A 72,089-nucleotide genomic window follows, 5' to 3' on the forward strand; every position below is an offset into this window, starting at 1 on the left:
TTCCATTGTTTAGTAATTAGACCCATTCAGCCTTAATGAATTGGTATCCCAGGACTTTTGATTGACTGGTCCTCCTGAAGAAGAGCTCTGTGTAAGCTCAAAGGCTTTTCTCTCTTACCAACTGAAAAATATTACTTCACCCACCTTGTCACTATAATAGCCTGGGATGAACATGGATACAGCAACATTGTATATTGTCCTAGTAAATGAAGGAAGTATCCCATCCTAAAGATTTAAATTATGTACCAAGCTGACCTTAAGTTGGCTCCCAATTCAACTATTAATGCATCATTTTCAGCTATGCTAATATTGTACATATGGAAAGACCATGATTCCTTTAACAATGCTGTTTACCCTCCACATTTTGTGCAACTGTCAATGTAGGGGTAATTGGTAATTACCATTGATCTGTACCCCAAAAATGTGTTTTATGGGTATGAATTGTCAGTCAGAGTCCTGGGATACCAATCCATTAAGGCTGAATGGGTCTAATTACTAAACAATGGAGCAATCATTATATCTTAATTATCTTATATGGTCTGGCTGGCTGGCTGGCTGAGCAAAACAAGTCAGAGGCACAAGGAAGGCTCTCTAACAAAAGACATCAAGCAATACCATTATTGGACTCAGGCGCAAGGAGGGAAGGTGGGGCTTTGAGAAACAGTGGCTGGAGAAATGGACTGTGGTTGCTGGAGCACACTCTCTCTGGAAGGTAAACTAAGTACAGACTGAGTTCCAAGATGGCCAGGGCTTACGAGAATATCAATAGGGTCTGTTAAAACTATGTTTAACTCATTTTCATTTTTTTAAACCAACTAGGTCTTAAATTGTGTCCCTGTAACGTCATTTTTTAGTTTAGGATTATTGGGATTATAATTATAATATTTAATAATGAATGATGACATCATCTTGATTAATTTTAGAGCCAGATTTTCAAAGGTATTTTAGGTGTAGATGTAGACTGAAGATCTGAGCCTAGGTACTTATCTGCATCGTTGGGCACCTAAGTATCCTTGAAAATCTGGCCATAGGGACTTTGCTTGCTTTTACTGAACAGTCCCCATTTAAGCATGCACAATCCAGGCATCATAGCATAATATCAAGGCACAGTTTCAAAAAGAGAGAGAAAGTGGATTTTTATAGCTGCTTCAATTCTTACTATTGCTACCACTGACCCTGCTAGCAGTAATGCTGTTTGCAACAAAGCAGATACCATGGATATCTTTTTTTTTGTCTTGATAATTTGACAATTTAAATCACTTTTTGGGAATGCAGTAAAGCACTATACTATACACTTTTCCATTTCAACCAACATATTGAATTCTTGACATTTCAGCAGGGAAGAATGCAAAAAAAAATAAAATAAAAAAATCAAGTTTAGAAAACAGACTTACACACAACTTGCAAAATAAATATAATAATGTAAATCAAGAGTCCATGTATCTGTATGGAATTTACTGAGGAGATGCTGACACCTAATGAGAGTCATAAACATAACTCCCTCTACAATAGAAGCTCTAATTTTAATCAGACATCCCCAGGGTAGGCAGTTCCATATTTCTTATGAAGTGCCCAAAACTCTCATCTGATTCCTAAATGTTTATAAATGTGGGTTGTTGCTTTCTGGGTATGCAGTGTGTATCAGAGATCATACATAATATTGCAAACCAAGGAACCCAATTACATTTATCTTCCTGCTGCTGGACTTTGGTTAAAAGTGTGAGGTTATCTTCATGTTTGGTGAATTCTCCATTAGACCTCAGTCTGACTCCAATGTAAGTCAAAGGCAAAAATCAGTTGTTAAATTATTCCAGATTCTTCCCTCCCAAATGTGTGGGAGAAATCTGTAGAAGTTAATACATACTGATGGGCCAGCTCTTTAGTTAGTGTAAATCAACATAGCTCCATTGAAGGTTTACATATATATACTTAGGAACTCACCTTTAGAGGCTATTCCAGGGGCAGCCAAAAGTAAGGGAGTCCTTTGAAATATAGCTCCTCTAGCAGCAAGCTGTCCATGGGTTGGTGAGAACCGGTGGAGATGGGCAGCAGAACAGAGAATCCAGTTAGGTACTGTTGCCTTCTCCAGATTTCACAAGATCTGTGTAGAACTTTAGGGGATCTCATTGGTTCAAGGAGTGAAAACAAAAGCTTCTTTCCCTGAGTAGCAAATCACATCCCACTCCCCAATGAAATAATTCAAAGTACTCTCGTTCAAACTTTTCCTCTTCCCCATGCCAGCTGTGACTCCCTAGGGACTGATTTAAATTGCTCAAATCCAGAGAGGAATCTGAGAAACTTCGGAGGGATTAACACTAACTGAGTGGTTAACATGATAGATAAAATTCAATTCAGATAATGCACAGTGGAAGAAATTGTTGAACTACTTATATATACTGTCGATTCTAAATGAATGGTAATAACTCAGAAAGAAGACTTGTGAGGCATTTGCAAAGCACAGTTAAGTCGCTGTTCAGTGCCTATCAGCAGTAATTATATATATATATATATATATATATATATGGAAATAATAGTATTATTATTTATCTGTGATAAACCCCAAGTGCTCTGTCATGTGAAGCCAGCCATAAAATGTGGTTGGGGTCCCATGAGAGGCCTCTTTAGTGGAACATATCCAGAAGATGTACTGAATCAGCACTCTTTCTTGCTCAGCCCTGCCCACTTTTAGGGTTGTGCAGTCTGCTCCAGATCCCTAGGGAAGCAGGAACATGGGCAGCTAGTGTCACTGTGTCCCGATTCCAAGTGAGTTTACCCCCTCAGGAGGCTATAACCTGGGGTGAATCAAACCCTAGGACAATTTTGTTCAGAAAGGAGGCAAATGGGAGGCATAAAAGAGGCATACTATACCAAACCATGAATAGTACAGAGAGGGTAAACTGGAGCTTTCTATTTAGAAAATAGACTATTTAGACTCTCAGAATAAAAGGACAAGGGGCCATTCAAGAAGTTAAAAGGTAACACATTAAAACGGCATAAAAAGAAATGCTTCTTCACACAGTGCAGTGTTGTGGCAGTGAATTTCACAAGTTAAGATTATTATTGATGCAAAACGTTCAGTAGGATTCAGGAAAGAATTAGACATTTAATGACTAAGAAAACTATCATCCATGGCTATAACTAATATAAAAATGTGTAAGGAATACCAACTTTCGTGCTTCAGGAACAAGCCAACCACTAACAGCTAGGGTTAGAAAGAAACTTCATCATAGTCATGTGATGAGCATTTGGAGGAGAGGGGGGAGTTATGTCATCTCTTGAAGCACCTGCTGCTGGGCTCCACTGGAGACAGGATGTCAATCTAGATGGATCACTGATGTGATTTGACATGTCAGTTTCTTCCTACATTCCTAAACATAAATGTATTGATGACTCAGAATGCAGCAGCACGATCTCTTTAAAATTCTTTTAAAAAACAATTTCCATATAATGATTTTTTAGAATACTTCCTTGTCTTCCACTGCCCCTAGTTTTCACATGATTGAGGGATGAAAAAATCATTATCAAAGCAGGAAAAATAGTCCTCCTAGTGCCTATTACAGTTTCTGGGCAAGATCCTTGACGCTCGTATGATTGCTCTCACTGCTCTGATAGCACAAAGGGACCATAAAATTGCCCTAGTCAGGCAACTATGGATTCCCTGGCTCTACACATTCCCTCCTTGGACCTCTGGTATAGAGAGTGTCAGAGATGTGGCCAGAGCAGGAGAGATGCCATAACTCAGTGATCCCAAGCTAACATAATAGCCCCTCAGGATAGAATCACTACCTCAAAGACTGATTTAACTTGTATTGGTGGTCAAAGGATTTCAAAGATGGCATACTGACACCTTGTTTTGTCCCTCTTCCTTCAGCTCAGTACAGCTTGGTCAGACCCAAGGATTTGAATCTATATCTGAAGTTCATGTGAGACTATTGAGAGACTAGGTAATGCTGACTGTAGAACTAGAAGAAACTGTGTTATCTGAAAACATTACAAAGCAACATTTGTTCAGACCAATAATAAGAATTCATTTTTACAATCCTTAAGCCAATTTATGGGTGCTATAAAGTATTAGAGTAGTAATGCATGGAATTTTTTATAGTTGTATATAAAATGTTTTCTTCTCTGCAACAAATAAAACTAACTTGCCTACCTTTAGCAATATGCCATTACACTAAAAGTAGACTGCATTCAGCAACCCAATTCTACAAAATTCCTGTAAAAGAGCAACATTATTGTTAAGTCTCTATATAGATACTTAAGACAAAAAGTAAAACGCAGACAATGTATGTTACATGATATTTTGAAGCAAGCCTCCTATCCCGGGTTGATAGACTAGGGCTAGAGGCTTTCGCTAGCACTCTAAAAAATAGGTGTATAGACAGTACTTTGAAGTTGCAGCTCAGGCTGGAAACCTAGAGAGGGGAAAAATGCTGTCAACACAGCTATTTTTAGAGTGCTAGTGTGAGCCCTGCCAGCTCAGGTCAGGGAGGCTCACTCCAAAATGTTGAGTAGACGTACCCTTAGTGATACGGTCCAGACTGCCTGACTCCTCACCCCTTCCTGCCCCCAAACTCCCTCCCAGAGCCTACACCACCTCCCTCACCCCAACCCCCTGCCCCAGCCTGGTGAAAGTGAGTGAGGGTGCGGGAGAGCAAGCGACAGAGGGAGGGGGGATGGAGTGAGCAGGGGTGGGATGGGGCATGGCCTCAGGGAAGGGGCAGGACAGAGGGCAGGGCAAGGGTCTTTGGGTTTGTGCAATTAGACAGTTGACAACCCTACTGGGTGGGCATGTGGAAGTACTGGCCATGCTGGAAGAGCACACCCCAGCCGTGCAGCCAGCAGCTTGCTGGGCACCAGCCAGTGCAGGTGCAGCACCGCCCAAATGTCAGGTGGACTGCGTCCGCATGGGCGCAGCTTGTGCGTGTGTCTGGGCCCATTGACTGTTCTGCACTGGGGCCCAGAATTGCTGTAGGCAAGCCTGTCTCTGGGGCAGGACCATGTCTTATTTTTTTGAACATTGCTCAGCACAATGGGAAGCTGATCCTGGCCAGAACATTGAGGTACTACTGGAATACAGATAATACACATGATAATGTGATGTTAAAATATTTAGAGGAACCAACTGCTTGAAGGTAGCTGGTCCAGAACTTCTAAGGAAAAACAATGGACTATTTAGATATTATTTTCTCACCTCACCTTGTCTATACCTATTTTTACTGCCATTTTGCATTCCTTACATTTTAATAACATAATTAGTCTGGACAGTAGCTTTGCAGACTTTAAAAATAAAATAATAATTTAGTCATTAGTGGCAGATTTTCAAAGGTATTTATGCATGAAAAGATGCAGAGAGGCACCTTCTGGGATTTTCAAAAGTGCCTATATGCCTAACTCCCATTGATTTTAATGGGAGTTAGGCCCTATGTGCTTTTGAAAAATCCCACTAGGCTCCTATCTGTATCTTTATGCACCTCAATAACATTAAAAGTCTGAGCCCTGAACACCTTTAAAAATCTGGCCCATAGTTCCTTCCATTAATCAGGATCATACAGATTTGCTTCAAAGACTTGACATACCAATTACATGAAGGAAGGGATCACTCTACCCACTACAAAAATGCAGTCATATCTGAATGAAAGACGATAGCTGTTTAACAGCACACAGTCAAATGTTTGAGAGGAAGTGCATGTTTTAATCAACATATTCATGTGGATAATTAGTTAAATGCATTAATATAACACAAGGGTGTAATTAGAAGGGCTACAGCATTAAGATAGCCATGCATTACCCCCTTATGTATTTATGTACTGTAGCTCACACTATAATATAATATTATAGTATATAATAATATATATTATAAATTATAAATTATAATATAATATAATATTATCTTGTTTCAATTTCTGATGGAACATATGTGCTATGATCCACATGTGTGTGCAGTAGCAATTTGAAATACAATATATTTCCATTGAAGGTACTTTGTCTACTTAACTGAATATAGTGTGTGGATAGAAGCCAAACATTATTTTAACTTTTTTAAATGAAGAAATGTTTTTGGAGGTGGTGGTAGTGGCATTCTCTAGCATTCATTTATTTATGTTGTATTCTTTTCTATATAGTTTTGTCAACACTAGATATTCTACTGGAATCCTGAATAGGTCTATTGATAATTTCACATCACAATGGGACTGAAGTAAGGTGAACTGTCAACCACTGTAATAGCAAAAAGTTTACAAGATGCAATGCTTTGTATCTACAGTAGTCTTTTTTTTTTTAAACTCAGATATTATGTAGGCAAAATAGATATACTGTTTCCTTCTTTGTAAAGAATTGTGAATTACATTGCCTATTGCTCCTCTCTTTGGCAAAAATGCCCTCAGGTGTATAATGCAGTCAGATGAAAAACATATACTGGATTCTCATAATGCAGCTAATGTGGCTGAAGTCTTGTCAACTTAGAGAGATATTATAAAATAATCATGGTTAAAACATGGATGAAATACCTGTTGAATTTCATGCTGCTATTTCACAGCCTAATATTTCTTCCTATGAGAGGAGCCTGCATCTGCAAATCCTAACTGAGTGTAGGGGCATGGATTAGAGTGCTATCTCCACAGTACACTTCCTCATTTTGTATCGTCCCATGTAAGCCATTTTGTAGGGACTTCATTCTTCTTTTTCGTTCATTTGGCAACTTGAAAAGCAAATTCAGGGTTGACACCCAAATTTGTTGTCCATTCCATGGCTTCCAGTGATGGAATGAATCAAGGTTGTCCCTCCAAAGAAGGATGTTAGAGGGCAATGGTTTGCTAGACTTTTCATGGTTTGAATGTCTTCTCCACATTCGCATATTGGGCTGTCCTTTATTTTTCCATGTGTGTAGTAGGTAATTACAACACCCATATGAAGTTCTGATGCAGTTTGCTGTGATCCATATTTGATGTGAGCTGGTAAAGCCAGGTAGTGGGTCTGTAGGATCTGTGATCAGGTCTTGATTCTTATCCCCACTATTTTCCCACAGCCTCTGCCACATGTCTTTTGGTGACAGTCCAGAGGTTTTGAAAGCTTTGGCTGCTAACTAGAAGAGGTTCTTGGACTTAAGGAAGCATCTCAGGAGATTCTGGCAGTCTTCATAGATGGGCAAGTCTGGATTAATTATTGTTCAGTCTTATTCTTGTATTACTGCTGCTTCTCTTCGGACAGATGGTGTAAGATATGCACAAGGATGGGAAGCCACACTGTCAGTGTTGACTTCATAGGGGTCCAGTTCCACAGACTGACAGGGCAGAGGCAAGAGCAGATGTCTTCCATATAATGCCCTCTGTATCTGCTGGTATCTAAAAAGCACACAGTGAAGTTGTAGCTAAACTAGCAGAAATGGTGAAAAGAGCTGTAACATACATCATTTCAAAGTTCCTAACTGTCTCGCTCTGAATTATCACTTCATTTCCTGATGAAAGGCCCCCCTACCCAGACATCCTTGACAGACACACAATGATCTGCAATCTAATTTCTCAGTTCTTACAATTCTTCTATAAGTCCTATTTTGCAGAATTAAAAAAAATGCCTAATTTTGCTTTTCCCCAAAGGTAAAGAAAGTTCATTAATTTTAATGGATAATTTAGTAGTCTCAAGGTCTTTTACTGGCACTCAAGATCTTACTCTTTGGAGTTAAGACATATTAAAGTGAAAGTTCTGTTTCCATTGTAGGCAAGATGAGTTCTACAATTTACACAGTGAAGGAAGGAATATAAACCCAGGACATTACTTTCAAAAACTGTATATGCTAGAATAATTGCAAAATGTCATCATTTTGTTTACTGCTCATTTTCTTTCTTCAGCTCCCAAGCAATAAATCAGTATTTCTAACAAGCTTACAAACTTGGCTAACTTCATATTGAGCTCTCAAACCTACCTCCAACTTTCACATATTTCAGCTTTAAACTAGTTTTATCTCAACTCAGCAATGAAGGAATTTGCAATGTGTTTCAATAAGACATTAAAAATTTCACTTGTAAGTTTCTTAAATCTCATTCAAATATACTGTGATCATTTGTCAGCCCTAAATTCTCCAGATATCTGAATGTTAAAAATGTCAAGACTGTTCATTTCTGGGAAGGGTGGGGAGAATCAAACTGCAAAGATTTCATTAGCAATCAGTTTAACAATTTTTGCAATTATTATTTTTAATTATTAACCTAGTTTACTGTAACATTGCCAGATTTGTCATCTATAAGTTCAAGGAGCATTCCAGTTATTCAACATTGGTCCTGCTGGAGCTTAAGTTGTATTGTTGCAGTTGGTGAAATAGCTATGTTAGACATTCTTATCCTCTGTCTAAGCTCCAGTGTTCTTGTTTGAATTCACAACTGCAATTCAGTTATACTTTAACTAACCATTTGAAAGGTGGTTATTCGTGCCTTAAACACACTACCCTTGTGACACACAGAGAAGAATTTACTTACACATTACAATTCTTACTTTTGCGAGACTTTAAATATGAGTTCTTCCCACTCAGTTATCATCTTTCTGCTACCTCACAGCTAGACGACATTACCTTTGGTTGTGTCACTCCATAAATTTAATAATGCTTCCAGACAGTGTATATGTGACACAGAGGCCCATTTATGGCTCACTACTCTGTGTCTGAAACTTATGTCAGGCCGGATGTACTCACTATACCTAGCACACTGATATATACCCAAAAGGTGGCATATAATATATTACTGGAAAACTAGTGATTCGCTGGTCATTAATATTCTTGCATGAGATATGTATGGTGTGTGTTTTATGAATATGTTTTAGAATTACGTTCTTAATATGTGTTTGGTAAGCAACGTGTAAGCTCAATCTGCCTTAGACAATGGAATGTGTATTTGTTTGTCTGACCAGCTTGGTAGTCAGGCAGAAATAATGAAGGCACATTTATATAAGAGGTAAACAAAGCCATCAACCTACTGAGGGGGGAGATAGCCTCTTAACTACAAAGACTGGGGGTGATAAGTGATTGTCAAATGATAAGTAATTGAAACAACTATGTGTATACAATAGTACTGTATGATAAAAGTGTATCAAGTAAGGGCTTTTATGAAAGCTAATGACACAATAGTCATTAATATAATTTGAAAGGTATGTATTAACACTATATAAGGAATTATGGCTAATCACTAATATTATGCTTTAAAGTCAGTGACCAAACAAAGGGAGATAACCAGTTCTCTCCAGACAGGAGGGAAGGCAGCTATCTACTTTTCTCCCAATGAAAATAAGCAAAGTGTGACCACAAACAGTGGAAACCCCATTTACATATGAATCAGCAGGGGGATGGGAAGTCCACAGGAGAGGAAGAACAGCATGAGATCATCCTGCATCTTGGGACCAAAACAGTGAGCTTGCTAAGATATAAGATGAGAGAAGCAGCCATCTTGGCATCCATCACTGGACAGACACAAGGGGCCAGAGCTCTTGCAAGCTGAGAAAAATGTGTCTTTTGATCAAGGTGGCAGAAGTCTCTGGGAACTGAATATAGGTGAGAAACATGCTTAGGCAAAGATCTTTCACCTAAGTAAACAAGGGAAACCAGAACCTTGTACTTCTGAGGAAGGTCCTGACTGAGAGAGAGAGTCAGCTGTGACTGGAAAGAAAAAGATCAGTACGCAATCTATCTTGAAGAAGGTTGTGGCTTGTTAAGTCTTAGCCACTAGAAAGCATGTTTTACTTTTATTTGCTTGTAACCATTTTGTCTTTGTCCTTTGTACTAGAACTCACTGAAAATCTCTCTCTTTTTGTTCTTAAAATTGTTTTACTTTTAATCTAAATCAAGCCAATGCTGTGTTTGGACTGAAATTATTGTTAATTCCAGTTAAAGTAGTAAGCTGTGCTTTTGTCTCTTTAAAGAAGCAATAAACCTTATTACTTATCTCAGTGTTCCAGAAGAAGGCTGTACACTTCAGGGCTGAGGGTTTTGGGGCAATTTAGAACAAGGAGTTTATTGGGGTTGCCCTGAATATAGTAATTACAGCAGGTGAAGACCGGGGTGGGGTGGTTGTGTTGCTGGCAGGCTGCTGAGGTCAGAGTGCTGAACCAGGGCTCCACAGCACACAGATGCTAAGGAAACTGCATGCTTGTCTGTGGGCTGTTGGTGTCTGGGCTGTGAGCCACCACAGCAGAGCACTGAAGGCACCCAGGGTTACAAGGCAGGCAGTAACACAACTTTTCACTGGTCTGAATTGCACCCCAAAATGTGACAGCATAATATTTAGAATCAGCAGGATAGATTTACGCAGACTGGCACGGTAAATTACATGTCTTGTCACCAGCACATGCCCTTGGGGGATTCACCCTGAGGAAAGACAGGCAGTATTTCCACCTTCTCTCCCTCTGGGTTTCTGTTTAGGAAAACATCTCAAAATTGTGGCTGCCAAAGAAGCCCCAGTGGCAGAGATGTCTCCGATATGTTAAAATAGCATATCCCCTGTCCTCCCTGGCTGTGAACTATTTGTTTTTAAGTCTGTGTTGCACATTTCTGGGCCTCCCAATGAGGAGAAAGTAGTGGCTGCTTTCTGTCACTGCAAATTCTCCACCTCAAAAGTCTTTCTGTCAATAGAGGCCTTGCTAGAATCCAGACCAACTCCCTGGCAATGAACGTGGGACAGTCATTTTGTATCTATACAAATAATATTAAATCATACTAGAGTACAATTCATTGGTTTAAATCGAAATGTAAATTTCCTTCCCCAATCCCTCCAGATCAAAATAATTAATTATAATTTTTTTTAAATGATCTTAATCCAATTAGATAATTTTAATCTAGTTGGAAAACTAGTCATCTCAGCCTCTATCATACACAGTATAAACAATTTAATCAAGTGCTTCCCTTTACCCACTATCATCATCTTCACCTTTCTTAGGTTTTGCTTCATCCAATTATTCTTTACTCAGCCACTGGAATATATTGGAGATGCTTCTCAACGTTTAGTACAAAGGATAATTGGGTTTGCTTGCCATCAGCATGTTGCTGGCATAGTCGCATTTATACTCTAGCAGCTTGGTATAGGTGTTAAATAAGGTGGGAAGTGAGGGTTGAGCCTTTTGGAACTCTGGAGGCAAAGGAGCAGTTCCCCATTATGACCCTCTAGAACAGTGGTGGGCAACCTGTGGCCTGTCAGGGTAATCTGCTAGCGAGCCACAAGACAGTTTGTTTACATTGACCGTCTGCAGGCACGGCCGCCTGCAGCTCCCAGTGGCCGAAGTTCGCGGTTCACTGTTCCCAGCCAATGGGAGTTGCGGGAAGTGGCGCGGGTGGCCGTGCCTGCAGATGGTCAATGTAAACAAACTGTCTCACAGTTCGCCATCAGATTACCCTGACGGGCCGCAGGTTGCCCACCACTGCTCTAGAATCAATCTTCGATGAACGATCAAAGCCATTTTGGATTATTTCCATTAAACTCTGGTACATCCCTATGTTATTGGAGAGCAGCATTCTACAAACAACTGAAAGGAATACTATGGAGAGATCCAATAATGTGAGTATAGTTGTATGATCCTTGGCCATAAAGGAGATAATCCACCAGCATGAGCTAGACAGTCTGTATGTCATATGCTACCTGAAACTTGCCTGAGAGGAGTCTGTGACTGGGTTCCTGGAAGGGTCACACTGAAAATGCCATATTCAGGGCAGACTTCAGGAAATATGGCAGACAATCCCCCCAAACTGGTGGTTTATTCTATAATTAGATTCATCAAGCCAGTAACAAAAGAGCTTTTGCAGTACCATACTGGCTAACCAGAAGCCAAACACAGTCCCTTTTTGGCATTCCAGCCCTTGGCTCCCATCCAGATAAACAGGTCTCAGAGGAGTTATTGAAAACCTAATTCATCATACATAATGTTCTACCAATCCCAGAGGATTAGACACTTACCCTCATATCAGTATGTATTTCAGATCTTACCCAAAAACTACGCTGTCAGCCAATCCTTAGTAAACTAACTAAAGATTTATTAATAAAAGAGGAGAGTTATAAATGGTTATTAGATAATATACAACTATATATATGATTGCAAAGTCTTTATATCAGATTTGTAGCAATGATGGAATAGACTGCTGTCTTTTAAAGTTTCTCTTGTAACTTTCCAAAAGATTGGAAGGTCCTCAGCCCAGAGTTCAAGATGCTCCTTTTAGTTGTAAATCCACTGTCCAGAGAACTAGAGCAAAAAGAGGCAAAATGGAAGGGTCTCAAAGGTCTTTTATATCCTTTGTCACGTGAATGGAAGTTTACTGTCCCAAACAAGCCCATCTGTGGAAAATTACTGGCCCAAGATGGAATCCAGGGTCACAAGAGTATATCACATCCTTACATGGTTTGCTGAATAACAGGGGGTGGCCATTGGCTCCTCGTTGTCTGAAGCATCCTCAGGAAGAGTTATCTGGGTGAGATGAGCTTTTTTCTATGGCCCATTGTGAGAGCAGAGAGTCCTTGATGGCCTATCGATACACAGCTGTTTAATCTTGATGTAATTGTGTCACCCAGGAACAAAACACAGGTTTAAGATACAAGCACAAGGCCAATATTCATAACGTCAGATACAAAGATGATGCGTGTAAAACAGGATAACAGTACTTAGCAAATAAGGTTTCCATTGACACTTTACATGACACACTTTGTATAAGATTTATGGTAATTGTATAAAAGTGGTAACTGCAGTGATACAAATGGTCACCTTTCTTGTACACAGGGTCCAAGATTAGAGGTGATCAAAAATCAAAATTTACATCCTGTAGGAAATTCCAATATTCCTACATTTGTGTACATCTTAAAACCAGGACATAATGCTGAAATATTAATTTGGGTGGAATTAAAAGTTTCAAAAAATTTCAGTGATGCACTGCAGTCACGGATACCCATGATGCACTATGGCAGTTCTGTCAGAGGGAGACCATAATGCATCTGCAATGCATGGGAGATGTAGTATGGCAAGGGAGTCCAGACAATAGGGGAAAATGAGTCCATGAGGCACCTGAACTACAACTCCGGTGAGCTGCCACAGCAATTCAGGCAGACAGTTTAATGTCTTATGGCTTATCTTAAGTGATCACTCTCCTTACAGTGTGTATGATAAACCCATTGTTTCATGTTCTCTGTGTGTGTGTATATAAATCTCTCCTCTGTTTTTTCCACCAAATGCATCCGATGAAGTGAGCTGTAGCTCACGAAAGCTTATGCTCTAATAAATTTGTTAGTCTCTAAGGTGCCACAAGTACTCCTTTTCTTTTTGCGAATACAGACTAACACGGCTGCTACTCTGAAACCTGTAAATGAGACTGATTCATGAAATCTGTGGCTGTTGGGGAAAAAAAGTAGAGCGTATATGGGAACCCTACTAATAGAGGTTGTGAATATTTCTTTTGAAGAGGGGAATCTACGGTCCATCAGAAAGTACTCAATAGTTTTGTCAGGACTCAAAGAACTATTACTCATTGCCTAATTTCTCATTTCTGAAAAGTTAGTTCTACCTTCACTTCTTGACTGCAAATATCTTGGATAGAGAGGCTGGAAATTTTCCATCAGTGTTTTTTCAATAGAAAATGGCACTCTCGCAAAATCAAAATTGTAATTGCTGTATTGAGGTCTGTTTTTTTCCAAAAGAACTGAAAAAACTGCACTTCTTGAGTTAGCTGGTAGGATTTGGGAGATTGGGATAAAAGAAGTCACTGGAACCAGCTTGTTTTTGCAATACTGCTGTACCTTTTGCAACGGGCATTTAAGGTCATTAGGATTTGATACATTACTTTTTATTCAGATAGTAGAATTCAGAAGATTGAGATTAAAACCTGGCATGATCCAGCATGAGCTAGGTACCAGCTGGTAATTTTTCCAATGCTATTGGACCAAAATGTGTCAGAGGTATGGATGCTAGGCATCTGGTCAGTGGCATCCGGTCAAGATTGCCAGGTGTCTGGTTGGTGGCACAGTAGGACTAAGGCAGGCTCCCTGCCTGTCCTAGCTCCACATGGCTCCCGGAAGCAGCCAGCATGTCTGGTTCCTAGGTGCAGGGGTGGGCACAGGGGCTCCGCATGCTGCCCCCACCCTGAGTACTGACTCCACAGCTCCCAATGGGAGCTGCGGGAGTGGCACCTGCAGGCGTGCGCAGCACACAGATCTCCCTGGCCCCTCTGCCTAGGAGCTGATATGCTGGCTGCTTCCAGGAGCCACATGAGGTAAACGTCACTCAGCTGGAGCCTGCACCCGGAACCCCCTCCCACACCTCAACCTCCTGTCCCAGGTCAGAACCACCTCCCACACCCTAACTCCCTCCCAGAGCCTGTACCCCAATACCCTGCCCCATCCCTGAGCCCTCTCCCACACCCAAACTCTCTCCTGAAACCTACACCCCAACCCTCTGCCCCAGCCCCGAGTTCCCTCCTGGACCAAAACTGCCTCCCAGAGCCTGCACCCCACACCCTTCCCATGCCCCAACTCCCTGCCCCAGCCCTGAGCCGCCTCCTGCACCCCAAACCTCTCATCCTCAGGCCCCACCCCAGAGCCCACACCCCCTCCCACATCCCAACCCCCTGCCCTAGCCCAGAGCTCCCTCCTGCACCCCTCATTTCTGGCTCCACCCCAGAGCTCACACCCCCAGCAGGAGCCTTCACCCTATCCTGTTCCCCAATCCCCTGCCAGGAGCCCCTCTAGCACCTTGAACCCCTCATTTCTAGCCTCAGCCTGGAATCCACCCTCCCCCAAACCAGAGCCCTCACCCCCTCTAACACCCCAACCCCCTGCCCCAGCCCAGTGAAAGTGAGTGAGGGTGGGGGAGAATGAGCGATGGAAGGAGGAGGGATGGTGTGAGCAGGGGCGGATCCTCGGAGAAAAGGCGGGGCCTCAGGAAAGGGGCCGGGCAGGGCAAGATTGTTAGGTTTTATGCAATTAGAAAATTGGCAAACCCACCCTATTCACAGGGCACATTTTTCTCTGGAAGCAGGAAGATATTTATGATGAACTAGAAACAGCTATAATTGTGTTGTTTCGATTCTTTACAATGTGGGGGTTAGGGCCAAAAATTACCAAGAGCCAGCTTGCTCTAGGTGCAGGATCTATTTCATGCACGGTCATCCACTCAAAGTCTGGAATGCTTTGGGCGCAGTAGGAAGGGCGGATACACGTGGTCCCTGTTCCTGCCAGGAGCCCTGGAGGTGAGAGACAAAAACCTGAATGGATCCAGATCTGGGCTGCAACAGCGCTCGTGCTTTGGGAAGCCACGGGCTACGAGCGGGCTTGTAGTTGCACTAGGAACAGCGAGGCTTGTTCCCGAGGTGGTGGATGGTGCAACTGGAGGAGGAGGTGAGAGCCAAAGACAGCCAGGCAGGATCCAGGTTCCTCCGGCTCTTGCCTTATCCCGGAGCACAGGGTCGGGGGTGGGTCACCGTATTGCAGCCCCCTTTTTGCTCACACTCTCGTCCCTGCGTCCGCACAGTCCGGCATGGCGCCTGACTCCCGCCTGCGGTCAGCCGCTACCCAGCGCGACAGCCAGCAACCCGCAGCAACCGGCCTTACCCAAGGCCCCGCGCGCGCGCCCTCAGCCGCGAGCTGCAATCGCGCATGCGCCGAGCCCAGTTTCGGCCTGGGCCGCCGCGCCTCGGTCACCTGATAGCAACAGCGGCGGCTGGGGAGCGTCCATGGCTGCGGCGGCCCGGCCGGACTCGGAGCCGTGATGACAATTTCCGCTTCCTCTGCCGCGGCTGCAGGGCCCGGCCGCGCCTAGGCCCGGCGCCTTCCGTGGGAGGCCGGTGCCGGGCAGGGAGGGGGCGCGATGCCGCCGCCGCTGCGCGAGCTCCTGGCCGGGCTGCTGCTGGGAGCGCTGTGCGTGGAGGCTGCCGCGGCGATCAGCGAGACCCGCTCGGCGCTCCCGCAAGGCGGCACCCCCGGGGAGGCGACGCGGAGCAGCAATGGCAGCAGCAGCAGCCTGGCCGTGTCCGCCCCGCCCGAGCGCAACCAGCCCATGACCCAGCGCGCCCTGGCGGTGCTCGTGGTGGCCAGCGCCGCCCTCATCGTCTACTTCGTGATCCGGACCGTGCGGTGAGGGGCCAGGCGGGCGGGGGGTGTAACTGAGCCCTGTCGGGTTCTGGGCCTGGCCGGGCGCCGGGGTCCGAGCTTCCCCGACAGCGACCCGCCTCCGGACCCGGCTGCGAGGGTTTCTCGCTGCACACGCCGGGGGTTGCTCATGAGCGCTCAGGTGAGGGGTTATGGAGCCAAACACGGCGTGCCCAGCACACCCGTCCCGGGGGCATCCCGCGCTGCACGTGCTCTGCAGGAGAAACTGCACTGGCATTAGCCTTGCACTCCCATGTGCCCACCACCTTCGGTTCCGTAGCTGTTTTGGCTTCTTATTGATGGCAGATACTTTGAGCAGCGCTTTCTAGGGAGGAACAGTCCTTTGCCATCTGCCTTGGATTGAATGTCACAGGTCCAGTACCAATCTAATACGTTGACAGCTTAGTTATAAAAAGAAAAGGAGGACTTGTGGCACCTTAGAGACTAACAAATTTATTTGAGCATAAGCTTTCGTAAGCTACAGCTCACTTCATTGGATGCATCCGATGAAGTGAGCTGTCACTCACGAAAGCTTATGCTCAAATAAATTTGTTAGTCTCTAAGGTGCCACAAATACTCCTTTTCTTTTTGCGAATACAGACTAACAGGGCTGCTACTCTGAAACCAGCATAGTTATACATGCCTAAAAATAAATACAATTTCAGATGTTAATCCCCAAGCACGGGTGTCACATTTTACACCCATTCAGATTCTTGCTGTAAGAATACTTGTTGTTTTGACTACGTTAACCCCTCTCCTTGCTCCTCTGTACATGTCTACTCAAGCATGTGTCTACTTGTCTTCACTTTTAATGTCCCTGTGTAGAAACATTGATTTAAAAGTCCTCTATGGCTTATTCTTGACTTGCCTTTTGAGACTTGGGGCTGGTCTAAGCTACTGCTTAAATCAATATAACTTACATCACTCAGGGATGTGAAAAAGACAAATTACAGCAACCTAAGCACTAGCCACCCTGGCACTATATCAGCAGGAGATGCTCTCCTGCTGACATAGGTTCCCCCTCTCACGGAGGTGGAGTAATTGTGCCAAGGGGAGAGCGCTCTCCCATTGGCATAGTGTCTTCACCAAACACGCTACAGTGGCGCAGCTGCATTGTTGCAGCTGCAGCATGGATTTGATTTAAAATCATGATTTAAATCACTTGTCAGGAAGACTCGATTTAATCATGGATTTCTATATAAAAGTGCATTCTTGTTGGTTGTTATAACCTTAATACATATTCTTCATAACTCAGAGATAGATGTATAGTTTGTACCTTCTAAAAATGAAACCTACATTTTTAAACAGTGATTTATTTTGAAAACTTTTCAGATTATATTTACAGCTATATCAGAAAATGAATGATTGTTTGGTTATTTCATTTACCAAAGGTAATTGAAGCAGCTGTTTATGAAGTCATTGGGAGGTGAGCTATCTCCAACAGGTTAATCATTAATATTTGTAGGATTTTCTTGCCATGCTGTATTAGGAGGAAAACATCACCAGACAGACATTTAAATTGTTTTATTTAACTAAAACAACAAAGGTTATGTATTCTAGAATTCTTTCTTCAGCGGCAAACATATTATTTTAACAAAACAAGCATATATATCCTTCTGTCATAAATATAAAGGGAAGGGTAAACACCTTTAAATCCCTCCTGGCCAGAGGAAAAAACCCTTTCACCTGTAAAGGGTTAAGAAGCTAAGAAAACCTCGCTGGCACCTGACCAAAATGACCAATGAGGAGACAAGATACTTTCAAAGTTGGTGGGGGGCAACAAAGGGTTCTGTCTGCCTGTGTTGCTTTTGCTGGGACCAGAGCAGGAATGCAGGTCAGAACTCCTGTAAAACGTCAGTAAGCAATGTAGTTAGATTCTGTTTTGTTTAAATGGCTGATCAAACAAGTTGTGCTGAATGGAACGGATATTCCTGTTTTTGTGTCTTTTTGTAACTTAAGGTTTTGCCTAGAGGGATTCTCTGTGTTTTGAATCTGATGACCCTGTAAGATATTTACTATCCTGATTTTCCAGAGTTGATTTTGATTTTTTTTCTTTAATTAAAATTCTTCTTTTAAGAACCTGATTGCTTTTTCCTTGTTCTTAAGATCCAAGGGTTTGGGTCTGTGTTCACCTATGCAAATTGGTGAGGATTTTTATCAAGCCTTCCCCAGAAAAGGGGGTGTAGGGTTTGGGGGGATATGGGGAGAAAGACATTTCCAAGCGAGGTCTTTCCCTGTTATGTTTGTTAGAGGCTTGGTGGTGGCAGCAATAAGGTCCAGGGACAAAATGTAAAATAATTTGTACCTTGGGGAAGTTTTAACCTAAACTGGTAAAAATAAGCTAAGGGGGTTTTTCATGCAGGTCCCCACATCTGTACCCTAGAGTTCAGAGTGGGGAAGGAACCTTGACTCTTTCGTTTCTCACATTTATCTCCAGACTTCTCCTTGTCCAGATCTATTTCGCCCCCAACAATCTTCTATTCCTTGAACTTTTTGAAACTTGCACTTTTAGAGAGAGGTAAGGGATTAACTTTGTGTGCACAAATTTGCAGAGGGACAGTAGGGTTGAGGTCTGTTGTTTCTCATCTCTAGATATTATTTATTTAAAAACATTTTTGCTGTTAATAAGCATATTACCTCTGGATAGACAAATCCACAATTTGAGAACTGCAAAACTAAGCATCTCTGATGGTATCTTCTAGACTGAGCACTGAGTCCTATTGGGTAGATAGACAGATTAACCTAAATAATCTATACGGAAGCCCCTGGAACCCATAAGATTGGGTCCCTATTCCATGAACTACTGGAATTCATTTACAAAACTTTTCTTAAACATTACATGATGTTTCATATTATTCGAATATATAATCCCTATTCCATGATGAGATATCTTTGAGTTATAATGTATCTTAATTAAAACTATCTTTAGATAAGTTTTTTCCTCAAAGCATTTTATCAAAAAAAAATTATGGATTTTTATCCACTCTGTGCAGCTGCACCGATGTAGCGCTGTAGTGTAGACTTGCCTTTGTATGCCAATAACGCTGCTCTTCATTGCTAACTCGTCATTATTTTTCAGATTCTTTTTACATTAAATTAAAGATGATCTGTATCATAAAACCAGACACGGTAGTTAACCATTGGAACAATTTACCAAGGATTGTATTAGATTCTCTATCATTGGCAGTTTTTAAATCAAGATTGGATTTTTTTTTTTTTCTGAAAGATGTGCTATAGTTCAAATAGGAATTATTTTAGGGAAGCACTATGGCCTGTGTTTGGTAGGAGATAATCACAGAGATCCCTTCTGACTTTAGAATCTATTAATCTAAATCAGAAAAATGACCAAGTTTAGTGCTGGAACAACACCTTTTTTGTGAGTTCAGCATATTTATTTAAAAGAGGGTTACCAGTTTTTGTTCAAGATAACGTGTGCATATGAGACAGAGATACATAAATACAATCTGATAAGTTTAATAGGTTCCAAAGCTGGAAAGGGTCATTGTGATCATCTAGTCTTACCTCCTGTATAGCACAGGCAATAGAACTTCCCCCAGATTATTGCTAGAGTGTACCTTTTACACAAACATCCAATCTTGATTTTAAAATTGCCAGTGATGAAGAATCCACCACTCTTGGGAAATTGTTCCAGTTGTTAATTACTTTCACAGTTAAAAATGTAAGCCGTATTTCCAGTCTGAATTTGTCTAGCTTCAACTTCCAGCCATTGGATCATGTTATGTCAAGGGTCGGCAACCTTTCAGAGTTGGTATTTCGAGTCTTCATTTATCCACTCTAATTTAAGGTTTTGCGTGCCAGTAATGCATTTTAAGGTTTTTAGAAGGTCTCTCTCTAAGTCTATATTATATAACTAAACTATTGTTGTATGTAAAGTAAATGAGGTTTTTAAAATGTTTAAGAAGCTTCATTTAAAATTACATTAAAATTCAGATCTTTTCAGCTTAGTGTGATCCTTGCCCTTGCTTTTCCTTGCTGAGTTTTCCAGTGTTTGGCACGTATTTGGATACTTCAAACTGCACACAGGCTTCTGAGTGATCAGTTGTTAACCAGCTCAGAGAGGGACAGGACAGATTTCATGTGTGAAAATACTTGTTCACGCAGGAATGTGGATCCAAATTGCAAACGCATCTTCTGAAAGCATTGCAAATGCAATTTTCTTCAAACAGTTAAATTTCACTGTCAGGGACATCAGCAGGTCAGAATAGAGGCCCCATGAGCTCTCTTGGTAGCTTCAAGTGCACTCTGCAGATCTCCAAACTTTGCTGTCCACAATTCTGAGTTTTTAACTGAGTGAACTGCATTTTGAAATCTTCAACATCCATCCACTAAAATATAGACAAATCCAAATCGCTTTCATTGAACTTTTCAGGCTTAACTAGAAAAGAAAGCATTGGGCCAAAGTGCTGGAAATCTTGAAATCTGTCAGAAGATTCTGATTCCGATTCTTGCATGTACATTCCAATCTCATTAACTCTGATAGTGCAACGTGTTGATAGCTCTTTTATGTGTTAGAAGTAGCGGAAAGTCAAAGTTTGAATATTCTAAGGAAAAAACTGCTAGTTTTACTACAAATGCCTTCCAGGCTTCATAAAGATAACTGTTTGTCCTGCACCCTGGAGACAGAGGTGGAGTTTGTTTAGGTGAGTGGTGATGTCGGTTAGAAACATGAGCTTACACAGCCACTTGTCAGCATCCAGTTCAGAGTAGTTTTGTCCTTTTTCCGACAAAAAGGCCTTGATTGCATCAAAACAGTTTTATTAAAGCGCATCAAAACCGTGCCACGACTTAGCCACCGAATGTTGCTGTGAAGTAAAATGTCGTTATAAGCACTGTCCATCTCTTCTAGCAGTGCTTGAAACTGTGAGTCAAAGCAGATCGAGCAACAGGGAAATTCACAATTTGCACCACTGTATTAATCACATTATTAAGCTCTGAATTAGAAATTTTAGCACACAAGTTTTCTTGATGGATGATACAGTGAAATGTGACTGTCGGGCAGCCAATTTGATCTCCAAGTAACTACACAAACCCCTTCTGTTTTCCGACCATGGCAGGAGCACCATCTGTTGTCACACACAATATTTTTCTGATGTCAACTCCTCGTTCTTCAAAATGGCTTACAAAACTTTCCATTATATCTTCCCCCTTTGTTGCACCATGCAGGGGTTTTAGGCAACGAAGTTCCTCTTAGATTTCATTGGAAGTACAATATCTTGCAACAACTGTCAAATGTGGAACATCTATATATCCACATTCTCATCAACTGCAACGCTCAAAACTGCTGTGTCTTTTAATGTAGTCGTCTGCTTTTCGTTAATGTTTTCTGCCATTTCGCTTACATGTCTCTCAACTGGTCTGGCAGAGACTAGCAGTTCTTTTATTCTAGATACGATCGTATCTTTAATTGGCAAATCATTGAACAAAACCTCAGAACTGCTGAGAAAAACTTCTTTTATATACTCCCCATCTGTAAACGGCTTTCCGTTTTTTGCAATGCCTTGTGCAGTCTTGTAACTTCTTTCTGTGGCTTGATTTTTACTTACACTTAAGCATTTAAAAACACTGCTTTGCTTCTCATATCCTGCTACTGCCTTTTTAATTCAGTCTTGTCTGCTTCATCAAGAAAGGTTTTCCTGTGCTTCGTTTCAAAATGTCGAACACTTGATGTGTGACAAACAACACTTTCACAACAGAAAGCACAAACAGCCCGGTCCTTCTTTTGAATAAATCCAAATGTCTCTGTCTAAGAAGGCTGAAATAAACGGACATCTAACTTTGCTTCCTTAGGAGCTGACATTTTGTCAAATGTACCCCTCAACTCACAAGCGGGGGGAGCGGAGAAATTGCGACAGACGGCACGTACAACGTCAAATGCAGTACGCTGTTCCACGTGGCGTGATAGTGATGTAAGCAGCAAATCGGGACTTAAAAATATCCCAGTGGAACAATTTTTAAGGTTCTTGCCCCTGTCTGCACCCCTCACAATCCCAGGGGGCGGCTGCAGAGCCCTGGGCCGAGGCCAGGAGCAGGGCCCTGGGCCGAGGCTAGGACCCCAGGCTGGCAGCGGAGCCCCCCGGACCGGTGGCCAGGACCCAGGGCCAGCAGTGGGCTGAGCGGTGCCGGCGGCCGGGACCCAGGCAGTGTGAGTGCCACTGAAAATCAGCTTGCGTGTCGCCTTTGGCACACGTGCCATAGGTTGCCTACCCCTGTGTTGTAACTTTCTCTGCTAGACTGAAGAACCCATAATTAAATATTTATTTCAATTTAATGCCTTTGGTTTGTCTTATGTCACCAAAGAGTGAGTCTTGCATAGATGATCCAATGCAGAGCTGCATTGTGGGATTTGCAGTCTTTAACTTGCTAAATGTCTCTTAAAGATTCAACATGTACCCCAAGTTGATTCACTTTTGTGATAGACTGATCATTGTTCATTAAAAGATGTAAGCTTCAAAGTTAATATTTGAGCCCTTCAGCAGTATGCTAACCAGTATATTACATTATATAACATCTGTTCTAAAAAGGAATATTATTGCTTTTTGGTAAGATCCAGAATACTCAGGTACATTCAGATGAGTGACCTAATTGCTTAAGTAGTCCTAAAACTTTCTTTCAACTGTAGTCTGGCACAATTGGCATTTTGCATCTTGGACTGTTTTCTCTGACATTAGTTTTCCCTATCCGCTCTTTTTGATATCCTGGAGTCCATGCTGATTTTCCTCTCATTAATAAAATAGTAATGTTAGCAAGCATATATGCTTGCATATTTTTCACGTATGCACTTATCACTTGTTTTGAAAGCTTGGAGATGCATGAAAATGAAAGCACTATATAGTGTGAAACTTTCTTTTTAAATCCAGTTACGTTTATATATTTGCAGAAATATTACAGGGATGGTTATTGTTTTGTTTTGGGGGAGATGCATATTTTCATGCACCAAGTACCATCAAGCTTCAGATGTGATTCTTTAAGGGAACCTGTCAATTTTAAATTGACTTCACTCTGAAAGTTTCTTATCTACTCTATTACAAGTAATTCTTGTTATTGGGGTATTTAGTGCAATGGATTAGGTAAACCACATGTCTTGAAAGGTATGTTTGGGTGGGTATTAATCATCATAGCGTGGTGATGTCTGCAAGTTTTGCATCTGTTGTTCTGGTACTGCTTTGAGTTTGTGTGTCTTGGTCTGTGGGAAACTTGCTTCTTTTAATGAATATGCTGAAGTTGGGGGGTGTTTGGAGACCAGAAGAGGGAGTTTGGGAAAGATTCTTTCAAGATGTGGCCGCTGTCAAGCACAGATTATAATTGTTTAATGATATCCCATATGGTTTCCAGCATAGGGTGTTTGATAACTAGTGGTGTGCAATTGCAGTTTTTTCCCTTAATGAAGCAGTTCTTTTGATACAGGTACCGATACAGCTGCGCCATGCAGTACATTAGGTGAAGATGCTCTATGCCGACAGGAGAGAGAACTCTCCCGTCGGCATAAAAAACCCACCTCTGCAAGCAGCATAAGTGATGTTGGCAGAAGAAGCTCTCTCACAAATGCTTATGTCAGTTTAATTTATGTTGCTCAGAAGGGTGGAATATTCACACCCTAAGTGACAAATTTTGCCAACACAAACTGTAGTGTAGACATAGCCTAAAACTCATTGACTCAAAGACACTGGTTTTATGGCTTAGTTAGAACAATCTATAACCCACTAACCCTCCTTTGCCCTAGAACTGCAAAGATGTTAACTGCCCACTTCAGCTTGTATGGTCTTTTATAACATGTTAATTCCTTATACTAAACAATCTGTTCCACCCTGTATTAGCTGCGACACTGAGTAGCTTTTTAGACCTGAAGAAGAGTTCTGTGTAAACCCAAAAGCTTGTCTCTTTCACCAGCAGAATGTGGCATGTCTGAGTTAGTGACAACTCAAGATTGTTGAAAAATAGTCTCCGATTGGAATTATTTGATCAATGATTATCAGAGATTAGTACAGCACTATATAGAATACAGAATGAAAAGATGCATTACCACTCTGTTGTCAGATCTAAGGTATGTCTGTCTCCTTCACTGTATCTGGAGGGATGTGCAGTTTCATTCCCCAACTAATTTCTCATACCAGTGTAGTTCATTTCTATACACTCTCGGTTTACCTGATTTATATGTGAAGGCATAATTATTTACAGCTGAGAGGACCAACAATTCTTCAAGATAGTATCTCTGTGGGTCCTTCTTATCCCATGATCATTCTTCTGTGTTGATTCCCCAACAGAAAACATCTGCTGTAACAATCATCTCTTATTAGTTTCCCAAGCCTTTATATATGCTTATGTAAGGCTATATTTTAACAACGGGGAGAGGGTTTCCTAGAATATCTGGACTTTTATAGACCTGAAGATGCCATGAATTATTAAATACTGCCTAACGCATAAAATTCCTGAATAGGGTTACTTGTTGGTCAGTGTTCTGGGCCTTAGAATTCAACTTAGTCTCTTTTAATATTATAAAGATTCTGAAGAATAGTTGATAGATAAATGAATCAAATATACGGAAAGAAAGGACTAGAAGGATTAATATTTACTAATAGAAAAGGAGTACTTGTGGCACCTTGGAGACTAACGAATTTATTTGAGCATAAGCTTTCGTGAGCTACAGCTCACTTCATTGGATGCATCCAGTGAAGTGAGCTGTAGCTCACGAAAGCTTATGCATCCAATGAAGTGCATCCAATGAAGTGAGCTGTAGCTCACGAAAGCTTATGCTCAGATAAATTTTTTAGTCTCTAAGGTAACACCAGTACTCCTTTTCTTTTTGTGAATACAGACTAACATGGCTGCTACTCTGGAATCTATTTATTAATAGATAGTAGCACGAAATAGGTCCAATAAAAGGTCATACCTCTCCCACCTTGCCTCTAATATCCTTGTACCAACCAGCAAGTCATGTATTTTAAATAAATCCTTCTTCCATAAGAGAAAAAACGAAAGTGCAAAACTGGTTTTCGACAACCCAGAAGATCAGAATGGTGCCTTTAAACCACATACATACACTTCTGTTGAGCTTGGTGTAAAATCAGTCATTGAAAAAGGCAATATACAATTTTTCCAACCTCTTCTTGAGCTGTCTGTATAGCTATCTGTCTTCACCTATCTGTATAGGTTCTTATAATAGTGCCCCTCATCATAGCACCTTGAATGATGCACGTGGACAATTCATGTATTGTATCCAACTGAAAAATAACTTCAAAAAGCAGAGGCTTTATAAGTGGAAACAAAGTTAGATTATAAAATAGATGTTCACTGTCCTAATGTGGGTAAAAGTTTCTTAATGTTATGCACTGCATGTTCTGTCTCATATGAATAAAACTGCCATAAAAACTTCATATGAATAGTTTCATATTGCAGCCTCACTTTTTAATGCTGAATTTAAGAAACCTTCTTTCATCACTTCTTGTAAACTGCTTCTGGTAAACAAATTTCTAAACCAACATCTTGCAGATCATGTTGTAGAATAAATGCACAAGCTAGCAAAGATGAAGGGTTTTCAAGGTCAAATGTACATGTATAGCATGAAAACTACATAACATTGGCGCTCCTGGCAGAATAGATGGCTCTTGGAGTGTAGAGGATATAAGTGATTTCATGTCAATGTTGCAGGTTTAAATTTGACCTACTTTGGTAGTGACTGAAAGTCATTATCTTCTGAAGTATGATTGGCTGGCCTACAGCATATGAAATAAAGGTCAAATTCGTGGTAAATATTGGTCCATTTCCGGTTCCCTTAGTGAAAAGGACTGACCAATTACCTTTCACTCCTAGAGAATCTTTCATGACAGGAGCTAGCCATTGTATTGGTGCCCGTATTGTCATTGCCCATAATTCAAGAACTTTAGCCTCCATTATAGTCAATTTTGCACCCGTCATGATCAAGGACATTCACTTTTAAACAAGATTTTTAAGAAGCAAATGTACACAATTAAGTGTTATCAATTCATCAGATGGAGGAATGTGCAGATCAATTTCTAAGGAATGAAGATCTGTTTCCAAGGAAATCTCCACTTGCAAAACTGAACCAATAGAAACTGTTGCCATGATTTTTTTTTATTATTAAATAAACCTTCCCCTGCAGTTCTTGCGCCAAAATTAAAAAAAAAATGTACGACTACACTGAGAACCTCCAAGCTAAAGACTGGAATCTGACTGGGCTAGTTTCATTTTTTTTTTTTTTAAGATTAGAAAAATTCAAAAGTAAACAGCATGAACAGTGGAAAGAAAATTATATTTTAAAGATTCTATCTTTAGTTATCCAAGACTCCTGCTTTTAGTAAAAATAATCTCTTTTCTGAAGAATATCACTCTTTATCCATGGATATTTAGAGGGATAGTGTTAGATTGATATCTGGAAATTTGCCAGACTATTACGGTGGTTAATATATCACTCAGAGCAAATTAAACAAATATAGATTGATAGATTTACAGGGCCTAATATTACAAGCCCTTACTTATGAGAGTAACCTCATTGAGCTGAATAGGATTATTTCATGTGAATAAGGGCAATTTGTGGATTAGGCTCCAGTGCTGTAAACAGACACATGCTTAACCTTGTGCATAATCCATCTGATTTTGTTAGTTAAGTTTGTGTGTGTTTCAGGGTGAATAAAAATCAATGTCTTTTATTTATTTATTTAAATAGGATTTTATTTTATTTTTTATAAAGTGCTTTTTGAGGAAAAAACCTAAAATACATTATAGCTGAAAGATATCTCATCATGGAATAGGGATTATAAATTTGAATAGTATGAGACATCATATAATGTTTAAGAAAAGTTTTGTAAATGAGTTCCAGTAGTTCATGGATTAGGGACCCAATCTTATGGGGTTCCAGAGGCTTCCATATAGATTATTTAGGTTAATCTTTCTATCCACCTAATAGGACTCAGTGCTCAGTCTAGAAGATACCATCAGAGATGCTTAGTTTTGCAGTTCTCAAATTGTGGATTTGTCTCTCCAGAAGTAATATGCTTGTTAACAGCAAAAACGTTTTAAAATAAATAATATCTAGAGGTGAGGAGAAATAACAGACCTCAACCCTACTGTCCCTCTGCAAATTTGTGTACCCAGAGTCAATCCCTTACCTCCTCTCTAAAAGTGCAACGTTTCAAGAAGTTCAAGGAATAGAAGATTGTTGTGGGCAGAATAGATCTGGACAAAGAGAAGAAGTCTGGAGATAAATGTGAGAAGGGAGGGACAGGCAGTAGAAACCAAAATGAAACTGTTTGAGCAGCATATTCCAGAAGTCTTGAAGTCTTTCTGAGTGTAGCCTTAATTGATTTGAGATCTACCAAACCATTCTCTCACAAAATGGAAAACCTATAATGGCAGCAGGCCGTAAAAGAGACCGCCCAGTTTGGGAATAAGAACCATTCAAGAAATATGTTTGCTGCTGATGCTTTAAAGAAAGTCACACCGGTGAACTGGTGGAAGTCACTTAAGCACTGGGATTCAGAGACTGTTGAAGTGATGATCTCACTTTTAACAGCAGTAGCTTCTTCTGCTGGTGCATAAAGAATATTTTCTTCCTTTGGACTAATTCATTCCAAATTGAGAAATCGTTTGGGACCTTAAAAAGCAGGAAAGCTTGTTTTTCTTTTCTAGATTATGAACAAACAGGAAAGTGGAGGTGAAGATGACTGAGTTAGCTGCAGAAGCCAGTATTTTAAGTTTCTTATATTGACCTGGCTGACGTAGATTTAATTTTTTTTTTAATATTTCATTTAACTATTGTAGTTAAAAACAATTTTAACAAAATCAAACCTGATTTTAAAAAACTTGAATTTAACTAAATTAAAAAATGTATATGCTTGTTTTGTTAAAATGTTATATGTTTGCGGTTGAAAAAAAAAATCCAGAATATGTAACGTTGTTGTTGTTTTAAAAAAATTTAAATATCTGTCTGGTGATGTTCTCCTCCTAATACAGCATGGCAAGAAAATCCTCCCAAATATTAATGATTAACCTGTTTACTTGGAAATAGTTCCCTCCCAATGACTTCATAAATATCTGCTTCAATTACCTTTGGTAAATGAAATAATCAGACAATTATTTATTTTCTGATTTAGCTGTAAAACTAATCTGAGAAGTTTTCAGAATAAATTACTGTTTTTAAAAAAGTATAGTGTGTACCTTCTAAAAATGAAACCTGCATCTATTTCTGAGTTGTGAAGAATATGTATTAAGGTTATAACAGCCAATAAGAATGCACTTTTATGTAGAAATCCATGATTAAATTGAGTCTTCCTGATTAGTGATTTAAATCATTATTTAAATCAAATCCACCTTGTGTGTTTGTAGGACTGAGGCCTTATGTGCCATTTTGGAATGCAAGGTTGAGCATTTCCCCCTTGGATCCATTAAAGTAAGTGGGCTTGAAGGCCCCTGGCATCTCATTCGCTGGAGTGTATAATAAGTAGAGATGTGCAAATAATCGCTGAGGTGAGGAAGGGGAATTTGGTGGGTTTTTTGTTTGTTTTAGTGGTGATTGTTTTTTTGGTGTGTGTGTGTGTGTGTGTGTGTGTGTGTGTGTGTGTGTTGCTGTTTGTTTTCTTTTGACCAGCAAACCAAAAACAAACAAACAAATCATCTTGCATTGACCCAAAATGATTTTTGTTTTTCTGTGCAAGACAAAAACATGGAAGAAAATTAGGTTTTGGTCAAATAACAAGTTTTATTTTCCAGCATTTTTAACTGTTTTTTATTTTTTAATTAAGAGCAAAGCAAATTTTGGAAATGTCGTTCACAACACTGGTGTTGGTGCTGCTGCAATTATACCCCATAGCCTTGTCGTTAGAGGACTCACCTGGGATGTGGGGGACTTGCATTCAAGTCCCCATTCCTCCTGATGCACAACAAATTTTTGAACTTGGGTCTCCCACATTGCAGGTGAATGCAATAACGGGTAGACTCTAGGGTATTCTGGGGTGGAGCTCTCTATTCAAACTGTTCCACTTATTGTAAATATTCATACAGAATGACTCTGTATTAGCCTGGTGGTTAAAGTACTCATCCTGGGGGATAGAGGGTTGGTCACCTTGGTTTCAGTCTCTGCTCCAATGAATATTTAATTATTTATCCAACATAGCATAGCTTCAACCAGAGAGATTATGACCCACCCCCAAATACTCTGTAGTTAGTTGTTAGGGTCATTACCTGCAATGCGGGAGACCCAAGTTCAAAATTTTGTTGTGAATCAGGAAAAATGGGGACTTGAACCTAAGTCTCTTGTATTGCAGGTAACTAACCCAGGTGCTATAAGGAATGTAGGGGTTGCAATGCCTCCACCTTCTTTGATGGTTTTGTGAATAACACCTAACTTGCCTTGTGACTCTCTAGGCTGGAAAAGAAAACTGGCTGGTACTATTCAGTGAATTTGAGTCACATTCATGAATACTTTTGGTCAACCTGAAACTTCATTTTTCCACAGATAAACTATTAATCTTAAAAAATTCACTCAGCTCTAATAAATAAAATGATGTCTTCCACCAGCTCTTGATATGTTTGGAGAGTTTTTCAATAAAACACTTCAGTTTGCAAAAGCATTTGATGAAGTTTAATAAAGGCCGCCTAGTCAAGGCTGCTTAACTGCTTCAAAGTACTGTCTGTGAGGTAATGAAAGATTATTTGATTTATTAGTCTTTTAACCCTCTATTGGTGACTCATTGTGACAGTGGACTTGATCTGCAAAAGATACGATTCCTGTTTTAAAAAATAAAAATGTTCTTCCAAACAATAGCTGCCAAGAGTAAACTCACCAGTACCCCTCTTGCCATTCTGATTAAAGCTAGTTTTATGGTGATTGAATGTATAACAGCAAATGTGCCCTTAAGTCCTATTTAAAAAAAAAAAAAAGCATTGCTATTAATCTTGGATAGTGTGTGTCCACTTGTATGTGTAGATTCTAGTTTGCTCTTCTCTAGTTCTGAGAGCTTACTATGGGTCATTATTATTCACTGCTACAGTGAAGGTTGTGTTTGGATCATAAACACAAATTACTGAAAATAGTGAAGTGCTGTAAAAGATGGTACGATAAAAATGTAACATTGAGAAGGATTTTATTCTTAATTTATTAATTTTGATTGTAAAGTACTCGTATTACTCTTTTAAAAAAAAAAAAACAAAACAAAACAATTCCAGAAACATGGGATTCATGTAAGGGAGTCCAGGAGAGCTGGCTGTATTTCAAGGAATCCCTGTTGAGGTTACAGGGACAAACCATCCCGATGAGTCGAAAGAATAGTAAATATGGCAGGCGACCAGCTTGGCTTAATGGTGAAATCCTAGCGGATCTTAAACATAAAAAAGAAGCTTACAAGAAGTGGAAGGTTGGACATATGACCAGGGAAGAGTATAAAAATATTGCTCGGGCATGTAGGAAAGATATCAGGAGGGCCAAATCGCACCTGGAGCTGCAGCTAGCAAGAGATGTCAAGAGTAACAAGAAGGGTTTCTTCAGGTATGTTGGCAACAAGAAGAAAGCCAAGGAAAGTGTGGGCCCCTTACTGAATGAGGGAGGCAAGCTAGTGACAGAGGATGTGGAAAAAGCTAATGTACTCAATGCTTTTTTTGCCTCTGTTTTCACTAACAAGGTCAGCTCCCAGACTGCTGTGCTGGGCAACACAAAACGGGGAAGAGATGGCCAGCCCTCTGTAGAGATAGAGGTGGTTAGGGACTATTTAGAAAAGCTGGACGTGCACAAGTCCATGGGGCCGGACGAATTGCATCCGAGAGTGCTGAAGGAATTGGCGGCTGTGATTGCAGAGCCCTTGGCCATTATCTTTGAAAACTCGTGGCGAACGGGGGAAGTCCCGGATGACTGGAAAAAGGCTAATGTAGTGCCCATCTTTAAAAAAGGGAAGAAGGAGGATCCTGGGAACTACAGGCCGGTCAGCCTCACCTCAGTCCCTGGAAAAATCATGGAGCAGGTCCTCAAAGAATCAATCCTGAAGCACTTAGAGGAGAGGAAAGTGATCAGGAACAGTCAGCATGGATTCACCAAGGGAAGGTCATGTCTGACTAATCTAATCGCCTTTTATGATGAGATTACTGGTTCTGTGGATGAAGGGAAAGCAGTGGATGTATTGTTCCTTGACTTTAGCAAAGCTTTTGACACGGTCTCCCACAGCATTCTTGTCAGCAAGTTAAGGAAGTATGGGCTGGATGAATGCACTATAAGGTGGGTAGAAAGCTGGCTAGATTGTCGGGCTCAACGGGTAGTGATCAATGGCTCCATGTCTAGTTGGCAGCCGGTGTCAAGTGGAGTGCCCCAGGGGTCGGTCCTGGGGCCCGTTTTGTTCAATATCTTCATAAATGATCTGGAGGATGGTGTGGATTGCACTCTCAGCAAATTTGCGGATGATACTAAACTGGGAGGAGTGGTAGATACGCTGGAGGGGAGGGATAGGATACAGAAGGACCTAGACAAATTGGAGGATTGGGCCAAAAGAAATCTAATGAGGTTCAATAAGGATAAATGCAGGGTCCTGCACTTAGGATGGAAGAATCCAATGCATCGCTACAGACTAGGGACCGAATGGCTCGGCAGCAGTTCTGCGGAAAAGGACCTAGGGGTGACAGTGGACGAGAAGCTGGATATGAGTCAGCAGTGTGCCCTTGTTGCCAAGAAGGCCAATGGCATTTTGGGATGTATAAGTAGGGGCATAGCGAGCAGATCGAGGGACGTGATCGTTCCCCTCTATTCGACACTGGTGAGGCCTCATCTGGAGTACTGTGTCCAGTTTTGGGCCCCACACTACAGGAAGGATGTGGATAAATTGGAAAGAGTACAGCGAAGGGCAACAAAAATGATTAGGGGTCTAGAGCACATGACTTATGAGGAGAGGCTGAGGGAGCTGGGATTGTTTAGTCTGCAGAAGAGAAGAATGAGGGGGGATTTGATAGCTGCTTTCAACTACCTGAAAGGGGGTTTCAAAGAGGATGGCTCTAGACTGTTCTCAATGGTAGCAGATGACAGAACGAGGAGTAATGGTCTCAAGTTGCAATGGGGGAGGTTTAGATTGGATATTAGGAAAAACTTTTTCACTAAGAGGGTGGTGAAACACTGGAATGCGTTACCTAGGGAGGTGGTAGAATCTCCTTCCTTAGAGGTTTTTAAGGTCAGGCTTGACCAAGCCCTGGCTGGGATGATTTAACTGGGACTTGGTCCTGCTTTGAGCAGGGGGTTGGACTAGATGACCTTCTGGGGTCCCTTCCAACCCTGATATTCTATGATTCTATGATTCTATGATTGATTAATACAAGTGAACCAGCTCATTTTATGGACCAGACTACTCTTTTTATTCCATCATCAGACCCATGGTTAACCTTGCTTCCTGTGAGGGTGATGCTTTTGAGAATGCCCTTTAAAGATGGAGTTTCCTTTTTCTGAGAGCTGCTCTACCATCACTAGCAATTCTGGCAACAGTATATAGGTTGTAATGCTTGTTCCTGTAACAGAAACAGACCTCCAAAGTGAAGGAATTATGATGTATATTGTAGACTTATGAATGGTAAAATTGCTTATTATGCCTTTCAGCATTTCCATCCAAAAAGATAGTCGTCATATTCCTGAAAGGCTTCCTCTCTAGCACTGTTCATGGGCCTTTGTTTCTTCTGACTACCATCATTAGACTGAAACTTACTCTTTTGCTGTTCTTTGTATAGTAGAGAGCTGTCTAGATTCATGTTTGTTTTTTTTACTGGCTGTTTGGCTAGAGTTAAAATGATAGATGGCGAGTGGCAACATATTCCTGCAAAGTAATTAAATATCAGTTTGTTATGGTCATAGCTTGATTGATAAGTCGTTTGTTAATTATGGTAGTGGTTTTGGGAATGCAGCACATGCATCCATGCCAAGGTTCTCAAGGTCTGACCAAACCAGTTTTAATTCTCAGTCTCCTCTGCTTGATCTCCCCCCGCCCCCCTTTTATAACGCCAAAACTTCCTGTTAATCCTCTCTGGAGTCCCTGAAAACTGAGGCGTTGTCTACACAGGAGGGTTCTGTACCAATGTAAAAAGTGTCTGACTTGCATTGGTGCTGCATTCTCTGGCTGGAAGCCAAGGTAAACCATATCATTGCAGTGAATATACGTTAAGGGCTCGCTTTTCCTGCTACATTGGTGTAACTACACAGATGCCACACTCTCCTTCACCGCTGTAGACCTGAAAACACACTTTTTCCCCTCCCACACACATTTTCCCCAATGGCCTTCTCCAAAGTCTCTCCAAACATCTTCCTTCTGGCATTTTAGCTGCAGCAATCATTTGCAAAAATTACAGTAAAATATACTTGGTTTGTTTAATGCCTGTCTGCTGTAGATCTCAAACTACTTTATGCTGGTGGATAGGTATAACTGTTCTTGTTACAGGTGAGGGAACTGAGGTCTAAAGTCACAGCAGGTCAGTGACAGAGTCAGGAATAATAGAACCCAGGTGACCTGACTTTCATTCTTAGTTATGTTATCTATTTTGACTTTTTTTATTTTGATGTATACATAAAAAGACTAAAAGAGCTCCTGTGTATGGCTGTTGGTGACTTTTGATGGTATTTAGAATTACAAGTGTTGTAACTTGCATGTCCCTGAGTTACTTCCCTAATAATCTGGAAAATAAAGAAAATAAACTTTGATTCAATCCTCACACTTCAACTAAAAGCCTCTCTTAGAAAATGGCCGCCTCGGTGTTACCAAGTTTGTTTGCCACTTTTCAGAAGCTTCCCTGAAGAGAAGCGTGGTAGACCCTTAATTCAGGGATAATCTATAGAAGGTGTGATATCTACATATTCTTATCCAAATTTTAAAGTGTCTGGTTTTTATTTAAAAAAAAGAAAATCCCACTCAGTAGTGGTGAGGAGACCAATGTTTGCCTGCTTGACACAAATAAATATGGCAGAATTACTAGCTCTTGCAGCATTTTACACAGAAACCTCATTAGTTAGGGTGACTAGCCTTGCACTTGCCATAAAACTAAACTACTTTTCAGTCAGCATTTGCAGTAAGCGTTTCAAGTAATAATAAAAATTAATCATCTCATATCATCAGAGTCATTTTAATAAATACAAGGCTTTAAAGCTGTTGCTGGCTCTTAATTTCCTTATGAGAACTAGTTCTCATATTAGGCCCCTTCTAATGTCGTCTACCATGCAACAGATCCGTCTGCTCCCTAGCTGTTAACCCTGATATCAGTCATTAAAGGAATCAGCCAAAAAAACCCCATACAAATGAGGTGCCATAGGACAAGCAGTAGTGGGCAAGCTTTTGTGGTTAGTGTACTGGTGAAGAGGAAGAATTACTGATTCTCATGGGAATTTTGGTCCTATTTGTGAGGAAAATAACTCTCCTAGTGTTTAAAATAGATTTTCTAAAGTTGGTGAGGAAATGAAATAAATAGAGGTTTTGATTCTTATTTTTTTTTTTAGATGTTTTCATTCAATGCTTAATTTGGCATACTGAGTAAAACAGAACAGAGCATACAAAATGTATGTCAGTATTAAACTGCTTATCATGGACTTAATTTAAAATGAAATTTCTAGGAAATTATTTATTTAAAATCCCTTTTGAAGGGTGATTATTAAATTTCTCTCAAGGGTATAAAATCTGCACCTCATGAATGCCCTTCATGGAAAAGAGATTCTGCTCACTTTTGAGGAATAACTTTTTTTTTTTATAGAATAGGGTTTTTTAATTAAGATGACAGGTTTTTTGTTGTAATTGAATTTTTCTGCACAGTTTAGTTAAAAATATGCATTAGTGAGGAATTCAAATTAGTTGTAGTTGATACTTTGCAGTGTGGTCTGTTGGAACATTAAACTGTATTACATATAAGTTGCTTTAAACTGAGTTATTTTACAAGACAGTTAAACTGCTGTTCTCCCTCATGGATGATCACCAAACATTTAAATGATGCACTTACTTAACTTATGGGAAAGATAGTAGTTATCTTAGTACTTGTAAGGAGCATATCTAAAGATTTGTTGATCAAATCCTGTTAAGAGTTTCACTTTAGAAGAGGTATGTGATGAATCTATATCGTCTAATCTATAGCTATCAAATATCTTCAGCCTGTGGGCATGTCTGAACTTGAAGCTGAGGTATGATTCCCAGCTCTAGGAGACATACTTGTGCTAGCTTCATCAAGATAGCATGCTAATAATAGTTGTGCAGCTTCAATAGCATGGTCAGCAGCTCAGGCTGGACACCTGAATATGTACCCAGTGGGTATGTACTTGGGATGGTTAGCCCCTCCCAGTGCTCCCCACTGCCTGTCTACCTTGGACATGGTGCTACTGTGGCTACACTACTATGTTTAGCATGCTAGTTTGATGAGAACTATCGTAAGTGTCTCCTCAAGCTGGGATTCGCACGCTGCATCCTGTAAGTCATCTTAATAAGCAGCTCTCCAGATTATCTAAAATGATAGTCTTAAAATGAAAATTAATGAAGTGGGGCGGTATGTGTTGTTCTGTGTTGGGTCTATACTGAAAAATATTTCTTTTCCAATAGAAAGCTATTTCAGGACTGCTCATCAGACAGAACTGACTTCTATACAAATTAGTTACCAGTTTACTCTGACTTCTAGGGCTAGGAAGGAATTGGTGTTCCTGAAGTGTGGTGTTTAAAGAAGGCAAACTTCAAATTCACCTCTGCAGATTGAATTACCTGTTGCTCTGCATCAAGGGTAGTCATTTACACATGGGCAAAGGGAGTGTGAAATGCAACCAAGCTGGAATAGTAGTGTGTTGCACCCATTTTGCCCATATGTAAATGACTACACAAGGTACAGGGTACCAGGGAATATCAGTCCACTGTGCAGAATCAGTATGTTATGCATTGCATATCTGTAATTGTCATCATGCCAGGATTTGTCACCCTCACACAACTACAATCTATTTTATTTACACAGCATAAATAAAACTGGATGGGGAAATGCTATAGCTCAGACTATAGCAGCCCAACAGTCTGTCCCATTTAAGAAAGGATGCTGCAGATAATCTTCCTGGAAGCAGGCCTTATCAATCGGGCCCTACCAAATTCACGGTCCATTTTGGTAAATTTCATGGTCATAGGATTTTAAAAATTGTAAATTCCATGATTTCAGATATTTAAATCTGAAATTTCACGGTGTTGTAACTGTAGAGGTCCTGACCCAAAAGCGAGGGGAGAGGGGGAGCCGCAGGGTCCCTGTGTGTGTGTGTCTGTGTCTGTGTCTGTGTCTGCGTGATGGGATCGCAGTATTTCCACCCTTACTTCTGCGCTGCTGCTGGTGGTGGCGCTGCCTTCAGAACTGGGCGGCCAAAAAGTGGTGGGTGCTGGCTGGAAGCTTAGCTCTGAAGGCAGCACCACCTCCAGCAGCAGTGCAGAAGTAAGGATGGCATAATATGGTATTCGCAAAAAGAAAAAGAGGACTTGTGGCACCTTAGAGACTCACGAAAGCTTATGCTCAAATAAATTTTAGTCTCTAAGGTGCCACAAGTACTCCTTTTCTTTTTGCGAATACAGACTAACACAGCTGCTACTCTGAAACCTGTCATAATATCGTATTGCCATACTTAGTTCTGTGCTGCTGCTGGAGGGGTGCTGCCTTCAGAGTTGGGTGCCTACTGTCTGGCCACCCAGCTCTGTAGGCAGCACAGAAGTAAGGATGGCAGTATGATCCCCTTTGGGTTGCGACCCCCAGCTTGAGAAATGCTGGTCTCCCCTGTGAAATTGGTATATTATAGGATAAAAGTACTTCACAGGAGAGACCAGATTTCATGGTCTGTGATGCGTTTTTCATGGCCGTGAATTTGTTAGGGCCTTACTTATCAACACTAATGAAACCTCTTTTTGTCCTAGCCCTGTTAACAAATACATTTCTTGGATTTCTCTGCTTATCCAGGGAAGAAGGGGTAAATGGCAGAAGGTTCTAGTTCTGAGAATATTTAGAGCCACTTAATTCAGTTCTTAAAAAGACTTATTCTCTAAAACCAGATAAATGGAGCTGATTTCAACAAGGGACAATAAGGGTAACAGATGGATCCATCAGACTGCGGGAAGGCTGCTCATAGCCCATCAGAACTTGAGTGGGCTTTTTTGTCCTGTAGTTTAAACATATATGTGCCCAGTGTTCTTCCATGGGGTTGTTCTAGAGTGCAGAGTCAGTTTTCTGTCAATCATTAATTCTCAACCATTTGAGAAAAGTGTTTATATGAAAACTACTTGGTTCTATTCCCCTCCTCCAGAACAATGTTCACTTGAACTAATCCTTTTTAATTTCTGAGGTTCTGAGGTGGTCTTAGCCCTGTCTCCTGGCCTGAGCATCTTCTTCTAATGTTGTAAAAGGGGGTAACAGATTTGTAAATCCTGCCCAGAAGAGAAGTCCAAAGTTGCATATACTGAAGTTTCTTGCTTTCTATTTAGAGGTACCTCTGGTTCTCTTTCTTAGATAAACTTTTCATATGACTTTTTCCTGCAGTGCTGTGGGGTTCTGGCATGATTGTAGGTCAGACTCTGTGTCTCTGATGCTTCTGGCCAATAGCTGAAGAGGCAGACTTTACAATGTTATACCAGGGTAGCCACAAGAAAAGTGATCAACTTCCCCCAAATGTCCTTCCCCTAAATGTTGCTCTAAGTTAGAATCTTACATTAAAAAAATAAAACAAAAAATCACAATCCTCCTGAATTCATTATCTGGTGTATGACTTCTCCTCTGATGGGAATGAGGAAAAGTAGAGTGTTGGGGTAGTAGAGTCTACTTCTAGTTCTCTGTATGACTGATTGATTACTTTTCATGATGTGTATGGGATTTGAGGCCTCTAGTAGCAAGGTTTCTGGCTAAACTAGCCTGGTTTTTTGGCACTTAACGTGTTACCTGGCTGTAATAATTGTCACGAACATACTTGTCTTATAGTGAGAGAGCACAGAGTGCTATGGATAAAAGGGCAAAGTTCATATTGTGTGTGTGCTTTCAGGGATGGGGGGGAGTTAGGTGCTGCCTTAATTTTTAATTTCTTGATCTCCAGATTGTAGGTGGGTTTTTTGTTTGTTTGTTTGTAAAAGCACTTGGTATATGCATTTGAAAAATCAGGCACATTAATTGTACTCATCTAAGGTATTTAGTTAAATCTGTGATCAGAAGGTATCCAGTCCTAGAAAAATTACTAGCGGAAGTGAATTGTAAAGACCTGTTCAGCTTTGCTCAATCATAGCAAAGTATTCTTCTCCTTTTACCAAGAAGTTATGTGAAATATGATTCATACACTAATGTGTAAAGTACTTTCACTCTCCTCTTAAAAGATCTTAGAGCACTAGCTTTAGTGATTTTATTTACTTTGACAGTGGAGCTTTCATGTATTGATGAGTAGTAATAAATATCTAGCTGTTAGGAATATTACTTATTTTTTACCTTAATGGAAAAATGGATAATTTGAATTAATCCAAGAGGTGAGATTCTGTGCTGCTCCTTTTAACTGCAGTATAGAATTTGCTGTCTGGAGAGAATGGGACTAAGGGGACCTGAAGCCATCTTTGTGCCCACCCAGTTCTGGGTTGCTATGTGAGCAAAACAGTCCCAGTGCTGTAGCCCTGCCATCAACATGCTATCTTCAGTTCCTACCCCAAGTGAATGCTCTCCATCTGGATCAGGATTTTTCAGAGCTCCTTTCTGCTGCTGCAGCCTCTTGACTTAGCTTGGGCAAGAGTTTTATACCCTCTCTCACCCCCGTGCACTATCTAATTGTTTGAACAAGGTATGTCTCTGCTAACAAAAGAGTACTAGGCTAATAGCCTAAACTCTTTAATGTGTGATACTGACATGTTGCTCTTTGGTTAAGATTTCAAAACAAAACAAAACAAAAAACCTCCACCTCATGTAACTATAGAACTTGTTGTCACCCATGTGAAGTCTAATCCTTTCTTGTACTCTGTTGGCCTCAGTATCTTGGGATGGTGACTTCCATAAGCTGAATATACATTATGGCTCTTTTTTAAAAAACAAACAACCATTTCAGTTTTTAAATTTGTCTTTACATTGGATGCTAACTTGTATTTTAAAAGGGTAAATAGAAACTCTCAATTTACTTCCTGTATGTCATTCATTGTTACATACTTCTGTCAGGTCCTCTCTTTTAGCTACTCTCTAAACTTAACGGTCCCAGTATTTTCAGTGTCTTGTATGTCAGTCTTTCCATATATCTAATCATTTGTCACTAATATTTGGTCCCCTTCTACTTCTGTTATATCTACTTTGAAGCAGGGTGATCAGAGCTAATCATGGTATTAAAGATGAGGTGCATTTACTTATATTATATAACATTTTTAGTATCCTTTTTCTATCCCATTCTTTTATAATTTTATCCTCTTGCTTACTTATTTGATCAGTGGTGCATATTGCGCTATCTACAATAATGTCCAGAGGTAAAATCTTGGCCCCATTAAATCAGTGAGTGTTTTGTTGTTAACTTCAGTGAAGCCAGGATTTTATCCTGGTTCCTCCTCCCCCCACCCCACCACCAGCGCACACACACCCACACCCCAAGTGACGACAGCTAACTTGCAACCCAACAGTGTGCATGAGTGCTTCATTTTTTTTTCCTTCCAGTGTGTATCACCTAGCATTTATTAAGACTGAATTTCATCTCCTAATAGTGTCCATTCAAGCAGCTCACACACCGCTGGACAAGAGAGAAACACCGCTGCATGGAAGGGACTCTTGTCTGGGAGTGTGTGAGCTGCTTGCACACACTAGTGCGACCAGGGACAGCTGCCAATCAGTTTGGTGCTTGCCACAGTGGGCAGGGCTGGAGGTGGTACAGCCACGCTGGAGGAGCTGCCCGCACGAGGCTCTGGCTCCTGTGAGCAGTGGCCAGACATGCTGCTGCTTTTGCCACGGAGATTCCTGGTAGAGCCCTGCAGCTCCACAAATATCCAATTTATATCTGTGGATATACATTTTGTATCTACAGAGGGCTCTACCCATGAATAGTTAGTTTCCCTAATAGACTTTTAGGAGAGACTTTGTTGGAGGCATTTTAAAAGTACAAATAAATTGTATCAACCACTTCTCCTTTATCCATTGTTTTATTGACCTTCTCAAAGAATTCCATTAGACTAATTTGTAAGCTTTTCAGAAGAAGAGCAGTTTGTGTGCGCGCCTGGGGCTTATAGGTGCTACTGCAGATACTAATAATGGATTTGAAGGGCACAGGTTTTTTTATATCTGATCACATGTTGATCTTGGTGTTCTATAACTCTTTCTAGCAACTTACTTGGCACTTTTTGGAAAGGGGAACAATATGTAACAATGAGAACTAAATGCCTATCAATTTTTTTTAAAGGAAGTCATTAGTGGAGTTAAAAATAGAAAGCCTTCAAAAATTGCAGTTCTTTTGCAGCATTATTATTTTTGAATCCAGCATCTCACAGAACACTAGAGATGTATACCATATTCCAAAAAGATCACTGTTGAACGTCCCAATCCTGCAAAGACTTGTGCAAGGGGGAACTTCACATAGGTAGATGAGAGATCCCCCTAAGTTGAATGAGCCTATTCATGTGCATACAATTAAGCATGTGTAAATTTTTGCAGGACCACAGCCTAAATGGGTAATGTGAGAGAAGGATCAAAACATCTATTTTGATGTGATGATAGGCATAAGTCTTGTCGCTTTCTTGACTTTATTTCAATATAGCTGACTTAATTCCTTTTTTCCCAATCTGTGCTAGTGCCTCAAAATGTGTACTCTACAAGCCTTGTTGCCTGTTGTTCCTCCTAAATACTGAAAGTCCTCCTTTAAAGCAGAGATGTAGGGCTGAGTATGACAGACAAACAAAAAGAGCAAATAGCCAAGTAGCAGGTGTTGGTGTTCAGAGGTAGGATCCTGTTTCCTGGATATGGGACCAGTGGTCTTCATGGACAGTCGTGTTGTCTTGACATCCCTCAACATTAACATTGACTGAACAGTTTATTTGTTTTATTACATGTATAAAGTTTCAGTCTGGAATGTATGTTTACCATAATGTGCTAAACTCCTAGAAAAAGAGACTTGTAATGAAAACAGTGGCATAATCTGAATGTGCAGGTGTGTAAAATGATGCCTGTAATAAATATAAAGGGAAGGGTAAACACCTTTAAATCCCTTCTGGCCAGAGGAAGAACCCTTTCACCTGTAAGGGGTTAAAAAGCTAAGACAACCTCTCTGGCACCTGACTAAAATAACCAATGAGGAGACGAGATACTTTCAAAGCTGGGGGGGTGGGGAGAAACAAAGGGTTCTCTCTGTCTGTGTGGTGGTTTTACTGGGACCAGAGCAGGAATGCAGGTCAGAACTCCTGTAAAAAGTCAGTAAGCAATTTAGTTAGATATGCGTTAGATTCTGTTTTGTTTAAATGGCTGATAAAATAAGCTGTGCTGAATGAAATGTATATTCCTGTTTTTGTGTCTTTTTGTAACTTAAGGTTTTGCCTAGAGGGATTCTCTGTTTTTTTAATCTGATTACCCTATAAGGTATTTACCATCCTGATTTTACAGAGGTGATTCTTTCACTTTTTCTTCAATTAAAATTTTTCTTTTAAGAACCTGATTGCTTTTTCCTTGTTCTTAAGATTCAAGGCTTTGGGTCTGTGTTTACCTATGCAAATTAGTGAGGATTTTTATCAAGCCTTCCTCAGGAAAGGGGATGTAGGACTTGGGATTCTGGGGGGAAAGATGTTTCCAAGTGGGCTGTTTCCATGTTGTATTTGTTAGATGCTTGGTGGTGGCAGCAATAAAGTCCAGGAACAAAAGGTAAAATAGTTTGTACCTTGGGGAAGTTTTAACCTAAGCTGGTAAAAATGAGCTTAGGGAGTTTTTCAGGTCCCCACATCTGTACCCTAGAGGTCAGAGTGGGGAAGGAACCTTGACAATGCCATTGATATAAAGTATGTGATCATGAGCCCTTATTTCTATAAAGATTGATTGTTATACTTTTCAGATGTTCAGCTACGTGCTTTTGTCTCAGAGTAGCAGCCATGTTAGTCTGTATTTGCAAAAAGAAAAGGAGTACTTGTGGAACCTTAGAGACTAACAAATTTATTTGAGCATAAGCTTTCGTGAGCTATAGCTGGTATTTGGCTTAGTAAGTTTGGCTCAGTAACAAATAGTTGCCTAATAAGAGTTGTAGTGTTTACTACTTAGTCTAGTTGCAGATAGTGAGTGAAAGCACTACAGCATCCATAGTTCTGCTCGTTTTGCATTTTTTTTTTTTGATACAATTTCATTAGACCCTTTTTTTGGTCAGACATCTTGTCTCTTCTTTGTGCATCTATTCTTCAGTATAGACGTGTACAGCATGTAACTTAAAGGTTAACAGGATTTTCCACTTTGACCAGAGAGTTTTCAGAACCAGAGGTCCATTCTTAATTGCGTACCTACATTTGTATGTATAGCTATGTCTATACTACCACAGTATGAATAACGTAGCTGGAGTCGATGTACCTTAGGTCGAGTAATCATGGGGTGTACACCATGGGAGGTTGACAGGAAACTTACCTTACTCTTCTCGTCGGGGGTAGAGTACAGGGGTCGACTACAGAGTGATCTGCAGTCGATTTTGCAGGTCTTTAGACCCGCTAAATCGACCGCCAATAGATTGATCTCAAAGTGTCGATCCCTGCCGTAGTGTAGACCTGCCCTGAAATTACTACAAATCGTGGATAGCATTTGCATGTAGCTAGATAGGTGCTTCAAACACGTGGGTTTGCAACTACCTATCTTTGATCCACTGTTACAGTAATTCACAACAATGTAGGTGCACAATTTTGTACATATTTGTGGTGTTTTAGGCTTCATGTTTTGAAAACTTGGCTCTCAGGGGAATGTTAATCTTTGATATTTTACTTTTACTCTATTGAGATAAAGAAAATATTTTAAATATTAGCATATCATAAATGTGCAAATATGAAGAATTTAAATACAGATCTATAATTTAAAGAACTAAAACTGTTCTCTTTAATACAGTAATCTCATAGTTATAACTTTCTATTTCAGCAATTTAAAGATTAAAACTTTAAAAACATTATATTTCAGCCTCAGAAAAAGAAACAAAAAAACCCGAAGGTATGGAGTTTTGGACACCAACATAGAAAATATGGAGTTGGCGCCATTAGAACAAGATGATGATGATGATGATGATACAACATTGTTTGATGCCAATCATCCTCGAAGGTTAGTGTTTAGAAGTTCAATGCACTTTTATAGGATGGAGGAATGATGGTGGTCAAGCAACTTCACTACATATTCAAAAGCAAAGCACTTGCTGTACATACTAATTTTCAAATGAAGTAGTTAGGCAAGGAGCATCACGCTCGTTCAACAAGGTGACAAATTACAATTTTACATGTGGTCAGTGGCTTTTGCATGTGTTTACTTTATCTGGACTCTCAGGTTATATTCTGAAAGTCTGATAGGCCACGTAAATGCAACAAATGTGAGCCTAAATTTAGGGACTCTTTAAAGTGGCTTAGTTTTCAGAAGTTGTTTACATCTACAATCTTGGCTTCAGTGTGCATTGTAGATGCTAAACATAGGCACTTCAGTCTATATTTGAGAACCTAACTGTTCCTAATTGAAAATTCATCAGGGTAGATACCATGGGAAAATGGCACAATTATTAAAAATCTAACGTTGTTGCCTTTGGGTGTTTGTACCACAATCTTCCTCACTTCTATGTAGAAAAAATGTGTGAGTCTCAATTCTGTACCTAAATCTAGTGCTTGGGGTTGTGTGAAGACTTTATTTTCCCTCCTTGTAGCTAGAGATAGGGAAAATACTTTAATAGGCTTTCCAATAAATGCCAGCATGTTGGCATGACTTAAATTTTTTCAAGTTGTGACAAAGTTCCTCCTCTACCTTGGTGGGTCCTGCACTTTTTGGCAGATTTGCTCACCTCAGAGGTTCACGGCAGCCCTCCGTTTGGCCACTTCTGCTAGAGCCTCAAACTTGCCATACACTCAGCTAACCTCCTCGCTGGCCAGCATCGGGGAAATGGAGAACAATCTCCACAGTCTCTGTTGTCCCACGTAGTGGGTCAGGGACAGGCCAGATCCCTTTCCAAATTAGACCTTCCCTTCTGGTGTTGCTCACAGACCAGGTCAACTTCTCCTGTGTCCAATCAGGAGTTAGGGGAATGGGAGGGAACCCGGGCCCCCACTTTACACCGGGTTCCAGCCCAGAGCCCTGTGGATAGCCAATGTCTGTCTCCTGTAACAGCTATGTGACAGCTACAGCTACAACTCCCTGGACTACTTCCTCATGGCCTCCCCTCAGCACTTTCTTTATCCTCACCACAGGATCTGCCTCCTGAAGCCTGATCACGCTTGTACTCCTCAATCCTCCACAGCATGCCTTCTCACTCCCTGCTCCTTGTACATGCTCCACGAACTGATGGGAGTTCCTTTTTAAACCAGGTGTCCCGATTAGTCTGCCTGTCATAATTGATTCTAGTATGTTCTTAATTGGCTCCAGGTGTCTTAATTAGCTTGTCTATCTTAATTGGTTCTAGCAGGTTCCTGATTGCTCTAGCGCAGCCCCTGCTCTGGTCACTTAGGGAACAGAAAACTATTCATCCAGTGGCCAGTATATTTGCCTTCTAGTATACTCCTGTACCCCACTGGTCTGGGTCTGTCACAAAGTGTATAAGGAGTCTAAGCTGTGCTTAGAAATGTAGATATAAAAACCCATTCTTGGCATCTGTGGCAGTAAAGTTACTTAGTACTTCTGTAAATGAGTCTTGTGTAAAGCAAGGAGGAATCTGAGATGCTTTCAAGTTCACTTCATAAAGAGATTAAATGTTATCTCACATGCTGAGAATTAGAGTATTTGATCTAAAAGGAATGTGTAGCTGGTTCAGGACAGTTTAAAATACTAAGCTCAACATAAAAAGAACTCTGTGTAAGCTCAAAAACTTGTCTCCTCACCAACAGAAGTAGGTCCATTAAAAGATATTACCTCACCCACCTTGTCTCTGACTTAGTGGTGAGGCAGATTACTGTTTGTAGAATTTAATGCAGTAGACCACTCCAATCTGTCACATGGATGAGCTACATTTGGAAAACAAAAGGACAGATACACCTCTCTTTCCTGTATATATTTTTCTTTGTTTTGACAGAATATAATATGACTCAGTGTAATTTTTTTCCTCTTAGAAATCTTTTGCAGATTATATTAGATTTTCTAGATTTTGACACTGCACTGTATGTATCAGATGTTCTCACTATCACACTTTCTGCCTTTGTATGTCATTCTCTCAAATTAATTCACGTTCTGCAAATATACCAAAAATTAAATCCATAGCTTGAAGCTTACTGTGTACTAAGAGAAACCATTTTCTGTGCCCTATTCTTTTTAAACCTTTTCATGTCTTTTTGATAGTTGTTAGATTGGTTTCAAAGTCTTTGTAACTATTCAGTGTTTATTTATTTATTTTGCTGCTTTGACTTTAGAAAGGACTGCTCCATATATTTTTATGACTGCTCCATATATTTTTCTATCTTTATGGATCAAATTGCCCAGTGTTAGCACTTAGACCATAAGTCTTCTAAACCAGTATGTTTATATTTTGGAAATTATTCCATTATATGATGGCTAATTAATTTAATATTATGATATCTAATTTTGCATAGTATTCCAGTCATTTCTTTCTAGACTTAGGCATTTCTGAGATTCTCACATCCTATAATTCGGTGGTCTTCAGCAAAGCATCTTCATTAAAAACAGTTAAATTGCCACAAATCTTCTTAGCTATGCAATCTGTCATGAAGTACCTCAATCTAAGTGTGCAAAGCAGATTGCAGTATCTGCAGTAGAGCAGTGTATCTTTCTCCCTTGACAGAATAAATGAGGAGGAAACGGAGAAGAGAACTGCTGACAAGTGTCAAGGCTGCCTTCGTTTTTCCATTTTGCCAGCCAAAAAGATGTGATGTAAAGGGTGTAAAACCCAAAGGGACAAATTTGACAGTTGATTAAATCTGAATGGGATTGTACCAAAGATCTATTCAGTTTTAATGAGATATTCAGTAAATCATATTTGTTCCCCTTCAAAATATACCTCGGCAACTTAGGTTGCCAGTGCAGTGGCTAGGAACCGGAACCTTCCTTCCAACAGTTCAGAGATGATAAACTATTAAATTATAAAATAAATAATTAAAATTGCTCATTTGAAAAACATTTTGTAGTCTTTAGAATGACAGCTGTGACCCACATTTAATTTATCTGCTTATATCGCTATACATTCTGGCAGCTATTAATGTAAATAAGGAACACAATGCAGAACATATCTTACATCTTGAACATATCTAACGTCTCCAACGCATCATCAAAGATCTACAACCTATCCTGAAGGACGACCCATCACTCTCACAGATCTTGGGAGACAGGCCAGTCCTGCTTACAGACAGCCCCCCAGCCTGAAGGAAATACTCACCAGCAACCACACACCACACAACAGAACCAATAACCCAGAAACCTATCCTTGCAACAAAGCCCATTGCCAACTGCGTCCACATATCTATTCAGGGGACGCCATCATAGGGCCTAATCACATCAGCCACACTATCAGAGGCTCGTTCACCTGCGCATCTACCAATGTGATATATGCCATCATGTGCCAGCGATGCCCTTCTGCCATGTACATTGGTCAAACTGGACAGTCTCTACGTAAAAGAATGAATGGACACAAATCAGACGTCAAGAATTATAACATTCAAAAACCAGTTGGAGAACACTTCAATCTCTCTGGTCACTCGATTACAGACCTAAGAGTGGCTATCCTTCAACAAAAAAACTTCAAAAACAGACTCCAACGAGAGACTGCTGAATTGGAATTAATTTGCAAATTGGATATAATTAACTTAGGCTTTAATAGAGACTGGGAGTGGATGGGTCATTACACAAAGTAAAACTATTTCCCCATGTTTATTACCCCCCCACATCCCCCACTGTTCCTCAGTCGTTCTTGTCAACTGTTGGAAATGGCCCACCTTGATTATCACTACAAAAGGTTTTCTTTACCCCCCTCTCCCCCCCGCCCCACTCTTCTGCTGGCAATAGCTCATCTTAAGTGATCACTCTCCTTACAGTGTGTATGGTAACACCCATTGTTTCATGTTCTCTGTGTATATAAATCTCCCCACTGTATTTTCTACTGAATGCATCCGATGAAGTGAGCTGTAGCTCACGAAAGCTTATGCTCTCAAATAAATTTGTTAGTCTCTAAGGTGCCACAAGTACTCCTTTTCTTTTTTCAATATTGCAAGAATCTAGTGACTGACATATGATTTCAATTTGTATAGTATCTGTTAACTCCAAATTGTTTTTGAATAGTTAAGTAGTTGCCTAATTTTAAAATTAAAAAATGGAAGTGAGCAAGAGAAATACGAAAGAATTCATTTTTGAAAATAAATGGTGTTCCTGAGGCTAAGATTGCATAGAGATTTTTCTAGTTGGGAGGAGCTACAAAGGTTTATGTGCTTGCACTATGTCAAATTTGTGTGAAATAACCATGGGGAGGCTGGTGCTAGGTAGAAGGAGACTAAAGAAAAAATATGTGAGGTAGGCTGGAATTTGTCCATTGAGGGTTTTATAAACCAGGAGGGCAATTTGGAACTGTGTCGTGAAACAAATGGTTGAGCCAGTAGAGTTAGTACAGGATGATTTGGAACTGCAGTTTGACATACATGTAAATAGACAGCCAACAGCACTGAAAACTGAAACCAAGTTCCCGATAACAATCAGTTGTTGGATACTTTGATACCTGTAGACAAATGTCATGGAGAAACAGGTGTTTTTATCTTATCTTACAGAACAGATAAAATACAAAGCTACAAATTGCTTCTTCAGAAAGCCTTGCCACACTGGTTATCTAAAATAACAAAACACTGTGTAAAACAAACACCTGACAACTTGGATTAGAGAATACTTGTTGGCATTCAAATTACTTATAAAAGTCCCAGAGGTTAGAATATAGCCCTCAGAATATCCTCATCAAGATTTACAAGAGCAAGCATCTGCTTTGTGCAGGTGAAACATCCTGATGTTAGCCAGCCATGAAGTTTACTGCTGAAGTTGTGAATTAGGGAAAAAAAACACAAAAGCCTTTGTTACTTAGAAATAGGGCATTTCAGTAGATCATAATAGTAAACATATTTGGATTGAAAGGGATCAGACTTGGTGTATTTGAATTTTGTGGAAACCCAATATTAGAGTTTAAAAGAAATCAGATTGACAAATCCTTGGTTTCTAAATACAATACATACTTTGCTGTACGCACTATAGAATTTTAAGTCTTTAAACTATTTTTGTAAAGATAAACCTAGCATGGAGAAATCATCCTTCAAAATGCACTTCATCATTATACAGTATAACAGATCTATGAAAGGATATTTTATGTATGAGGCAGACTCCTTTTATCAGTACCAGAAGTTATTGGGTTTTTGGACAAGTTTAATCAGAGCAAAAATATTTTAATTTCTTTTGTTTTTAAAGGTGTTTAAAAATGTATGTGTTTAAAGATTACCATCTCTGTTTCTTCTGTTGCAGATAAGTATGTGCCTTTCATTGAGAGAAATTAATCTTAAATCAACAGAAAGAGGAGGTTATGCAGGAGGAATAAGAAGCCAATATATCAACAGGGTTTGGGGGGGTATTTAAAGTGTGTATATTATGGTATGCTTAGTTTGTTGCAATAAATACTATTATAACTTGTTGTACCTCTTTGTACATACAGAAATACTCTAAATTCAGAGGGGTGTGCACTAAAATTCAAAACTATTTGGAAAGGAGATTCCCTTTTAAAACAGGGTATTTTCTGCTTATTTTAATTCCCTATTTGTGTATATGTATTGTATACTTTTCTATATCAATCTGGAATATGTTCACTTATTTTTGCCAGTGTAATATTTTAAGTCCATATAAACAACATCATTGTATGTATGTGTGAATTCTGTAGTATGACTAGATTTTGTGTAGTTTAGTTGAGTTTCTTTCCATATCTTGAAAAAGCTCTGTGCCAAACTACTGCCTCCTTTTTTTATTTTGATTTGGGTTTTTTTGTTTGAAATTTTTGACTAAATGAATGTGAGTTATTGTATATAAACATTACCTAAAATTGCCTAAGTGCACCAATAAAATGTTTGTTTACAATATTCCTAACATTTTGTATGACACTTCATTAAAGTTGCCTCTGATAGGATCCTGAGAAATATGGTAATGTTATGGCCATTCTAGTCAACCAGTTATGACTGATAATGGTTCCATCGGCTTCTCTAACAAATGGAGTCACACTGACGTAAAGCTGGTGTAACAGAGTGGAAAATCTGGCTCCAGGGGCCACTTTCTCAGCTAATGTAAATCAGTATAGCTACATTGCCATCAGAGAAACTACTCTGACTTCCACCTGCCGAAGATCTGGTCCTTGGTATTCAAAGCCACCCAAAAAAGGTAGAGCAGGAAGCCTTCATTTAATCCTGTAATCCTTTCTTTAAGATATTCCAAGATAATGGAGTGGCTGATATAGGACTCAGTAAGTAAAGAGTTTAAAGGAAGGTCATATAACTAATGTCAATCAACATGGTTTATGGAAAAAAGATGGGTTTATGGAAACTAAGTTGATGATTTTTTAATGAGATTACAAGTTTGGCTGATAAAGGTAATAGTGTTGATGTAGTGTACTTAGATTTCTGTAAGGCTTTTGACTTGGCACTTCATGACATTTTTGATTTTAAAAAAATTAGAATGATATAAAATTAATATGGCTCACATTACATAGATTAAAAGATGGCTAACTGATAGATCTTGAAATGTAATTGTAAATTGGGAATCGGCATCGAAAGGGCCTGTTTACATTTGAAGGAGATAACGCTGCCCACTTATTGTTCAGTGTCACCTGAAAGTGATAACAGGAGTTCTCATGGCACTGTTGTAGTTGGCGTTGCAAGATTATTTACATGCCAGATAAGCTAAAAATTCATATGTCCCTTCATGCTTCAACCACCATTCCAGTGGACATGCATCCATGCTGATGACAGGTTCTGCTCAATAACAATCCAAAGCAGTGCGGACCAACTCATGTTCATTTTCATCTTCTGAGTCAGATGCCACCAGCAGAAGGTTGTTTTTGGGTTGGTTGGTTTTTTTTGATGGTTCAGGTTCTGTAGTTTCTGCATTGGAGTGTTGCTCTTTTAAGACTTCTGAAAGCATGCTCCACACGGTCCCGCTCGGATTTTCAGATTCTTAAAACTTGGGTCAAGTGTTGTAGCTGTCTTTAGAAATCTCATGTTGGTAACTTCTTTGCCTTTTGTCAAATCTGCAGTGAAAGTGTTCTTAAAATGAAGACTACTCTAACATGAAATATATGGCAGAATGCAGTTAAAATAGAGCCAGAGACGTACAATTCTCCCCCAAGGAGTTCAGTTACAAATTTAATTAACACTTTTTTTTTTAAGGAGTGTCCTCAGCATGGAAGCATGTCCTCTAGAATGGTAGCCAAAGCATGAAGGGGCATGCAAATGTTTAGCATATCTGACACGTAAATACCTTGCAATGCCTGCTACAAAAGTACCATGCAAACTCCTGTTCTCGCATTTCTGGCGATCTTGTAAATAAGAAGTGGGCAGCATTATCTCCAGTAAATGTAAACAAACTTGTTTGTCTTAGTACTTGGCTGAATGAGAAGTAGAACTGAGTGGACTTGTGGGCTCTAAAGTTTTGCATTGTTTTGTTTTTGAGTGCAGTTATGTAAAAAAGAAAACTACATTTTTAAATTGCACTTTCACGATAAAGAGATTGTACGACAGGATTTGTGTGTGGTGAATTGAAAAATACTGTTTCTTTTCTTTATCATTAGTTGTAATAAAAAATAATATAAAGTGAGCGGTGTACCTTTTGTATTCTGTGTTGTAATTGAAATCAATATATACGAAAATGTAGAAAAACATCCAAAAATATTTAATGAATTTCAATTGGTATTCTATTGTTTAGCAGTGCAATTAAAACTGCAGTTAATTTTTTTAGTTAATCGTGTGAGTAATCGACCACCATAAAACTATTATTTGTAACTCTATCAGAACCCGGTAAAGTAATCTAATCTGTCTATTCTGTGTTGTAATTATTGGTCTGTGGGGTAAATGGTGTGGTAAGACTTGCACCACAATAATCTGCCCATATGAGTAGCTATGGTGTCTTAATGTGATATGGAAATTTACTAGTGATATTTATTGAAAGCACATGAAAATGGTCAGTGTGTTTAATGTAATAGGAATGTCTGGGGTTTTTTGTTTTTTTTTTCCTCCAATGGTTGCATTACAGTATTCCTAGAAATCTCCATGGGGAGAAATGCTCTTCTACTTCTAGTTAGAGCTGGGCTGAATTTTGCAACTGAAACTTTTTTGGCTGAGAAATGCAGATTTGGGTCTACTGAAATACTTCATGAATTCATGTTGATTTTAGCAAATTGTTTCAGATGGAAAGAAGGATGGGGAAAAAAAACAAATGTCAAAACAGTTAATTTTGACATTTACAGAACATTTTGATGTGTGTGTTGTGGAGGAGGTACTAGATTTATAAGGGAACTTAGGTGCCATTCATATAGCTGAGGGTGAGGTAGAGTAATGATGATTCCACACACTTGTACCCAACAGCCTCCCAGGTGAGTGCCTTAATCACTGAGAAGCTATGTAGTATTTTGATATGGAGCTGTTGCACTTTGTATCTGTATAATATGATTACAGGATTGTCACTCTGAAGACTATTATGTCTGTAGAGGTCAGTGCAAAGTGAAAAAAGCAGCTAAAATTACAGCTGAGAGCTTTCTTCATTCAGAATATCACCAGGTTGAATCATCACTGGGATTCATTGTCTATTTCCATCCAGTATTAAAATTTTGTTGCCGTTTTGACTTTATGAATTACATCTATGTAATACAGCTACATTAAGGCATGTAATCTGTTATGCCAAAAGTCCTAGACCAGCATTTTTCAAAGTGCCGGTCAGGACCCAGTACTGGGTCGCAGCATGTAAGGCATTGGGTCACTCTGGTCAGCACTGCTGATCAGGACATTAAAAAGTCCCGTCGGCAGTACTGCCCAGCTACCTGTTCCAACACCGTGCTGTGCCCTGGAAGCAGCCAGCAGCGAGTCTAGCTTCTAGGCAGGAGGGCCATGGGGCTCCGTGCGCTGCTCCCACCCCAAGCAGCAGCTCTGCAGTCCCATTGTCCAGGAACCAGCCAATGGGAGCTCGCAGGGAGAGGACGGTGCCTGCCCTCCACTTTGGAGCGGACCTGCTGGGTTGGCTGCTTCAGGTGCAGCATGGTCCGCGGTGCCAGAATGGGCAGGAAGCCTGTCTGTGCACCTCAGCTGTGCCGCTGACTGGGAGCGTAAGTCTATGTCCCAACCCCATGTGACAATCCCCAGCCCAAACCCTGAGCCCCCCTTCCTGAATCCCAAACCCCTCTTTCCTGGCTCCAGCCCAGAGCCCTCTCCCACACCCTGAACGTCTCATTCCTGGCCCCACTCGCAGCCCTCACCCCCACAACCCAACCGTCTGGCCCATCCCTGAGCCCCTCCCAAACCCCTCATCCCCAGCTCCGTTGGGTCACAGGCATCAACAATTTTCTTCAACTGGGTCCCCAGGAAAAAAGTTTGTAAACCACTGTCCTAGGCCATTGTGATATCAGAGGTAACTCAACCAATTACAACTCCTATTCTACCACTAACTTGCATGCACCAGTTTCATTGGTTGTATGAAGGGGATTGCACAGATAGATTACCTGGCCTACCTGCCACATCTATATGCATAACTGCCACCTGCAAATCTACACAGATATCCCACCACAACCTCCTAGATTCAAATCAGTACAACCACCCACACAACAACACAACCAGCACCCATAACCCCAAATGTACACAGCCACTATGGCAGCAGACACCCTATTTGCCACACACAAATCCACACAACTGTCCCAGCACAACACAAGCCATGTACCTCAATATCACACCAAAGCCTAGAATATCTACTGGTACTTCAATGTGAAGAGATGGAAACAGCTAACGAATGACTTTTTTTTTTTTTTTGTTTAGACTTCACCAACTTCAGCCATCAGTAGGATTCACGTTCTGTTACCATCCCCTTTTTAAGTTCTCAGCAATTTTTGGCTTTTTTACACACAGGACTTTATGAATTACATCTGTGTGACAACATGGGCTTCCAGCTGCTAGTATATGCCTGTACAGTCACTGGGGCAAAGAGAGAGTGACTCTAAGCTAGGTGGCTAGTGCTCGAATCTGGGAAGGGGGACAACCATGGTTCAAGTCTCTGCTCCAGAGTTGAAATAAAAGTCTGGGTCTTCCATATCCCAGGTGAATGCCATAACAGCTGAGCTATTGGGTAGAAGGGGGTGGCAGCACCTGCCTTCTTTTTGTGAATGATGCCTAAGTCCTCTTGTGAATCTAGCCCTTTGTAAAGTGTACTGTGTCCACACCATCAAAGTAGAGTGTCTCTCTAAATCTATTCTTAGCCAAATTACAGTGGTGATAGCAGTCTATATCTTTGGGCTTCCTTTTCATTGATATTTGTTAAGTAAATCTAGTGCAGGGAAAGTACCAGACTGACAGCCCTTTAGCCTGAAGGCCTCTGAACAAAATAGGACCAGTAACAGTATTAAGCTTCCCCACACTGCATCGTATACCTTAGCTCTGACCTGAAGGAACCATCTCTAATGATAAGGTAGTTTAAGCTTCACACATGTTCAGCCCTTGGTATTCCTGTTGAGCCAACCAAAAGGGGTGCCAATGTGGGTTTGGTGGTTTTCTCTTGTTTGATTAAATGACTATATTGCCTACAAATAAACTTGGAAGCTTAGATTTTAATCTGTAAATGACAGCAGTCATAGATTTCACTGTGCACACACAAACAGATTAAAAAACATTTCTGTCGATAACTGAAATTGATGGATAGGCAAAGTAAGAAAAATGCTGCTTGAAAACTTTAAAGTTGGATGGAAGGATATTTATTTTGTATATTTTGACGTGATGTTGATACTTTGTGTTTTAGCTGTTGTAAAGCTTTAACTTTTTGAATCTCTACATTTACTTTCAGTAAATAGTTGTCTGACCACCCTATAATTTCCTGCAACTGTGGTCATTAAAATTGATAAAAATCAAAAATTGATTAAAACCCATAATTTTGTGCAACTGTGAAAATTTACATCTATGAAAATAGAAAAATATGCTTAAAATAACTGACATTATCTACTGAAATTATATTTAAAAAAATAAAAATCAAATTGTGCCAAGCTGATCTACAAAGAACTAGTCTGGGATAGCCAGATTCAGTTCACAGAGATATAACCCTGAACAGCCATCAGCATTTTCATTGCCAGCTGGTCTTGATTTGAACTGATGACTTAGATATGAAAGGCTTTATATCTCATTATCAATCCCCTGAAGTATTCAATTATTTTTCTAATAGCTCCTAGTTAAGATGGATTCTTCTGAACTCAACCTGGCATATTTAGAGGAGAAACCTTTTTAGTTGCAAATGATGTGCTTTAGTTAACTTCACAATAACTCTGCTACCCACACTAGCTATAACTCAATATTATTTTCAACATTGCAACTTCACCAACTATCAGGATTTAAGTCTAGATTCAGTAAAGCACTTAAGCACATACTTAAGCCCTGTTGTAGAATTGGGGTAGATTGTCAGGTTCCAGTTAGTGAGTTCAACCGTAGGGAAGTGGATAAAAGTTTATAAAATGTTGTAACCACCCATAACAAATGTTAATGGGAAAAGGTACAAAATGAAGACTAGGATAGTTCAAACAAAAAGGTTAACTGTTATAACTCAAGAACTGTGCTGAGAACGTTTTTGGTAAACAAGAGGTCTGTCGGATACCAGCTGTACTATTGGAATGCAGCTACCTGTGGAGGTACGTAGACAGACACAATATCCTTTCCATTTCTATTCATTATATTTATTTAAAAGCTTAAAGCAAAACTGAATTTAACAAACTATGGAATTTTGACCCATTTTGAAGCAGGTGTATTTAAATGAAAACTTGCAATATGAAAATAGACCCCTACCCCACATTTAATGTATTTGAATATTCAGTGTTCCTTATTGAGTAAATCTGGTACTTTTGCATGAGCACAGAAGCATTGAAGATTGAACAACTTCCCCCTCGGTGTGGAACTGTATAAATACTCCTCTGTCAATGTCATGAAATGCATCCCTAAGCATAGCTGAAAAAAGGATGGAAAAGAGCATGGGAGCCAGCATGCAATCTTGTGTAGTAACATTGGTGACCATAAAGGAGTTCTTTATTTCAGCATTTTCCACCAGTCTGGCTATCGTCCCATCATATCGTCCAAATTATAGAAATAAACTTTGCAGGGGCTCCAAAGATGAACAAAAGTTTCCAGAGTCCCTTACGATTTACAGCACCATAAGCTTTAGCTAGGTTGACAAACAATATAAAGACCATGGTTTTGCACCTAGCACTTTTCCTGACGCTAATGGGCTGTGAAGTTCCACAGGTTGACTGTGTGATGTGTGAAAAAATACTTCCTTATATTTGTTTTAAACCTGCTGCCTATTTAATTTAATTTGGTGACCCCCTAGTTCTTGTGTTATGAGAAGTAGTAAACAACACTTCCGTATCTGCTTTCTCTGCACCAGTCATGATTTTATAGACCTCAATCATATCTCCCCTTAGCCATCTCTTTTCCAAGCTGAAAAGTCCCAGTCTTATTAATCTCTCCTCATAAAGAAGCCGTTCCATACCCCTAATAATTTTTGTTGCCCTTTTCTGAACCCTTTCCAATTCCAATATATCTTTTTTGAGATGGGGCAACAACATCTGTACAGAGTATTCAAGATGTGAGCGTCCCATGGATTTATATAGAGGCAACATGATATTTTCTGTCCTATTATCTATCCCTTTCTTAGTCTAAGCCTAATACCTTAAGAAACTGATTATAGGTAATATCTCATCCTCAGAGATGTTCCAATAAGCTTCTTTCACAGACTAGACTCCTTCCTAGTCAGGGTCCAATTCTTTCCCCTGGTACAGTCCTTGTTAGGTCCAGAAGACATCTTAGGTGGTAAGCAGGGGTTTTCTCATGACTGGCAGCCCCTTTTGTCCTGCTCAACCCCCTTTTATAGCTTTGGCACAAGGCAGGAATCTTTCATCTCTCTGGTTCCCCACCTCTCCTTCTAAATTGAAAAGATTGATTCAATCTAATTGATCCAGATTTAAGATGGACTTCATTATCAGGTGCCATGGTCACATATCACTGTAAAACCCCTACTTTCCATTCCCCATGGGCTGGCCCACACATACACAGGAAGGCTTTCAAGTAACTAAGGCCATTTACAACTGATTGTTTCTGGAGCACCCTTAATGGCCTCCACTTAATATGTTTCATCAGTGATACAAGTTTATATCTTATTCTCCTAACTCAACACATAGAGATAATGCATGCAGACAAATAGGATGAACACACTCAGTAGATTATAAGCTCTATAGTGTTACCTTACAAGAGACCTTTTGCATAAAGCATATTCCAGTTACATCATACTCACATTCATAAGCATATTTTGATAAAGCATATGGAGTGTAATGTCACAGTTTCCTCTTAACTAAGCTGAGAACCTCAGCAGCCATAATATAGGTCATATCCTAAAAATGTTTCCAGGCTGTCTCAACTTCCACTGAGGCTTCTATAGCTAAGGGAAATACTTCAATGAGTATCTGTTGGAGTTTGGTCTGTTTGTCTGAATTTGTTGTTTGCTGCTGATGGTGCACTGGTTGTCTACACGATTGATGACATTCAGTTTTTAACTGATCACTTCACTTGTGCAGTGAATTCCTTTGTTTTCATAATTAGCCTAAAGAAAATGGAAGTATTGGACCAACCTGTTTTGAGAGATGTACATGTTGGTCTTAATTAGATAAACAACTCTCCTCTGAAATCCATGGGGAAGTTTTGCTACCTAGGGAGTATGCTGTCACAGAATATCACAACTGATGATGAGATTACCCATTGCATGTCCAAGGCCAGCTCTGCATGTGGAATGCTGTCTCAGGACCTATGGAATGATAGCGGTGTTAAAATAAGCACTAAGTTAAACGTCTATTGGAAAGTTGTGTTCCCAATGCTTCTATAGAGTTGTGAGATCCATACTTACTGCCTTCAGTCTGTTTTCAGGGTCAATCCGTAGGACAAGAGTCCCAATATCAAAATCCTTCATCATTGTTGGATCTCTGGCATTCAAAGCATGCTCATAAATGCTCAGCTGTGTTGGCCTGTGCATCTTTTTCACAAGGCCAACTCAAGAATACTCAAAGCCCTATTTTATGGTCAGCTATAGCAAGACATTCATTCTCATGGTGCCCAGTACAAACAATATAAAGATACATTGAAATCAAGCTTGAAAGTATGTCAGGTTGGACCTAGCAACTCAGAAGCAACAGCCCACAACAGAGCATGGTGGCAGCAGATTTGTCATATCTCTATTAATCTCTTTGAAGCAAGTCACATTAACATTTATGTGAAAAACGTGAAGATTGCAAAGCAAGGATATAACAGCCTGTAATGGTCCTGGACAATCTTGTCTGTCCCACATGTAAATGTTTGTGATTCTTGCATGTTTCTGACCTCGCATATACCTATAGCTTTTTTAAATACTAGTACGTTGACAGTTGACAAACTCTATACACAATGCATGTTCAGTAGGATGGATGCTCTTGTATGCACTTCTAGCAGAGTAAGATAGGCATCATTCTCTCAACTTAAAAATGGCAGCTGCATATTCAATTTCCCACATGCTGTGCTGAAAATTCAGGCAAATGGAGTGTTTGACCTTATTGTCTCCTGTGCCAAGAGTACAGCAAAAATTTAATCATCTTCTGTTTGCAGGTAAGGACATTACTTAATTTTTTCAAATAGAAATCAGTTTACTAGGGAGCTTTAGTTTGTTTTGAGTTTGTGATTAATACAAATTGAAAAGGGATGGTCAGCATATTTGTTGGATCAGTAAGAATCCATAGTGTACAAAAGATATGATAGGGAACAAACTCCTGGTTTTGTTGGGATTTTTTTTATTATTTTTTTTGGTTTGGGGTTTTTTGGTGGGCTAGGTACTTCTGTGTGTGTGTGTGTGTGTGTGTGTGTGTGAGTATGTCTCTGTGTGTTCGCATTGCTCCTCACAATTATTAATCATGATGTTCTCTGGTCCTATTGTATGGCGACTTGTGTTAGGATTTTTTTCTGCTTCTTTACATTTCCTTTGAATTACAAAATTTTATTCTTCCAAAACTGAAGATGTTTCTCAGTTTGTACTCATTTCTGATTTGGAATAAACACTTCTCATACACAAGCAGTCCTTCCACCTGGAACTGACTATTGGGTAACCATGCCATAGGCTCTTATGGAAGTAGCACAGAGACAACTAGATGTTCACTCTCTGTACTAACAATATAAAGACACACTGAAGTCGAACCTGAAAGCATGTCCGTGTATGCATGTAAATCACACACACACACACACACACACACACACACACACACAGTTAAGACTAAAAAGCCAATCACTTAAAAGTTAGAACATGCCAAATTAAGATTGTCTATGGAATGGAATGCTAAACTGTATTATACTGTTGAAAGATCAGGTGGTGCTGAATGTAAAATACCTTATTGAACCTAACCTAACGGAGCATTAAAAGATCTTATGGAAGATGCATCTGGTATATATCTTTCTGAAAACTAAGCTATGTAGTCAGTCATAATATATATATATAATACAGAAGCCTGACCTGCTAGTAGCAGCCCTGCAACCTTCTGTGTACAAGAAGTAAATGGCATGATGTCAGAAGTAAACTAGTGCCAGGGGAGAACAAATAGAAAGAACAAAGCAACAACGGTTGCAGAGAAAAGGAACAAAGCAATAAAGTTTGCAGGATCTCATCAACATGCCCTAGAGAACATAAACTTTGATAAACCTTCACAATGGACAGATTGGAAGCAGTATTTTTGCAACATTTCAAATTGCTACAAAGCTCCACCAGGACATTGGAGATATTCAGGAATCTAATTTATGCTATGGGGAAAGCAGGAAGAGCATTTTTTTGAATCCTTTAACTTTACTGAAGACAGTCACAAAAATGCCTATGAAAGGATTCTGGCTATGTTTGATGCATATTTGATATCAGAGAAATGAGCTTTATGAAAGTGCATTTTCTTACCAGACCTTGGGAGAGACTAGCTGTGGATTTATATGAATTCAGAGGACAGCATTACCTGATTGCTGTTGACTAGTTTTCCTGGTACATAGAAATAATATAATTGAAAGACATAATATTTCACAGTGTTATTGAGAAACCAAAGTGCACTTTTGGTCATTTTGGTATTCCATAACAATTATTGATGGACAATGGACCATAATTTATTGCAGCAGAATTTGTCATTGAGAACAAAATATTATTTTGATCATACTACTAGCAGCCCACTTTACTGTACAAGCAGCCATTGACTGTACAGACAGTGAAGGAAATCCTACAGTAGAAAGAACTTTTCCTTCCTCTTCTGAATTACAGATCAACACCACTAGCAACATAATTCCTGATAGGAATGCATTGAAACTCATGGAGTCCCCTGACACCTGTCCCTTCTACAGCAAGAAAGAGACCCTGGTGCACATTGAAGTAGTGTGTGTCAGGCTGCAGCCCCTCTTCTGTCTCCTACTGACAATCTTACTGAGGTTCTGGCTGCATTTTACCCCTCTTGTATTTATCCTAACACACCCCATCCATGGTCCCACAAAATCATCAACCTCCTGCTGGCACTGGCCAAGATGGCCATCCATCACACAACAAGGGAAGCTAGAGTGGGGGGAGTGGTACTCCGTGACTGTGATGCATAGTTCTAGTCTCTTGTCAAATCATGTCACCAGGTGCAGTTTTTGTGGACAGCATCCACTGCTGCCTTAGATGCTTCTGAGGAGGGGCAGACACTGCCTGGAGTGTCCCATTCTGGTTCCCTAATTATCAACATTTGACCTCCATTCCCATTCCTTGTTTTTCATTTGTTGCCCTAAGTAATTATTTGGAGCCTGAGCTCAATAGTTCCTCTCCCTTGGTTTAGTGGGGGTGGGCCTTATGTTTTGGGAGGGTCTTGGACCACATGTTCCCACAATCCCATATGTACACACCTTCCAACCTCTACAACAAATAAGGCAGAGGTCTTATAGACAACAGCCTAATTCACTACACGACTCTGATTTATTCCCAGAGCACCACACCTCCATTGCACTGATTTGCTTGAGTGTATTTCTTCCATATTTGAACATATTAACCCCATTCTGCTCTCCAGTACAGTTAAGGAACCCCTCTACCCCAGAATTTGATTTCTTCTGCATAACCAGTTACAAAAATCTTGTCTGTGCTTGAGAGGCACAAATAGTTTGAGGGTGCTGGATGGGTGCTGCAGAAAGGGAGGTGCTATTTTGTCTCTCTCTCAGCCACAGGACTTGAGACTGATTCAGAGCCCCCAGCTGCATAAAGGAGAAAATGAACCTCTAGACTCATCCACATCTGGAAGGACTGATTATCAACTGTGCCTGTTAGGCCTTCCCTGTACCATGGGACAGCCAGGGCTTAATGCCTTCATCTGAAAGGGCTACTCGTCAGTTTCCCAGCAAGAGATGCCAGCCCTTCTCATTGAGCTCCAGCTCCATCAACCAGCAAGTCCTGTGGGGACACTTTGGGGACATTTTAGTTATTTTTTACTTAACTTAGGAGTAGTTCACACATTTTTTGCTGTGCAACTGGTTGACAGCCTCAAGTCCCTTGTCTGGTCCCTTTCCTTTCTTTTAGTTTCCCCTTATTCTTTCTGGGAATAAAATGTTTGTTTAGCTTTATAATCTGTCAGTCCTTGATTTTCTTCCTTTATTATGAGTAATGTCTTACAGATCATAGGGAACATCTGTTAGTTTATGTACCTGGCTGCTTGGTGGAGGCACTGAGTGCAAAGAATATCTAACAATTAGATAACCAGGTGAAAACAATGTGAGGATCTCAGAATGTGACTGTGCTACTTCTCATTAAAAAAGTCAAGTAAATTGTACTGTAAATGTTCACTTTTATCCTATGTTATGCAGAGTGCCTGGACTCAGATCCATGCATGACCTCTAAAGAAACAAGATGAATGCACCTCATTAAAAGCACAAAAAGCCACAACTCCACTACTCTGGAAATTCCCAGAAGTATATTCTGTACATTGCATTACTGCACCTCAGCTACACAGAGAGCCCTTCTTTTAAGAGGACTCTCAAATTGCTACACTATAAATTATAAACAATACAATTAACTCAGGAAAGAAAGCAATTTTCACAGAAGATCAATGGATTTTCTTAGGTATGATTGCAAATGGCAGATTAGGAATTTACAAAGCAACCACGCTGTCATCAATTATTTAAGTACTATCCCCATGACTTTTACTGCCAAATAAGCTGTGCTGGTACTCATGTTCTCCTGAACGTAGAAGTTGCAGATTTATCCTCTTTCCATCCATGAATTTCAGCTTTTTAATTTGGCCCATGAATCACATGATTTGATTCATATTATTTATTCTAAGCAAACTTCATATTCAGCTGGAAGAGTCTTCAATGCTGAATCTCGCAAGCCTCACTGACTAGATTGTGGAAGCAGTTAAGTCATACAGCAAAAGAATAAATGGACACAAATCTGACATCAGGAATCATACCATTCAAAAACCAGTAGGAGAACACTTCAATCCCCTTGGTCACTCAATAACAGACCTAAAAGTGGCAATTCTTCAACAAAAAAACTTCAAAAACAGACTCCAATGTGAAACTGCAGAACTGGAATTAATTTGCAAACTGGACGCCATCAGATTAGGCCTGAACAAAGACTGGGAGTGGTTGGGTCATTACAAAACCTAAACCTACTTTCCCCCTACTGTTACTCACATTTTCTTGTCAACTGTCTGAAATGGGCCACTCTTATTACCACTTCAAAAGTAATTTTTCCTCCCTTGGAATTCTGCTGTCAATTGAATTGTCTCATTAGACTGACCTCACACTTGGTAAGGCAGCACACATCTTTTCATGTATTTATACTGCTCCTGTATTTTCCACTCCATGCATCTGATGAAATGGGTTCTAGCCCATGGAACCCTTATGCCCAAATAAATTTGTTAGTCTCTAAGGTGCCACAAGGACTCCTCATTGTTTTTGCGGATATGGACTAACTCGGCTACCACTCTGAAACCTAATTGTATATGTTTTCAGTGCAGTAGTGATTTAATTCTGTTTGTATGACACGTTTAAAATGTGTAACAGTTCCTTTCATATCTCACACAATGGGCTCTGAAATAGGAAGGAAGGACTCTTAATTAGGGTTAAACTAGTTTAATTGAAACCGTTTAATAGTGTGAGTCTACAAAAACATTTACTAGTGTCAATGTTTTACAGACACAACTCTGCTGAAGACTGATGGACTGCTGATCTGTACTGGTATGAAAATGCATATATTCCTTATGAGTTTTCAGTTATAATCCAGTTTTGGTATACCAGTTACATGTGGAAAGACAACATGAAGCACAGTAATCTAAAATCCAGTGTTGGACTAGGAGAATGAAGAGGAGGGAAAAGCTAAACAAATGTGGGTCTAGAATATCTGCAACTTGCGTAAATCAGGGTTGTTCAGTTAACTATAATTAGTTATGCTGATTTACTCCAGATAAGGACCTGGCCCATAATGTTTATGTAAGTGACATGGACAAGCCTCAGTAATGGGCTAAGTTAAAAGGCACTTTTTATAGATGGGACTTGGCGTTTGTAGTACTCAGTCTCCAGCTGATGGGGGCAGGGGTCACTGATGTTGTCTTGCGGTAGTATTGGTAGGGGGAGTCCAGTTTTCTATCAGGCTAAGTTAAACCTCTAATAAAGTTGAAACAGGTGTCTTTAATCCACTATCTGTGTAGCTTTTATTTATTTGCCCAGGCTGTGAGACTCAACAATGTGTTTTGTGCGCTTCTGCAATTGTTAACTTTATAATATACACATGTGAAATTCAACAAAGCAGATCACAAGCAGTGCCAGTAAGATCCAGACCTTTCCCATCAATTTGCCTCCCCACTGTGTTTTGCTGCTTTATAAAGCATTTCTATTCCTCTCTGTTGTGACTCCTTATCATGTGATAATATGACATGTTACTTTTTCTTTGTACGTGCTTCTGCTTAGTGACCGAAATATCGTTAGTATTTTAGATAACTTGAATAAGGCATATTGATTCCTCTAGTTTTCATTGTGATGGATAACTGAATTAACAGCCAACTCTGCCTGTCTGGAGTTTAGATGTATTCTGGGTGAGTTGCTGTAGGACAGCACACAAATGCAGAAAAGCCACTTTGCCTTGATTTAATTAGTATTGCTTTGGAGGAGGTTATTTTTTTGTGTCTTTTAAAAAAACTTCTCTAACTTGTTCTGGGACACAGGCCTGTGCTTTAAGCATAAGACTATTCTTCTTCCCCTAGAAGGTGGGTTTAAGGAATTGATATCCCAGAGATAGTCAAAATTAGTTGTGGCACTCTTACTGACATCCTAATGATACATGTCCAAAGGTTAGAAGCCTGGGCCACAATGAGAGTGGTGCTTATGGTAAGAAAAAATAAATAGTAAACATATTACATGAACCTGGCTTGGGAAGAAATACTCATGTAACACCCTGATCTTTTAAAAAAAACTCTTTATTGTAAACATTACAAGAATAGACATGTTCATAAAGATTTTCTTTTGTTTTCAATGACATCTAAAATTGCACTATACTTATATCGTGATCTCCAAAGGATACAAAACTGTATGGAAGGGGTAAGTAATATTTATTTTTAAATAACTGACTGTTTCCTTTTTTCTTTCAAACTGCTCTGAGTTCTGTGTTGTCGTTGCTGAGACTTGTTCCATTATAATGTTTACTTTTTTGATCAGTTTTACCTCTGGGGGCCATCCATCTTCCCACCCAGAGCAAGCTGCTATGTTCTTGATGGAGGCTGTAACCACATGTGAACAGTCTGCTTTGGGAGGACTCCTTAATCAGCTTGAAAATATTTTCTTTTACTTCCACAGAGGCCCTTCCTCAGTTACTCCTAGTCTGAGCTTCAAAGGAGAGCTATCCTGCAGAGAAAGTTGCAGGGTGTGGGGTGCTGGCCCTTTCAAAGTTGTGCCCTAACTTTGCATCAGTTGGCCAAGGATGAACCCTTTAAGTTGGACACCCAAAAGCTGAGGCACCCAAAAGTCACTAGTCACTGAAAATCCTGGGCACCTATCTCTGTCTGTATCTGGGTGGTTAGCAGAAAGGGGGAATGTCTCATCAAAACTGGGAGGGTCTCCAGTGGCTATGCAACCCAGGAAGATGGCAGAACCTCATTTTTTGTAGCAGTGCCCTCAGTAATTTAATAAATAAACACCACAGACTGTTAAACTCTTATTTAGTGCACTACAGGAAACATATGCTATTCATACCTGCAGGTGTAGTGAGCAATTAGTTCTACATGCTTGGGTTTACTTCAGATGTAATTGCTAAACAGGTAGTTTTGATTCACATGGGATGATTCCTTCTTGTGCTGAACATTGCAGTCTCAAAATGACATCGCTGCATTCTGTTCATGCCTAAAAAGACAATGAAGGGGAAAATGAATAGAACACATTTGAAATACTAGCATGGTAAAGAGAAAGATGACAGAAGAAAAACTGCAAGACAATAATAAAATGATTGAATGCAGCATAAACAATGACTACTCTGCATTTTTAAAGCAGCAAAAAGACTTTTTTAGCTGTTTAGAGTGTTACTACTATGAATACTTAGATCATTAAAGTTTAGTCTCGTAATACTGTTTCCTGGAGGATTGGCACTGAGCATTCATCTCTAATCCTCCCCCACAGCAGGAATCCTGCTTCCTTCTTCTCCTCTGCTCTCTTCCTTCTTCTCCTTTCTCACCATTTAGCTACTCACTAAGCCCTTCCTCTTTATGCCACACATGTACTGATGCACCTAGTAGACCTATGGCCTTGCACTCCCCACACACTTCCTCTCAGCTGCTTCCCCCATATGCTTCTGTATCCCATGTGATTAATTCATTGGCCCCAAGCGAACATCCTGATGTGACATTCTTCCTTTTGCTGAAGCCCTAGGAAACTAGCCAGACCCTTCAAGTAATATTCCGTCTCCTCCCTGTGTAAGTCAATGTGTATTAAACAATTACATTTCTGATCTGCTTTGAATATATACTCTAGCCAGACCCCCCAAGATAGTAAACTGCCATGTAATATTCAATCTCCTCCCTGTGTAAGTCAATGTATATTAAACCATTAAATTTCTGATCTACTTTGAGTATATACCCTATAGTCTAAATCTGAACTGGAACTGTAAACATTCAGAACGAGAATTCTTCCCTCCTCTCCCTAGAAATACTAAGTTAATTACTGTACATATTCCCTCTAGAACTCCTGTATTTGAACCTTGGTCTTATGTTTAATTTTAAACTTTTTGCTTCAGGAAAGAAACAACTGATACCAGAGCTGGTCAAACATTGTAAGAGTAGTAACAAAAATCATTCAGATCATAAACAGCTGTTTGGTTGATTATGTTCATGCCTTTTCGTTCATTATAAACAAGCATTCACACGAATATGGTTCATTTCACCCAAATGTTTAGGTCATGGCTGTTCTTTATAAAAATTCCTGTTGTTTAATGTAACCAGAAATAATAGCACATGAGTAGCTATTCATGGTTTGTCACTCAATATTTTGTATTCTTGGGTTTAAATAGTTTCAGTCATCAATCTGGCTGTAGAAAAAATATCATCCAAACAATCACATATCATTCATTAATAGTAGATAATCAAAATGAAGTTTGCAATCCACAGACTGATGACTGTTCATCAGTATGCAGTAAATCAGGATCAGTTCACAAATCATTTGCTAACAGGAATAAAGAGCTAAACTAACCACATATATATAATATAGGGGAACAGATCATAAGCTGCAGCCAAGGAACACAAAGGAAGAGGGTCACTAAGGTGTTCTTTCTGCTTCCCCAGTACTGATGCTGAAGAAGCACCTGGAGGCTGCTCTAAACTGTGCCAAATGCCAGCCACATAAAAGACTTCTACAGCTGCCAGGGATTGCTAGGGAGAAGGGAGCTCCAGCCATACACTGCCAGCAGCAGGACATGTGGGGTAGAGGCTGTAGAGAGCATGTAAGAATGCCCCTATAAAAGAAAAGGAGTACTTGTGGCACCTTAGAGACTAACAAATTTATTTGAGCATAAGCTTTCGTGAGCTACAGCTCACTTCATCGAATGCATTCAGTAGAAAATACAGTGGGGGAATTTATATACATAGAGAACATGAAACAATGGGTCTTACCATACACACTGTAAGGGGAGTGATCACTTAAGGTGAGCTATTACCAGCAGGAGAGCAGGGGGGAAAAAACCCTTTGTAGTGATAATCAAGGTGGGCCATTTCCAGCAGTTGACAAGAACGTCTGAGGAACAGTGGGGGGTGGGGGAGAAATAGTTTTACTTTGTGTAATGACCCGTGAGGGGGAGAAGCCCATTCAAAAACCAGTTGGAGAACACTTCAATCTCTTTGGTCACTTGATTACAGACTTAAAAGTTGCAATTCTTCAACAAAAAAACTTCAAAAATAGACTCCAAGGAGAGACTGCTGAATTGGAATTAATTTGCAAACTGCATACAATTAACTTAGGCTGGAATAGAGACTGGGAGTGGATGGATCATTACACAAAGTAAACTATTTCCCCATGTTTATTCTGCCCCTCCCCCCCACACACACACTGTTCCTCAGATGTTCTTGTCAACTGCTGGAAATGGCCCATCTTTATTATCACTACAAAAGGTTTCCCCCCCCCCCTGCTCTCCTGCTGGTAATAGCTCACCTTAAGTGATCTCTCTCCTTACAGTGTGTATGGTAACACCCATTGTTTCATGTTCTCTATGTATATAAATCTCCCCACTGTATTTTCTACTGAATGCATCCAATGAAGTGAGCTGTAGCTCACGAAAGCTTATGCTCAAATAAATTTGTTAGTCTCTAAGGTGCCACAAGTACTCTTTTCCTTTTGCAAATACAGACTAACACGGCTGCTACTCTGAACCTATAAAAAGAGAGAGCTCAAATTTAGGGCTTCGTGGCAACACAGTACAGCTTAGCATAAAGGCTATTATTTGAAACTAATACGTCTACCAGCTCTCATACATCTAAAGAACATTGCCATTGAAAACTCTGTATTGTGTTGTTTGTTTACTTCTATTATTTTAAGACCAGACTATATGCTGTAGAGAGGACCCAAACTACAAAATTCACCTGTGGATTTTGAGCTTGCCAAAGTTTGAGGTGTTTGCAGTCTGGGTTTCTGGTTTGATCCATTATAAGGACAAGGAACAATTGAAATAATTGGATCTGGAGTAACAAAGTTTTCAATTCCCTCAATGCCGGGATGTATTATCTGTCTCTTCTGTTTTTCTTCAGGTCCATCTTTAAATGTGGTACGTTTTAATGGATAAGATTTTGAGCCAAAATATTGTTTCCTTAGGCAACATGCTTTGAGTGTTGTATAAATAAATGGGGGACATATAGTTCCACATGAATTGAAATGGAAGGTTTTTAAATAATTTCGATAAGAGTAAGAGTATAGCTAGCCTTTTGGGGCTGGCTTGTGAAGTACGAGTAGAAGTGTCATTTTAATTCCTCCAGCCTCCAGTTAAAATGTAGCAGCAGAGTAACAAGACAAAATAATGAGGACAGGTGAAAGAGTGGTGATATGGGTTGAGAGAAAAAATTCCTGAGGTGCATCGAGTTCCTTGAGATACAGAGGGAAGGGGAGCTGGAGAAGAGTGAAGAGAACTGACCGAGGATATGACACTTAAGGCAGAAAGCCTGGGGAATGGAAAGGAAGAAAACCTGGAGATATTGAATGAAAGCAAGGAAACTCAAAGCAATGATCAGCACATATCTTTTCTTGGTTTTATTTCTGTTAGGATAAAACTCAGCCTGTTCAATATGTGTAATTATAAAGCGGGCCAGGATGCTTGCAGCTGCTTCATACTGTGCTTTCAGAGTCCAGGCATAAAGCAGACATAAAAAAGCATACTGCACCATCTGGATAGTTTTCACATGTATACTTAACATTAGAACCATTTTCTAGTTGCTGCACTGCTGATTATAAGCCCAGCCATTAAACATGGTACAGACATACTTCAGTAGGAGGGCCTGGCTGGGAGAGGAGGGAGTGTTCCTTTTCACTGGGAAGATGGAGAGGTTTGTTGGGGTTTTTTTAGAAAAAGAAATGCACTGACTGTCAAAATGTAGTCGAAAAGATAAAAGGTTAAATACAAGGAAAGGAGATTGAAAGAGATCGAGACAGTCATTTTCTACATTTCCTGAAATTCTGTTTAGTCTTTCTTCCTCTCTCTCCTGCTGTGCTGCTGAGTTCTAACACTTTGTTTGTTCACTTTATTTTCTCCTTTTCTTCAAATTGCATTTTTGTTGTGTGTGTGACGCTTGGGAATCCTTTCCCACTAGTACTAAATCTTTTACAAATTATTTAAAATGTCATTTAGAACCACAAAAGAAAAGGAGTACTTGTGGCACCTTAGAGACTAACAAATTTATTTGCTCAAATAAATGTGTTAGTCTCTAAGGTGCCACAAGTACTCCTTTTCTTTTTGCGAATACAGACTAACACGGCTGCTACTCTGAAACCTGTCATTTAGAACCACCAAAGTGTGGGTATGGTCAGAGAGGTACGTTCTGAACATGGCACATTGTTTACTTCCACTTATCTGTGCCCCCAGGAGTCTTCTAAGCTTTATTCACTTAGTTTGCTCACAAAATCATGGTTCACTGTTATCAATTCAGAGTCAATATAGCTGCTGAAGAGCAAGCTGTACACTGTTCTTCTTTCTGCAGCAGCAGTGAATAGTCAGCTAAAATGTTGATTCCAGAATTTTTCTCCTTATGATCACTGGTAGTGATATCTGAAGCAGAAAAAAAAGCTTGTTTTGCGGATGGGAAATTGAGCTTGTAACATGAGCAAATCTGTTGGTGAAGTCAGTGATGAGGAGAAACACGGGAAAGTCAGGCTGCCATTTTTACAAAGTCACATCCCTGACCATAGCTATGCAGTAAAGCCCTTTGAGATTACTTCATACATAACTGTGCTATTTAACATGAAATGTTAGGAGATAATTCTGGAGAAGCTCAACAGAAAAATGCAACTGAGATTTAATTGCTCGTGTTTATTTCCCTTTAATAATATATACCCATGCAATAAGGAGATGATAGCACAGAGACTTGAATACAAAACTTCAATCTTACTGCTTATCTTCCAGTACTATGCCAATTGGAGTTGTACACAAGTGGGGGTCACCTGAATTGATGATACAGCTCCAAGTATTCCACTGATCTTTTTAATGTGCATTTTTAGCTGTAGAGTAATTCTGAACAATTATATGTGACTCGAAGATGGTTCTGTCTAGCATTGCTTCAGAGATTTATAGGTTTCAGAGGGGTAGCCATGTTAGTCTGTATCAGCAAAAATAATGAGGCGTCCTTGTGGCACCTTAGAGACTAACAAATTTATTTGGGCATAAGCTTTTGTGGGTTAGATGCAACTGATGAAGTGGGTTCTAACCCACGAAAGCTTATGCCCAAATATATTTGTTAGTCTCTAAGGTGCTACAAGGGCTCCTAGAGATTTATAGATTCATGGATAAGGCCAAAGGAACCATTTTGATCCTCTAGTCTGATATCTGCATAACTCAAGCCATAGAACTTCTCTGAATTAATTCCTGTTTGAACCAGAGCATCTCTTTTAGAAAAAAACATCCAATCTTGATTTAAAAATTGTCAGTGATGAAGAATCTACCACAGCCCTTCATAAATTGTGCCAATGGTTAATTACCTCATGTAGCATGGTGCTGGTGCAAAAGTACCTAATTAGCCCCTGCCCAGTCAGCTCCAATCAGCGGAAACAGAATGGGGCTGATGGAAAAGGCCTAATGCTGGCCTGAGGATTCGCAACACATGCTGGCCTGACAAGCCAAGGGCTATAAAGGCTGGGAGGGAGCCAGAAGGCTGGGGGGCAGCCAGGGAGAAGTTAGTTAAGGAACAGGAGGCCTTCTAGCTGAAGGCTGGCTCTGCCTGTAAAGGAGGAGATGAATCATAGAATATCAGGGTTCAAAGGGACCTCAGGAGGTCATCTAATCCAACCCCCTGTTCAAAGCAGGACCAACCCCCAACTAAATCATCCCAGCCAGGGCTTTGTCAAGCCTGATCTTAAAAACCTCAAAGGAAGGAGATTCCCTAGGTAAACCATTCCAGTGCTTCACCACCGTCCTAGTGAAAACGTTTTTCCTAATATCCAACCTAAACCTCCCCCACTGCAACTTGAGACCATTACTCCTTGTTCTGCCATCTGCTACCACTGAAAACAGTCTAGATCCATCCTCTTTGGAACCCCCTTTCAGGTAGTTGAAAGCAGCTATCAAATCCCCCCTCATTCTTCTCTTCCGCAGACTAAACAATCCCAGTTCTCTCAGCCTAATCCTGTAAAGCTGTACATAGATGGATACTGGTGGTGGGATGAAGTTAAATAAATAAAGACACGGGTGTTGCACAACCCTGAAGCCTCTCTGAGCCTTATTGGGGAGGTCAAGCGGGCCCCAGGAAGAGGAGGTGGGTTGTGAACACTGTTATATGTGGGGGCTTGTCCGGAATCCTTTGCCAGACACACAGTTTGGTGACTGGGATATGAAGGGCACTCTGCAGTGGCTCACAGAGTAACATGGGGAGATGCAGAAGACACTGCAGGCCTTTCAATAGTCCCACCAGTCAGAGAGGCAAGCTTTACTGGCTTGGCAGGCTGAGCAACAATGGACTTTGCAGGACTTTATCAAGGAACAGGCAACAGTGCAGCAGCAGCTCCTGCAAAAACTGGTGAGTCCTGCAGGGGAGATGGCACCCGGCCCCTGGGCATTAGCCTCTGTAAGATGGCCCCAGAGGACAACCCTTATGCCTTTTGGGGCACCTTTGAGCGGGTGGTCCTGGGTGCAGGATTGGACAGGACAACCTGGCTAGCCCCATATCTTGCTGGGGAGGCGCAAGCGGTGTATTTGGCCCTGACGAATGCCCAGGCTAGGGACTATGACACAGTGAAGGCAGCCATCTTGGACCACCTGGGGCTTTCATCAGAGAAATACTGGCAAAAGGTTTAGGCAGCCTGGTGGGCAGGGGGCGTGCGGCCCTGAGTCTTCACCCAGAAATTGATGGACTGGGCGACACGGTGGTTGAGGCCCAACGCCCAAACAGTGGGGCAGATTATGGATCAGGTGATCCTCGAACAGTTTGTACAGTACCTCCCAGATAGCATGTGGGTCTGGGTGCGGCAACACCAGCTTTCCACCGTGGAAGCCGTTGTCGAAAGGATGGAGGGGTATGCAGAGGCAGACTTCCCCCCAAGGGAGCATCAGACCCTGCGAGATACAGAGGGAGGCAAGAAACCCAGAGAGCATCCCACTAGAGAGCATCCCACTGGAAAGCCGGTAGACAAGCAATGGCAGAAGCCCAAGGGAACCCCTAGCTGCCCAGGACAGCTTGTGTGCTGACACTGTGGACAGCGAGGGCATAAGAGCCGTGACTGCCCTGTTATGGACTGTGGGGTTGCTGAATTCTGTGGGGTTGGGGAGTGGAAGAAAAGGTGTGGAATAGCCACCATCCCCATGCGGGTGGGGAGAAAGCCTCAGAGGGATCTAGTGGATATGGCCTCAGCCTGCTCCCTCATACAGTGGCGCTTGGTGAAGCCGAATTGACTTATCCCTGGA

At 40.3% G+C, this 72,089-nt stretch overlaps 1 protein-coding gene across 2 annotated transcripts; it reads left to right on the plus strand.

Annotated features, from left to right (window-relative positions):
- Positions 1 to 15,653: 15,653 nt before the first annotated feature.
- Positions 15,654 to 49,315, plus strand: FAM174A (family with sequence similarity 174 member A). 2 transcript variants are annotated; one of them, XM_043514826.1, is made up of 4 exons: positions 15,671 to 16,082; positions 28,458 to 28,521; positions 43,200 to 43,337; positions 48,708 to 49,315. In XM_043514826.1, exons 1-3 carry the CDS (start codon positions 15,817 to 15,819, stop codon positions 43,287 to 43,289), a joined length of 420 nt encoding a protein of 139 aa, XP_043370761.1. In that variant the 5' UTR covers positions 15,671 to 15,816; the 3' UTR covers positions 43,290 to 43,337; positions 48,708 to 49,315. The 2 variants fall into 2 exon arrangements, with proteins under 2 accessions (XP_038259083.1, XP_043370761.1); XM_038403155.2 differs by lacking the exon at positions 28,458 to 28,521 and having other exon boundaries at positions 15,654 to 16,082.
- Positions 49,316 to 72,089: the final 22,774 nt, after the last annotated feature.

This window comes from Dermochelys coriacea, chromosome 5 (assembly GCF_009764565.3).
Source record: "Dermochelys coriacea isolate rDerCor1 chromosome 5, rDerCor1.pri.v4, whole genome shotgun sequence".
Taxonomy (NCBI): domain Eukaryota; kingdom Metazoa; phylum Chordata; order Testudines; family Dermochelyidae; genus Dermochelys; species Dermochelys coriacea.

Excerpts from the sequence above, each read along its gene's own strand:
- FAM174A (XM_043514826.1), top strand. The coding sequence starts at position 15,817 with ATGCCGCCGCCGCTGCGCGAGCTCCTGGCCGGGCTGCTGCTGGGAGCG. Across the intron at positions 16,083-28,457 it reads TTCGTGATCCGGACCGTGCG|GACTGAGGCCTTATGTGCCA; the intron begins GTGAGGGGCCAG and ends GTGTGTTTGTAG. Across the intron at positions 28,522-43,199 it reads TCCCCCTTGGATCCATTAAA|CCTCAGAAAAAGAAACAAAA; the intron begins GTAAGTGGGCTT and ends ATTATATTTCAG.